This window comes from Benincasa hispida, chromosome 9 (genome assembly GCF_027475165.1).
Source record: "Benincasa hispida cultivar pf3 chromosome 9, pf3_genome.v1.1, whole genome shotgun sequence".
Taxonomy (NCBI): domain Eukaryota; kingdom Viridiplantae; phylum Streptophyta; class Magnoliopsida; order Cucurbitales; family Cucurbitaceae; genus Benincasa; species Benincasa hispida.
The window spans coordinates 83,584,454-83,656,542 of record NC_143486.1 but is presented as its reverse complement, the minus strand read 5'-3'; the positions used below and the strand labels follow the sequence as shown (position 1 = coordinate 83,656,542).

At 34.1% G+C, this 72,089-nt stretch overlaps 4 protein-coding genes, 1 long non-coding RNA gene and 1 other non-coding gene across 10 annotated transcripts in view; 2 read left to right on the top strand and 4 right to left on the bottom strand.

Moving 5' to 3' along the window:
* Positions 1 to 13,746: 13,746 nt before the first annotated feature.
* LOC120086001 (putative CoA ligase CCL5) lies at positions 13,747 to 20,536 on the bottom strand. The gene is made up of 5 exons (XM_039042374.2): positions 19,020 to 20,536; positions 17,876 to 18,021; positions 17,447 to 17,514; positions 16,614 to 16,716; positions 13,747 to 14,033 (listed from the first exon to the last, which is right to left on the bottom strand). Exons 1-5 carry the CDS (start codon positions 20,239 to 20,241, stop codon positions 13,920 to 13,922), a joined length of 1,653 nt encoding a protein of 550 aa, XP_038898302.1. The 5' UTR covers positions 20,242 to 20,536; the 3' UTR covers positions 13,747 to 13,919.
* Positions 20,537 to 34,536: 14,000 nt separating this feature from the next.
* On the top strand, positions 34,537 to 36,396 carry LOC120085268 (NADH dehydrogenase ubiquinone 1 beta subcomplex subunit). 5 transcript variants are annotated; one of them, XM_039041174.2, is made up of 4 exons: positions 34,537 to 35,015; positions 35,384 to 35,429; positions 35,836 to 35,886; positions 36,110 to 36,396. In XM_039041174.2, the coding sequence occupies exons 1-3, from the start codon at positions 34,909 to 34,911 to the stop codon at positions 35,884 to 35,886; spliced, it is 204 nt and encodes a 67-aa protein (XP_038897102.1). In that variant the 5' UTR covers positions 34,537 to 34,908; the 3' UTR covers positions 36,110 to 36,396. The 5 variants fall into 5 exon arrangements, with proteins under 5 accessions (XP_038897102.1, XP_090173095.1, XP_090173096.1 ...); XM_039041176.1 differs by having other exon boundaries at positions 34,811 to 35,015; positions 36,121 to 36,396; XM_039041175.2 differs by having other exon boundaries at positions 34,811 to 35,015; positions 36,101 to 36,396.
* Positions 36,397 to 45,706: 9,310 nt separating this feature from the next.
* On the bottom strand, positions 45,707 to 45,779 carry TRNAK-CUU (transfer RNA lysine (anticodon CUU)). The gene has a single exon. It is a non-coding gene; the product is annotated as a tRNA-Lys (tRNA).
* A 3,995-nt stretch (positions 45,780 to 49,774) lies between these two features.
* On the bottom strand, positions 49,775 to 54,343 carry LOC150034128 (uncharacterized). The gene is made up of 2 exons (XR_016531856.1): positions 54,165 to 54,343; positions 49,775 to 50,053 (listed from the first exon to the last, which is right to left on the bottom strand). It is a non-coding gene; the product is annotated as an uncharacterized LOC150034128 (long non-coding RNA).
* A 10,736-nt stretch (positions 54,344 to 65,079) lies between these two features.
* Positions 65,080 to 68,247, top strand: VAR1 (FtsH extracellular protease family). Its single transcript, XM_039041783.2, has 5 exons — positions 65,080 to 66,641; positions 66,858 to 67,104; positions 67,211 to 67,394; positions 67,674 to 67,845; positions 67,925 to 68,247. Exons 1-5 carry the CDS (start codon positions 65,319 to 65,321, stop codon positions 68,144 to 68,146), a joined length of 2,148 nt encoding a protein of 715 aa, XP_038897711.1. The 5' UTR covers positions 65,080 to 65,318; the 3' UTR covers positions 68,147 to 68,247.
* Positions 68,192 to 72,089, bottom strand: part of LOC120085659 (serine/threonine-protein kinase BSK1-like) — a 4,806-nt gene continuing 908 nt past the window's right edge. The window contains exons 2-9 of the mRNA XM_039041784.2: positions 71,870 to 72,005; positions 71,403 to 71,536; positions 70,973 to 71,078; positions 70,459 to 70,544; positions 69,624 to 69,812; positions 68,952 to 69,116; positions 68,752 to 68,865; positions 68,192 to 68,624 (exon numbers count right to left, since the gene is read on the bottom strand). Of these exons, the coding sequence (XP_038897712.1) occupies positions 68,370 to 68,624; positions 68,752 to 68,865; positions 68,952 to 69,116; positions 69,624 to 69,812; positions 70,459 to 70,544; positions 70,973 to 71,078; positions 71,403 to 71,536; positions 71,870 to 72,005 (1,185 nt within the window). The 3' untranslated portion in view covers positions 68,192 to 68,369. The remainder of the gene's footprint in view (positions 68,625 to 68,751; positions 68,866 to 68,951; positions 69,117 to 69,623; positions 69,813 to 70,458; positions 70,545 to 70,972; positions 71,079 to 71,402; positions 71,537 to 71,869; positions 72,006 to 72,089) is intronic.

Here is a 72,089-nt window from a genome sequence, read left to right as displayed (position 1 = left end):
AGCCCATGCTCACGGCCCGTGAGATCATGAAGTCTCTAAGGTGAATGTTTGGACAACCATCCATACAGCTCGGACATGACACTCTTGAATACATCTTCAATGCACATATGCAATAAGGGACATCTGTTAGAGAACATGTTATCAACATGATGGTCCAATTCAACATGGCGGAAATGAATGAGTCCATCGTCGATGAAGTTAGTCAGGTTAGCTTCATCCTAAAAACTTTACCTGAAAGTTTCCTACAATTCTGTAGAAATGTTGTTATGAACAAAATTGACTATAACATGACCACCTTGCTCAGCGAGTTATAGACCTCTCAATCCTTGATGAAAACCAAGAAACAGAAGGGTGAGACAAACGTTGCTTCATCTTCTAAGAAGTTCTTTGGTGGTTCGACCTCTAGGACGAAGTATGTGCCTTCTTCTTCCGACACCAAAAAGTGGAAGAAGAAGAAAGGTGGAAAAGGGAAAGCCAATCCACCAGCTATTGCCGAAAAAAGGTCAAGGTTATAAAAGGAATTTGTTTCCATTGCAACCAGGAGGGACATTAAAAGAGGAACTCTCCTAAATACTTGGCAGAAAAGAAGAAGGCCAAACAAGGTACATATGATTTGCTTGTTTTGGAAACATGTTTGGTGGAGAATGATGATTCGGCCTAGATAATTGATTCAGGTGCAATTAACCATGTTTGTTCTTCATTCAAGGGAATTAGTTCCTGGCAGCAACTGAAACCTGGAGAGATGACGATGCAGGTTGAAACTAGGCACGTCGTCTCAGTTACAATAGTGCTTTGTTTACGGAAATCTTATGTTATACTAGATAATGTATTTTTTGGTTCCAAGTTTGAAAACGAACCTTATTTTTGTAAAATACTTATTAGAACAAAATTATTCTATCTCTTTTAATGTAAATAAAAGATTTGTTTACAAAAATGGTGTATATATTTATTCTACAAATCTGGAAGATAATATTTTTGTGCTAAAACTGTTAGCAACTAAATCCCTATTTAACACTGAAATATTTAAAACTGCGATAACTCAAAATAAAAGACTTAGAATTTCTCCTAAAGAAAATGCCCAACTTTAATACCTGAGATTATAACACATTTATCTCAATAGGATTGAGAGATTAGTAAAGAATGGACTTCTAAGCGAGCTAGAAGGAAATTCTTTACCTATGTGTGAGTCATGCCTTGAAGGCAAAATGACTAAAAGATCTTTTACTGGAAAAGGTCACAGGGTCAAGAACCCTTAGAGCTAGTACATTAAGACCTCTGTGGCCCGATGAATATAAAAGCAAGAGGAGGATTTGAATATTTCACCTTTATGATGGAATGCACAAGCATACAACGGAAGCAATCAAAATCAATAAGCACTCTAATTACATTTAATTTGAGTTCTAAAAGCATGCATGAAAAGAAATTCATTAAAGAAGGTTTCTTTCAATAACTTACACCTTTGAAGAAAACCTCTTGATCCTTGCTCCTCTCCACGAATTGGGCTTTCAAATCAATAGTATGATGGAATGTAGAATCGTGCAACGGAAGCAATCAAAATTAATAAGCACTCTAATTACATTTAATTTGAGCTCTAAAAGCATGCAAAACATATTTTTCGTAAGACGGTTTCATGAAACACATACCTTTGAAGAATTCCTCCAATTCCAAGTTGCTCCTCACGAATTCTCAGCTTCAAATCTTTAGTGAACCACCAAGAGATATTCCCTAATATTCTCAACCTTGAATTTGAGTGGTGGAACTCAAGATTGAAGTGAATTTGTGAAGGGAATGGAGTGGGTTTCAGGTGAAGAAGAACTTTTGTGCAGAAAACTATTTTTCAGCAACAATCCTTTCATAAAACTTGAGAAATCCAAAAGTTTTTATCACAATCCTTCAAGCAAGTTGAGTGAAATTCAGTCAATCCCACATTAGATTGATGAATGAAGTAGGTTAGGTGGGACTATTGTAATCAATCCACCTCATACTCAAGGAAATTATGGATTTTTCCACTATGAAGTTAATTTCCATTTTTTATCTTTAATTTTAATTAATTCACAATTAACTAAAATCAAAATTTCAATTTCTGAAATCGAAATAAAAATAAAAATTAATTTGATTTTAATTATTGGGTTGTAGGTCCTAAAACTCGCAGTTTATAGAGTTGAACATTTTATTCAACATTTCTTCAATAAAGTTGTTATTGAATTTGTAAATTGCACTTGAAAAGATCAAAGCCAATAAACTAAGATCCATGGCTATTATATGAATACTTGAACTTTATATGAAGACATAAAAGTGGATCAAGTTCGAGTAAATAGTCAAAATGATCTATAGTATATGAATAAGGTTGGGTGCCTTATTCTGGTAACACTATCAGATGTGGCCCACTCTGTAGTTGTTACAATTTGTTGTAAGGTGCTACAAATGAAGTGATCCTGATTCATTCATGTATTCACATGAGGAATGAGGGTGTCCTATGCAATGAGTTTGCGTAAGATTAAACCAAGAAATAAGTCACTCTTACTTTATAATGTTGTTTACTGTTTAAGACTGACTATTTCTTTTAAATGACCTAGGTAACTCGATCTTAATCCTGAGCTAACTAAGAACTCCTGTTTATTCAGGATTATCCTTAGATTTGCATAGGTGAGGGTTGTCTCAATAGCGCCGGCTCAATAAGTCTCCCATTTCAGGGGTAAGACCAGGTAGATAGCTGGGGACATAGAGTGCAAGATGGAATTCACGCCTACCCGTTTTAGAGATAAGAGGAAGGTTGTTCTCTTAAGTGCTAAATCCAAGTCTTAAACAAAGGGTCCCGTCCTCTCATTGGCCCGAAAGGGATCCGGTTTAGTGATTGAATTACAAACCAATTGTTCATTAGAGGATCAGTGGAACTTAAAGAGCAAGATGTAATTTCGGGGGTAAAACAACATTTGACCCAACCTTTATTACGAACAACCTGTGAAGGGTCGACTTACTGATTATGGTTAAATAAAGTGGACACAAATATATCTACAGTTGGGAGAGTGCAACTATCCAGCTGTAGTAGTGTGACTCGAGAGTTAACAAATATTGATTAATTCGGTCTAAAGAATTTTAGCCAATTAATCTCAAATCGTTAGAGCTCATGATCTGTAGGTTCGTAAGGTCCCTCTACTAGCTTGTAAAACATGAACACCTTGAATTAGTAAATTGAATGAATTTGGAATGATATCAATTTGAAGTGTTCGAATTGAATATTAATTTGAAATGTTCAAATTGAATTTAGTGTATTCAAATTCAAATTAGGGTTTATATAATTATATTTGATTATTATTTAAATATTAATTACATGAATAGGATTCATGTCTAAAATTTGGTATGTGATTAATTTAATATTTGATATTAAATTACTGTTTAATTAATTAAAAATCAAAATTAATTTTCATTTTTATTTCAATTTTAGAGTTTGAAATAATGGTTTTGATTTTAATTAATTTTGAAATAATTAAATTAAAGATTGAAAATGAAAATTGAGAGTTGGTAGTGTATTTTTCCACTTTTTGGTGAAGTAAGGAGGTGTTTCTCCTAAATTCACACACATTGCCCATTAATTCCATGCATTTGAAGTGGCATCAGCTGGTCTCTTGAGTGTATGCATGAAAGAGAATGTTAAAACTCTTCAATCTTGAGGTTGAAAGAAATTCAAGGGCCGAAAACAAGTTTACGCAGAAATTGTTTTTTCCTCTCTTCAAACCCACCAATTCCTTCACAAATTCAGTTCAATTGTGAGTTCCACCACTCAAATTCAAGGCTGAGAATAGTAGAGAAGATCTCTCGATGGTCCACAACTTCAATTGGAGAAGATTGCAGCTCAAATTCCTGTTTGAAAAGGATTTTCAAAGGTATGTGTTGAAACCTTTTTAATACCCCATGAACATGTTTATATTGATGTCAAAATTAAGGAATTAGAATGCTTAATGATCCTGTTTTCTTTCGCTGCATGTTTCTATAATCCAACAGCAAAGTGTTTCTGAAACACTTTTCTAGGGAACCATATTCAATATATGCATCGCAGTCTCAATTGCGTGTCCCCAAAAAGAACTTGGCAACTGGGCATAACTCATCATAGAACGAACCATATCTAACAGGGCTATACCACTCTGTTGAGGTGTGCCAGGTTCTGTGAGTTACGACTGAATTCCATGTTCTATCAAATAGTCCTAGAATTTTAAGTCCATATACTCACTCCCTCAATCTGGTTGAAGTGTTTTAAGCCTTTTACCTAATGGGTTCTCAACCTCAGCCTTATATTCCTTGAATTTTTCGAGTGTTTTGGACTTATGATACATTAGGTAAATATGGCCATACCTTGAATAATCATCAACGAAGCTAATGAAATATTCATACCTCATCTAACTTTAACATTCATCGGACCACAAAGGTCTGAATGTACTAACTCCAAGGTTTCTTTGGCTCTAAGACTTTTTCCAGAAAAAGATCTTTAAGTCATTTTACCCTCAAGACAAACTTCATGTGGAGATAATTGTCACACCCTGCCCCAAATCACCCTCTTAGCCTAGAGAAGGGTGTGACTGCAGCAGTTATCAACCCTTAAGCTGACATTTACTGCCTAAAAACTCTTGCGGAATAACTCTGATACCAAATACAAATTATATGCAATGGGATGGATGTAGGCCCACAATTTATTAACTTAGAAACTTAATATGTTTAAAGTATTTACAACATTAGATTTACAAGTTCCAAAACCCACAAACCATAGTCCCTATATGAACAATAGTAACATGTGTACAATATTAACAGTAACCACCTAGCAAACGGTTACAAGTCTTTTGGTCCTTTAGTGGCAGAGCAGATATTGAGCTGTCTTCAGAGGATTTAACCGCTACTTGTGGGGGGAAAAAAGAAAAATATTTGAAAACGGGGCGAACTTACGCCCAGTGAATGAACGAGAAAACATAGTAAATTCTCGTGCATAATTTAAGAAAATAGTTTTATCTGAAATATAAAGTTTAAAACTGTTTTAAACATAAAATAGTAAAATCATTTCTCAAATCAAAGTACTATATATCTGGTAAAATAATCCCAACACCAACTACTGGTCCAGAGAGAACCATTTTGCTCAATCTCTGACTTTATTCACCTGTGGCCACATTAGGTACTACTGCTCAGATACCTTCTCCTTGTACTTCAGTATTGAGCTACTAGGATACCTTCTCCAACGTACTTCAGTATCCCGTTGGCTTGGTACCTTCTCAAACGTACTTCAGTACCAATAGATACCTTCTCCTTGTACTTCAGTATCTAGTTGGGTGGATGCCTTCTCCTTGTACTTCGGCATCGCATTTTACCAAAATTATTTATAAACAACTTTTTCTTTAAAGCATGTACAGTATAACACATATACAACATGGCTTTAAAGATGATAACGCATGCTGGATAAAATCAATACATATACATATGTAAATAGTTTTTCAATAATATGCATGCGTTCAAATCACAATTCAAACTTGCTTGGAAACCACTTTAGAAAACTAGTAAGCATGAGAATATTTTCGCAAACATGCTTTCAGTAAAACATTTGTAATCGAAACAGTTTAAAAATATTTTAGTTCAAAAACATTTTAGCCACTCACCTCGAACTCTTAGGAACTTTTCACTCTAGTAGCTTCTCGGGTCCCTTTTTCATCCCTAGAATCCAGATTCAACTTACAACTTAGATTACCCATAGTTCCGAACCTTATTTGGAAATACTTCCTTCTAAAAACTTATTCTAAAATGTCTTAGGAATCTTACCCTAAACTTTAAGCTGATTTCCTCGTGGTTTCCCCAAAATCTCAAAATCTTCAAGATTGGCTCAGACTGATCCGACAGTCTGACCCTTTTGCCTTCTTCTCAACCTCCAGCCCAATTCCTTTGAGCCTTTTCCTCCGACAGCCCTACTCTGAAAACTAGATTTTCAGAGCTATAAGGTGGATTTGGAATCACTCCAAACGCACGAGTAGATTGGAAGATCTCATCGTCCAAAGTTGACATATTCCTCTAAACCCTCACCGCCCTCTACTTTCTCTACGAAATTTATGATTTTTGTGTGATTTGAAAATGAAATCCCAACTCCCCATCTATAGGCATTCAAATTGCTCATGGGATTGACAACACCTATTTGGCTACATGGCCAAATGTTTAATCCTCCCTTTATCAACGTAAGTTGACTTCACCTTGGTTCAATGTGTTCTTCCCAAACGCATCCAACACAATTTCTTAGGGTTTAAGAATTTCTCTTAATCAGACACCTAGATTTTAATTAACGTTTGCCCTTACGTCTTCAAGCTTTGTTTGTATTCAAATTAGGGTTTTTAAATGCATAATCCATCCCAACACGTCCAAATACATCACCTAGAAGCTTGCTCGGCCGTTCAATGCATAGGTGAGGCGTGGGCGTGACGTTCGAATCGGACAAAGCAAGGCTAACACATAGGCGCTCTCGCTCTTTTTGCTTTCGGCAGTGTCACTCTCTCTATTCTCGCTCTCTCCAGCTTTCTCGCTGGTCTCCACTCTCGCTCACTCCAGCTTTCTCGCTAGTTTCTACTCTCGCTGGTTTCCACTCTCGCTCGCTCCAGCTTTCTCGCCGGTCTCCACTCTCACTCTCTTCAGCTTTCTTGCTGGTCTTGCTCTCTCCAATCTCGCTCTCTCCAACTTTTCTCCACTATCGCTCTCAATGATCTCGCTGATCTCGATCTCAATGATCTCGCTCTCAACGATCTCACTCTTAGCTACCACGAACATTGTTTGTCTCCGTGCAATTCCTACACGATTGTGCCACTAGTCACTTTCCTTCCAGTGCTTTGTGTACAACACGCATTTCACATAAAATTTCCATACTTAGCCAATTTTTTCCAAATTTCCCAAACTCAATGTCCATATTTTTCTTTTCAAATCCTCATTCCTTCTTCACCATTTCACACTAACTTTCTCATCAACCTACTCAACTTATTTATACAAATTTAAATAAGGACACACAATTAAGTGAAAAATTAAGACAATTTAAATAAGAAAACACACTTAAGTGTAAAATTGGGATTCGGGGTTCACAATAACGAACTGTCTTCTAACTAATTTTGATGACCATTCTTCATCAGTCTCTCAATCATATTGAGGTTGACCAAGTCTCAAATGCCAAAGATAAGCATTCGGAGAAATTTTTCGTTTCTTATTTTGAGTTTCAGCTGTTTTAAACATCTCTGTGTTAAAAATGACTTTAATCTCAATTGGTTTTCACATGTACAAGTTATTTTTAGTTTTGTAGAATAAATTTTTTTATCTTTCAAAGTAATGAACACTTCATTTTTTCAAAAGAAAGTTTGTAATTCTATTCCAGTAAACATGAGACAGGTATTAAATTCTTTTTCATAGAAAGAATGTAATAGACATTTTCAAGTAAATCGTACCTATCTCCTATAAATAACTTCATATCTCCCACTGCTCTAGTTGAAACATCCTCCTCAGTCCCTACTTTAAAGGTTGTTTCGCCTTCTGTACATTGTCTCCAACAACTTGTTTCTTGAGAGAAAGTAAAAATATGATTAGTAGCACCTGAATCTATTATCCAAATCTTTTTATCGTTTTCCACTAAGCATGTTTCAATGACAAGTAAATCGTATTTACTCTGTTGTTCGATTTTCACATTCTCATCTATATAGTTTAAAACTTTAGATAAGTTGGGAGATAGAGGAAAATCCTCTGTTTAAACTTGTTTCGAATCATTATTTGGGATTAATTTGTTTGTTGAATTATTATTGTTGTTAACTAAAGTGGAAGCGAGCATTTTAGAAGACTTCGACATGCTGAAATTTTAAACAAATTCTATTATTAAATTGTAACTAAATCCAAATCAAGTTTTAGCAAAAAGTAATAATGTACCCATAATCATTTATTTGTAATGATACTATAGTGAGCCAGAATAAGTGCTACCGATGGGCTATCAAATACTCCTTCACTAAAGCAAGACATTCTTGACTAAATACTATCTCAAGAATAACTCTTATTCTTATAGTCATTTAGTTACCGTTTTTTGGTCAGAAATTATTAGCACTTAGTAACTCTATAAGTGTAACCCTCCATTTTCAGACTTCAGAGGTCGGCCCCAACGATGCTACCGAATTGGAGAGTCAAAGTTGGGAATGGACCTAAGAAATCCTATCCATTTCTAGAGCTTGAGTTGTTCTGAATCCTACGTTACAACCCTCCGAGGGGATAACCATCTTTAAACGACTAGAAAAAGCCACCTAAAGCTGGAGCAGTCACAACATATGAATTTCACAGTCCAAACCAACGAAAGAGACCACAGAACACGTTGACACACATCCTTCACCCACATACTATGAACTACTTTCTCCATTCACCTTGATTTTGACCCATACAAATACTTTCAAAATGAAGCACTTGAGGTATAATCGACATGAAGCGTTGCATGGACCTCATGATGTGAACTTTCTAGGGACATGAGAGTTGAAATCATTATATCACATATTTGATTTTACAATGAACAACTTTCCTTATTCATCTTGATATTGACTCATGCAAACACTTTCCGAATGGAGGTCACTCCTAAGGTGACACGAAGTGTCGCATGAATCTCACGGTGTGAACTCTTTAGGGACGTGAGAATTAAAATCAAAACATCGTGTATTTGATTTTTTTTGTGAACAACTTCCTCTATTCACCTAGATCTTGATTCATGCAAACACTTTTTGAATGGAGCAATTGGGGTATAATCGACATGAAGCGAAGCATGAATCTCGATGTGAACTCTTAGGGACGCGAGAGCTAAAAACAACATATCATATATGTTATTAATCTCCTAGTGAAGCGTTCTAACACCATATCATATATGTTATTAAACTCTCATTGAAGTGTTCTACTTATTATTTGGGTATATTTATACCAGGTTTATTTTGGCTAATTAAACAACCTTAAATTTTTATAGTTTATCCAAGTATAACGCTTATAAAATGATTTTAACTTACGATGTCTAGGTGATAAACCGTTTTATTACCTCACACCGCTCACGTACGCTTATAAAACTAGTTAACGACGCTCAATTCTTCGGCCATAATCCCCAGGTAGGAGGTGTTCCGTAGATTGTCAATTTAAAAACCTCCAGCCTTAGAAAGGATTATATGCCGATTGAGTTTGTAACCGTGTTTTATAAGATAACAACTTATTTTAACTATTAAAACAAATATTTAACCTACATGAGCATGTATCTTATCTTTGTTATGGATTTTAATGTCTAATTCAATTTTATAACTTATAAAAATAGACGTGTTTTGCATCCTTAACATTCAACATTCAATATAACACTTATATTAAACAAAAGAGCTAAACATGCATACTATATATTATAACATTTTATAACATATATCCAATACATGTAACATGCTTCCTATGGTGGGATTTTAAATCTACATGGCATACAATATGCACAAACATGTTTTCATTTAAATATAACATGCATCACATGCATAAATATTCAAATAACACTTATATGGTTCAACTTTGGCATCCTAAGCAAGCAATAATAACTAAATTATTACAAAACAAGTTAAAAGAAGTTTCAAAACTATTATGGACCGCACAAACTGACCCGAACCACCCGAACCGAACCTCCAAGCCTTCAAAATATGTTGAATCGATCCAAGGATGGTTGAACCAGATCAGAATGGTTGAAAACCAGTAGAATTGGACCTTTCGCGTGAACTGACTCCAACGCGCGCGTTGCTAAGCTGGGGTGAGCAGTGTTGCAACACTCATCCCAACGTTGTGATGCCTCGGGCTGCATATGAGCAGCGTTGCAACACTCTAAGGGCAACTTTATGATATAATTTATTGAAATCTCATTATTATCTTTATGTATTCCACCTTCTTCCTTAGTCATGTCATGAATTTCTTCATGGGTATTTATATCATCAATCAAGTCTTCTTGACTATTAATTGTTTTTCCTTTTCGAGAATTTTTATCTTTGGAACCCACTGGTCTACCACAATTCTGACGTGTTCCAAACTCATTAGTGACAACTTGTTGTGTTGAGACATCAATTTTCGATGGAACATTTGCAACTGGTATATGTGAATTAGTTACTTTTTTTGCATCTACAAATGCATCTAGTAACTGATTTGTTATTTTTTGTAAATTAATTATATTCTAAAATTTAAGTTCACATTGATCTGTACGGAGATCTAATTGAGACAATAATGATGCATTCCATGTAATTTATTTTTCCAACTTCTTATTTCTTCCCCCTAAATGTTGAAAATTTTGTCTCATAAAATGACAATCAACAAATCGTCCAATAAATGCATCATCCATCAAGGGTTCAAGATATTTAATAATTGATGGAGAATCATATCAAACATATATTTCTAACCTTCTTTGAGAACTCATCTTAGTACGTTGTGGTGGAGCAACTGGAACATATACTGCACATACAAAAAAATCTCCAATGGAAAATACTTGGCTCATAGCCATAGGCTAATTGTAATGGTGAGTTCTTATGATAAGTTACTGGTCTAATGCGTATAAGTGACGTTGCATGCAAAACAACATGCTCCCATATAAATGTAGGAATCTTAGCTCTCATAAGCAATGGTCTAGCAATTAACTGCAAACATTTTATGAATGATTCTGTTAAACCATTTTGTGTATGAACATGAGCTACAGGATGTTCAACACTTATCTCAATTTACATATAATAAGTATCAAAAGATTGGGATGTAACCATCATTATAAAGACGAATGGTCTTAATTGTATAATCAGGAAATTGTGCTCTTAACTTAATTATTTGAGCAAGTAATCGTGCAAATATAAGATTTCAACTTGATAATAAGCACATGTATGACTATCTGTTGGATGCGTCTATTAATACCATAAAATATCTAAATGGTCTACTTGGTGGATTAATAGGTCCACATATATCATCATGAATTCATTCTAAAAATGTAGGTAATTCAGTCCCCACTTTGACTGGTGACGGTCTAATGATTAATTTGCCTTGAGAGTAAGCATCACATGATAATTCATTAGTTGAAGAATCTTATGGCTTTTCAATGGATGTCCATTTGAATTCTCAATAATTTTTCTCATCATTATAAACTCTGGATGACTTAATTTGGCATGCCAAATTGTAAATATGTATGGATTCATGAACTTCAAGTTCATTGTTGCATATGTTTCAATTACTCGTATATGAGTATAATATAATCTAGAAGATAAAGTAGACAACTTTTTCATTATACATTTTTCATATGAGACAGTAGGTATGATTAAAAAAAAAAAAAAAAAAACTCCATATTATTCTTTCCATCAATCTCAATGTGATAACTGCTATAATGTATATCTTTAAAACTAAGTAAATTTCTTTTTGATTGACTAGAGAACAATGCATTGTCAATTGTAAATTTTGTTCCTTTAGACAAAATAATTTTTTTTTTTTCAAAACTCTACAATAGGTTTGTATAACCTAATATTGTATTGACTTTTGTTTCCAACATTGTCAGTTTGGAAAAATATTTTATACTTGTAAGTATTGTGTGTGTAATTGCACTGTCTGTCCGACATAGATTTTTTTGCTCATTTTTTAATCACCCAACATATGAAAATGACCAAATGTTTCTCCATTAAAAAAATAATTACAATATGAAAAACAACATTTGTAATATACAAAAGTTAATATTAACCAAGAAAAAAATATAAATAGAAAAAAAGGGACAACATTAACACTAAAATATTCCCAAAATCAAAAGAAACGCTTGTTATGCCATCAATTATGCTAATTTTCTCTTCAGGAGATTTGAAAAAAATGTGTCACATCCAAATATGTTATATTAGATGAGTCAAATATCTCATTATCCTGATATGCAAAATTTGCTTCTACATTTTTCCTTTTTCATTCAGGGAGGCTTGATAGATATCAACTAAATGTTTTGACATACGACAGGTACATGACCAGTGCCCAGTCATTTTTCATCGGAAGTATCTATTTTCAACACTTTTTGAACTCTTATCTTATAGAGTCTTTCCTCTGTGATCATCATTTTGTGTGATTCTTTTGAAATTTCAATGATTATGACGACCATCACAAAAATAATAATAACTTATTCCCTTGCCACGGTCATGACCTCGACCATGACCACAATCTCAACCACGATTATTAAAATTCACAACATTCACTTCAGAGAATGATGTTGTTTCAGTTGGTCGAATACATGATTTTTAATCCACGATTATTAAAAATTCACAACATTCACTATAGGAATGTTGTTGCTATAGTTGGCTGAGATTCATTATATTTTTTTTAATCAATAACTCGTTATTTCATTCAACCTCTAGCATATTGATTTAAAATTTTAGAGCCTCAAGTGCATCCTTTACGATGAGTTTTATGAAGGAAAATTATTTTTTGATGATCACATTTTTATGACATCTAGGTTATTTTTGCATAAAGGACTCACAAATAATTATTACCATTAATATCAAATGCTACAAAATCTAATTTTGTAATATTTTCCATAGTAACACTATTACAAAATATTATATATATATATATATTAAAAATTTAATATGTACCAAACATGCAAAACAACATTTAATTTATTAATTATAACGAATAAGAAAAAAACGACATATCTTTAGGACCTACTTTTAGCGGAGAAAATGATAGGAGCTCGTGTTAATAATGTGTTGTAAAATTGATGAGCACAATAGAAACACAAATATGAAAAAAAATATAATTTAATAAGTAAAATAAAATATAAAAAATATAAGAAATTATGTAAATATATAAAAATAGAAATTTCCTCTCAAAACCTTTGGATTTCTCACCCATCTTTTGCACCTCTTTTCAACTGCCACAAAAGCTCACTATTTATAGAACTTGTGGCAATTAAGATGTGGTTATTAGGACACTAATCAAGTATAAATTTGTGAGAACACATGGTCCATTTTTAGGATGAGCATCTATTTATTATAATATTTATAATAAAATTGAGTTTATTAAACACTTTTTTTTTTTTACTCTTTTTAAATGTCTAATTATTTTTTAAAGTGCCTTCTTTTTTCCAATTAACCTGAAAATGAATATGAATATTAGTTACGATATTATATACTAATTAAACATCTAACAAAATCAATTTCTTAACTATAATTAAATAGTCGCCAAATTAAAAAATATACGAGCGAGAAAAGGATAAATTAATGTAATTTTGTAATAAAATAAAAATATTACAACTTACATAAAAGAAAAATAAAAATATAACTCACATAAAAAGAAGATTTTATACCAAATCTTGGATAAATGTTTCAAGCAAGAAAGTTTTGAATTTTGAATCGGGAAGAGAGGGATGAAATTCTAAGAGAAGAAGAAATTTGGGTAGATGAAAGTACAATTTGGGGTTAATTGGAAAAAAGAAGAAGTTGCTGGGGTTTAATGTGAAAAAGTGAAAGGAATACAATGAAAATCTAAGGAATCCCTCGTGTCTGGTCACGTCATCAGTCTTGTCAGGTCGTCATCCGTGTCATCCGTGTCAGATTTTTTTTCTTTGACGGAGTTTGAACATTCCATAAAAGATTTTTTTAAAAAAAAAGAAAAGAAAAAACACCCATTTTGCCTTCTTTTTTTTTTTCTTTCCAAAACCACCCATTTTACTTAATTTATTTCCAAAAGTACCTCAATTTTCTAATTAACCCCTTTAAACAATATAATATGTTTTATTCCCAGTGCAACTCACGTTTCATTTCTGATAATTTATACATAAAGGGAAAAAAAAGGAAGAAAGAAGAAAAAAAGAACATGACAATCTCAAATCAGCATCTGGCCGTCTCATCAACGGTCCAGATTGTTGGAAGACCAATTGCCTAAATTCAGAGTTTGGAGGTTGCGAGCTTTATGAGATCCTTTCTCAGAATCTTACCGGACGGATTCTTGGGAATGGAATCCACGAACGCCACCCGCCGGATTCTCTTGTACGGCGCCACCTGTACAACCGCACCTCCACCCATCTCAGTTTTATAAATTTATTATCATACCCAAACACAAAAATACCCACACTATTTACAAAATATATATACAATTACCCACGGTATTATCCTCAATTCTCATCTACTAAAAATATAGATTTAAATACTACTTCGTTGGTCTTGTATTTTCTAACTTTGTTCATTTTGATATTTATACTATTCATATATCTGTTTTGATCTTTGAACTTTAACAAAAGTGATCATTTTAGTCCCTTAAAATGATATAAAATTAAAAATGAAAGAAGAAAAATAGTCATTTTTAAAAAATACAAGGACCCCATAAATATTTTGAAAATATATGGATTAAAATGAACGAAAGTTAGAACACATTAAAAATATTGGACCCAAAATGAACCAAAGTCAAAAGTATGAGGACCAAAATAATATTTAAACAAAAAAAAATATATATTAATTTTCCTTTGATAAAGATCATATATGTGTATTGTTCTTATTTATTATTATTATTATTTACTTAGATTGTATATTAATGAAAATAGTATGATAATTTATTCGTATTACTACAATTATAGTGTAAGGGTGTTCGTGAGTTTGATTGAGTTGGGTTCAAGGACTTTTTCGACTCAACCTAATTGTTCAGTTGTAAGTTTCTTCAACCCAAATAACCTTCATTAAAAAAAAATGGACCCAACCCAACACAACCACGAAACGTTTGGATTGGGTTGGTTTGAGTTACACGTGTTATTTATTTAAATTTTATTTTTGTTCTAAAAGAAAGTAAAATGTTAATATGTAAAAATTTGATTTAATTATTTTCATATTTGAATCAAGATTAACCGTCCAATTTCAATTTATATAATGTAAAATATTTTTCCAAAGTGCTAAAAAATTATTTTTAAGAGTGGTTGGATAATAAATTATCTAACAAAAACTAATGAAATTAAATAAAACTAAAATAAATATATATACATCCAATTATATCACAGGTAAAAAGAATATACATTTTAAAGTTTATAATAAATTTGGGTTAGTTTGGATTTTTTTAGATAAACATGAACCAACTCAATCCATTAAATTTTCATTTATTTGAACTCAATACAACCCGAAAGAGTTCATAATCCAACCTAACCCATGAGAGGTCGTTTGGTTGAAGAGTTTTTTTGCATGGAAATTTGTTTTACAATTTTCAACCATTCCAAATCCCAGGCATTCTCATTTACCACATAGAAAACTTTTTCTCTCTTCCCTTGTTTATATGTATTTATTTTATATATAATTTCACTTTAAACCTAGTTAATTAGTTAAGTAATTAATATTAATTTAATAAAAACATTTTATAATAAAATTTTATTAAATGAATGCAATCAATTTTTTACATAAATTAATAATGTATTACCAACAATATCTTAAATACATTTAATTAATAAACTAGGATTAGTTAAATTTAATTAGTACAAAAAATTTATTTCTATAACAATAATTTATTACTTTATTATTTTTTTTAATAACCAAGTAATTATTTATTGAGATTAATTTTAATTTGACCATTTGTTATGAACATGTAATCATTATTGATGAGTTAGTTATTCATTGTTATTAATTTTTATTACTTCATTCATTATTAGCCTATCATATTTACATTTTTTTAATATTCTTCATTAATATATCATATTACTATTTATTTTTTTTAACTTTTTATAGAATATATTGTTTAAAATATGTATTATTATATTATTTAATTAAGAATTAAAATTATAATGTTGAAGTTAATTAATTATAAAAATGATTAGGTATTAGATTATAATTACTATGACGTTTATTGAATATATTAATTGATTAATTTTTAATTATAAATATTCATTTTTAAAATATTTATAATTAAAATTATTATTGCTTCATATATCGATATATTGAATGTTGTTTATTGGTTAACATATTAATCTATTATAATTATAAAAAAAATTCATGCTTACTTTCATAAACTAAATACAAACATGATTTTTGTTCATAAAGTTCTAATAGCATTTACATGTACAACAAAACACAACCATCTTTAATTTTCAAGCATGTTTTATTTCCAGTCATCCATGAAACCTTAAACCAAACGACCTCTGATAGAATGAATATGTTTGGGAGTGTTTGTAAAATAATTAAAATTATTTTTTTTCCTTTTTCAAAATCACTAAGAAACATTCTTTTAATAATTCAAAATCAATTTTAATAGTTTGAAAATTGAATTTAAAAGTATATAATTAATGATTGAGTTGATTATGAAGGATTAAAGTTGTGTTTCGTAGTAATCTCTAACATGAGAAAAGCGGTTTTAACCATTTCAAAATCACTCACTAAAGGCCCGTTTGGATTGACTTGAGAAAAAAAATATTTTTTAAAAGCTAATTTTGCTAAAAAAAATTTAAACACTTTTGATAAAAATTAATCAAAATACATTCAAAAAAGCTATTTTGAGTAGTTGACGAATATTCCAATTTTTTTAAATGACTTATTTTTTAAATTAAATACTTAAAAATGTATTTTAAATACGCCATAAAAGTACTTATAAATGTAAATGTAATCACTAACCTGTTTGGCCACAAATTGCATTACATCTTCATGTGAAATATCACTTCCATCCGTTCTTACCACGTACGCCATTGGAAACTGTCCAACTTCTTTGTCTGGATATCTAGAATTAAAATGGGGAAAACTCACAACTTTAGGAATTTTTTGCGTCCAATGTGACAATACACCCACATATAAAACATTTAAGAAGATGAGTAATTGTGTTTAATCTGGATAGTCGTTAGGTCTCGAGAATCATTAATTTAGTTGAAGTTAATAGGTGATGGAAGTTATGTTTTATAGTCGTATCCACTCATTCCAACCTCAATCACCTCGAATATGAAATTATGCTCACTTCTTTCTTTTTATTTTTTATTTTTAATTTTAAAAGTTACATTGTATTGAAAAAAAAAAAAAAACATAAGTATACTAATTTAAACTTTAAATTTTTATGAGTGTATCAATTTAAACCCCGAATATTTATAAGTGTATCCAAATAAAACATAATGGAGGGTTTAAGTTGATACAATTATAAAACTTCAGGGTTTAAATTGATACAATTATTAGTTTGAGATTTATATTGATACGATCCTAAAATTCAGGAATATAAATTGATATTTATCCTAAAATATATTATCTCATCCTACACTATCGTATTCTGTGGTGGGCCTTTGCCTAAAATGGATGTGTTTTTTGATAAGCATGTAATTTTTAGGTTTTAGTTTTCGGGAAAAAAAAAATAAGATTATAAACATCAGAAATAATTTTAGTAATTTTAATTAACAATTTTCCAAGAATTTCGTCGAACTATTTAAAGGAAAAAAAGAACGAAAAACGAAAAATGTTGAACTTACGGAATCACGGCTGCATCAGAGATATTAGGATGAGTAAGCAACAACGCCTCCAATTCTGCAGGAGGCACCTACAAAATAATATTAATATTAAATTAGTAAATGGATATAAAAAAATAATAATAAAATATGCAATTTTTAGAGGAGGAAAATATGCAAATAGACATGTTCTCTAAAATGTTCTCATAAAAGTTACAAAAAGGGGGAAAACTAATTAAAAAAAAAAAGAGAGTAAAAGTTGCTGTTAATGAATTTTCTTTGGCAGTGCAATGTTTTTATACCTTTTAAAAATATAAATTAAATTTTATAGCAGAAAAATAGTTGCTGGATTTTCAAACAATGTATAATTTTTTTTCTTTTTGTCCCTTTGGAAAAATAAAAATAATAGTAATAATGTATATGGTTTTCAGAAACAAAATGAATGTAAATTACCTGATAACCCTTATATTTGATGAGTTCCTTAAGCCTATCAACCACAAAAATAAAACCATCTTCATCAATATAACACAGATCACCGGTTCTCAGCCATCCCTCTGAATCAAGTGTTGAAGTTGTCGCCTCCACATTACCAAAATACCCTACAAAATTGATGTCACTACGAATTATGCAAACGGAACATCGATCCAATTCATTACTATCAGAATAGTATCTATCAAAGTTTTGTTTTTGGAATTTGAGTAGGAATTCAAATATTTCTTTAAGATATATGAAATGAAATCCATAATAAACAATTGAAAAAAAAAATCATAAATTTTGAAAACAGAAAAATAAAAACAAAGTTGCCGTTAAACTTGTCAATTTTTATGTTTGTGTCTATCATATTCAAAGTATTTAATAGATCAAACAGATTTTTTAAAGAAAATAAAGATATAGATCATCTATGTCTCATTTGATAACAATTTGATTCTGATTATTTAACATTAAGAATTTATAAGCAATGTTTTTTTGTTTTGTTTTGTTTTGTTTTTTTTGTTAGAATTTAGCTATAAATTATAATCTTCCGTTAGAAAATATGAAAATCATCCAAAAAGAAAAGTAATTTTTTTAAAAAAAAACCTACGACAAAAAGACCAATGCAAACAGAACATTATACCTTGTGTTAGTAGGCTGCTAAGATATTCAAACATTTTTTAAAAATTCAAAGAACTAATGTATATTAAATTAAAAGTACAATGTCACAATAGGCGTTCAGGAATTAGGTTAAAGCGTAGAGATTTATTAGACAAAAAATAATAACTAGTAATTTTAAAAATAAAAGTTTTTGACTAATAAACAACATTTTTCAAACATGATAAAATATACACATGCATACGATACAATGCATTAAATATACGAAACAGATATTGAATTATCCTTGGAGTATGTATCATAGTTTAGACCAAAAAACACGTGTAAAATGTTGAAGAAATAAAGCCATCTTTCAAAGTTCAAAGCTAAAATTCCACTGTTCTATAAAAATAATTAAAGATTCCTCTTTAAAAAAATGAAATAATAAATTGCAGTATCCAAACAAGATGCATATGATAAACTCAATTCAAAATTTCAATCATGTCGGCCATTGACCACTTTTCTTTACCTTTCATTACGGTGGGCCCTCTAAGCCAAAGCTCTCCAGTCCGGTTCACGGGAAGAACCTCACCGGTTTCCGGGTCAACAATCATCCCTTCAGTGCTTGGAGACAGAAGCCCCGCCGTGCCGTACCGGCGGCTCTCCTCCAAAGAATCAGTGGACGCCCCAATTCCGGTGGACTCCGTCAATCCATATCCCTGAAGAATTGCAACATTTGGATACTTCTCAACAAAACCCTCAATCACCTCCTTTCCAAGCGGCGCTCCGCCGGACAACGCCGTGTGCAACGACCCCAAATCGTACTTTCCCTTTATCTGCTCGGCGGCGTTCACGAGCGCCACCAGAATCGGCGGTACAAGAGGCAAATACGTGGCCTTGTACTTCTCAATCGCCGACAACATTTCATGAATCTCAAATTTTGACAATACAACGATTGTAGATCCCGAAGAAAGCAGCCCCGTAGCGAAAGCCACAAGGCCGTAAATATGAAACATCGGGACCGTACAAATGAAAGTCCCTTCCCCTTCGCTTAGTTTGAATCTCGTCACAACCACTTGAACCATGGCGATTAGATTCTTGTGAGACGACACTACGCCTTTGCTCGCCCCTGTCGTTCCAGAGGAATAAAGCAGAGTCGCTGTGTCGTTTTGCTCCACGCGTTCCTTAATTCGACTCCCACTTGGTTTTTTCCTCATCATTTCGCTCAATGTCGACACGATTTTGATTGGGGATTTTGGAATTTGACCGTCGATTATGACGATTGGTAATTTGGAATTGGCGATTTTGGGGATTAGTTGTTGAGTAGTGAAGGCTAAAATCGGGTTGGAATCGGCGATTTGTTTGGCGATTTCTTGAGGAGTGTTGAGGGGATTTGTGGTAGTGATGATGGCGCCGATGGACATGACGGCGAGGCAAATAATGGGGAAGTAGATGGAATTTGGGGAAAGAAGGAGGATGACGTGGCCTTTTCTGATGCCCATGTCGGAAAGCGAAGAGGCGACGGCGTCGACGGAGTTCCAGAGATCGGAATAGGTGATGTGTTGGCCGGTGGTGGCGTCGATGAGGGCGATTTTGCCGTTGTGAGGGCGGGAAGAGATAAACGTCGTGGCATCGAGGGATTGGTTGGGGGGAAGTGGGATTGGGCGGCGTTTGCTGTGGAAGATTTTTGTGGATTTGCAGAAGCCGCTTCTCGGATCCACTTCGAGATTCTGGCCGCCGTAGTCCGCCATGAAATGGTCGGATAAAAAATGAATATTCAGGTTGAAAGTTTAGAGACTTGAGTTTTTGGTCGCAGAGACTTTCAGATTTGCTTCTTGTATAGGAGTGGTACAGCCGCCGCCGTTGACTGGTCTAAATTGAAATAATAATTTAGTTTCGAGAAAGATAAAATAGTAACAGGCATGTATTTAGTATTGGTTCCGACTTATAATTTTTTTGCCATATATGTGTGTGTGTGCATGTTGGAAAATTTGTTTACAATAATTTGGAACGTGAGAAAAATAAAAATGTCTGAATGTTTGGTTTATTTTAGCTTTTAAATTGAATATCTTTCTGTTTATTTTGTTTGTATTTATTGGCCGGTGACACGTTTTTTCTATTATGTCAAGTCGGTAATGTTTCGTAAACGATCCGAACACCGTTCGGAATTTGGCGTTTTTGTTAGTGGAGGTTCGAGTGCGGTTTATCAAATAAATGTTTCCGGCCAAATCTCTACTTACATGCAACTTCAACATAAATACGAGAGTTCAATGGATATATTTATTATAAATATTATAAAAATAAATAGATGTTGATTGTTTAGTGTTCTAAAAATTACGTGTCAATATTCATCTACGTGTCTTGTAGTTATCTCTTCGTTATAATTAATAAATTAAATGTTATTTTGCATATTTAGTACATATTAAATTTCGAATATAAATACAATATTTTGTGATAATGTTGTCATGACAAACCTTACAAAATTAAAATTCATATCCCTTGACATTGATGACAATAATTATTTGTCATGGGTGCTCAATGCTGAAATTCACCTTGATGCTATGAACATGGAAGAAACAAATAAATAAGGAAATACGATAGCCAATCAGGACAAAGCAAAAACTATGACTTCCCTTCATCATCATCTCCACGAGGGAATAAAAATGGAGTATTTTACAATAAAATATCTTTGTATCTTGTAGAAAAATTTGAAAGAAATGTATGATAAAAAAAATAGTCATTCTTCCTAAAGCTCGTAATGAGTGGATGCATTCAAGGCTACAAAATTTTAAATCAGTAAATGATTACAATTCTGCATTATTTAAAATCAGTCCAAAATTGTTGTTATGCATAAAGAAAATTACTAATGCTGATATGTTAGAGAAAACATTTTCTACATTTCATGTCTCGAATATGCTTATGCAGTAGCAATATCAAGAGAAATGTTTTAACCATATTATGAACTAATTTCATGTATTCTCGTGGCCGAATAAAATAACGAGATATTGATGAAGAACCACGAATCTCGACCAACTGGAACAATACCATTCCCTGAAGTGAATACTATGAATGTTAATACCTGTGGTCGAGGTCGAGGTCGAGGTCATGGCTGTGGCAGAGGAAGGAATAATTATTATTTTCGTGGTGGTCGTTCTAATCATTCAAATATCAAAAGAACCACACAAAATGATGATCACAAAAGAAAAGGCTTCACAAGATAAGAGTTCAGAGAGTGTTGAAAATAAATGCTTTCAATGCGGAATGACTGGGCATTAGTCACGTACCTGTCGTACGTCAAAACACTTAGTTGACCTCAATCAAGTCTCCCTGAAGGAGAAAGAGAAAATTGTGGAAGCAAATTTTGTATACCAGGATAATGACATATTTGACCCATCGCATATGAAAAATTCTCATACCAAGAAGATTGACACAATTGATGGAATTTCAAGTATTTCTTTTAACTTTGAGAGTATATAGACTTGATGTTGTTGTTTTCTTTTATCTATCTTCATTTCTTTAGTAACTTTTGTATATTTTAGATGTTGTTTTTCTTATTTTAATTATTTTCTTTTAATGAAGAAACATAGATCGTTTCCCTATGTTGGGTGATTCAAAAAATGTACAAAAAAGATCCATATCTAACAGTGCAACTACACACACAATACTTACAAATAAAAAATACTTTTCCACGTTGACAATGCTGAAAGCAAAAGTAAATACAATATCATGTTCTGTAAACCTGATCAAAGGTTTTGGAAAAGCAAATACTATTTTTGTTAAGGTTGATGCCCTAAATTTCGTGGGTCATGTAGTTTATAATTGTAATGTACAAACAATTTATTTATTTAATAAAATATATGATATTTTATTCGACATTTAGTAGCATTAACCCACAAAACCAATAAACTAACATCTAAAATTATCTTCTGAAACTTAAACATATATGTAGAGACATACATGTGGATCACGTTTAAGTGATAACCTAAATAGTCTGTAGTAAATGAATAAGGTTAGATAGCTTATCTTGGTGACACTACAAACATGGCACGGTTTGTAGATGTTACAATTGTTGTAAAATGCTACAAATGATATGATCCCGATCATTCATGTAGAGACATGTGAATGGGGGTGTTCAATACAAAAGGTTTGTATAAGATCGAACCACTAAATGAATAGTCTATTTATATAAAGCCGTTAATAGTAGAGGCTTACATTTCACCAAGATGACCATAGGTGACATGACCTGAATCCTGGGTGAGTTGTGAACTTCTGACTATGAAGGCGGGCCTTTGATTTGTATGGGTGAGAGTGACCAGATCGCCGACTCAATAAGTCTATCATTTTGAGTATTCGTCTGATTGGGAAGGTACACAACTATACAAGACAGAATTCACTTATTCCCCAATATCGAGGCAAGTAGATAAATTGTTACCTTAAGGACTGACTCTGGGGCTTGAACAATTTGATGTCACACCCTTTTTTGACATGACAGGGTTTGATCATAGTTGGACTATGGCTTATTGTTCATTAGAGGAATCGATTGTACTTAAAAAGTTAGATGTAATTACAAGGGCGATAAAGTAATTTTGGCCCAACTGTACTTATGAACAATGTATGAAGGGTCATCACACTGTTGACTGGTTATATCCAATAAACATAGAAATATACCTATAGTGCAAAGAGGGCAGCTGTCGATCTTTAGTAGAGTGACTGACGGTTAATGGATGTTGAATATTTTAATTACAAAAATTTAATTAATTATTCAAGTACCAATGGAGCTTCAATTTACAGGTCCATTAGGTCCCCTCTATAACTCAACATGGATTATTGAGAATTAATTATGGATTAATTTGAATTGTTCAACTTAATTGATGAAATTTTTTATATGTGATATAATTAATTTAACTTAATTATATATGATATAATCAATATAATGTTTTTGATACATTATAATATAAAGTTTATTTGAAAGGAATTGATATTTGAAAATGATTCAAATATTAATTATATGGATCTCATCCATATAATTAAATTTAATATAATTGTGATTTATATTAAATGTCATACATTATTGAGAGATAAACAAACTATAGGTTATATTGTATTTGATATAATATAAATACTATAGGTTATTTGTTATATTTGATATAACATATGGTTTAATATAAACTATATGATAAGGTGGTTATCATATATATATAATATTTATTAAATAATTGTTATTTATTAGATTATTTTAAATCTAATTAATTTTATTTTGAAAATTAATTGAAGAGAGAATTGTAACTCCCTCCCCATATTTTCTCTCAATGTGATCGTGCTAGTGGATGTGGGAGTTTTAACGCTTCTTCGTCGTTTTTTATAGAGCACTCTCTTCGAATTTTTTTATCTAAAAAAAAAACTCTCAAGAGAATTTTCTTCTCTTAAATCACTATTCTCCCTCTCCTAAAACTCAGAGCTCACACACTTTTGAGAATTCTCTTCCCCTCAGAGAATATGGAGGTTGCTTTTGTGGTAGTGTCCTCGTTGGCGGCCTTTTGATTCGTGATTGATCGTGACCGAAGAGGAGACTCTCGTGAAAAAGCTTTTGGCTTTAAGGTAAGTTGATCCAAACTATTCCTCTTCCTTTATTGCATGCTATGATTTTCCGATAATGCATAATATTTATTGTTCTGTACACTTCAATTTTGTGAAAAACTAAAATTGGGACAATCCAACTTCCACATTTGAATTTCACCATTCTTTCAATTTTACCCAGAGGAACAAAATTTACAATTGACAATGCATTGTTCTCTAGTCAATCAAAGAGAAATATTCTAAGTTTTAAAGATATATGTTGCAATGGTTATTATATTGAGACTGATAGTAAGAATAATGTGGAATATCTATATATTATCTCTATTATCTCAAATGAAAAACATATATTTGAAAAGTTGTTTGCTTTATCTTCTGGATTATAATATACTCATATACAAGTAATTGAAACATATGCAACAATGAATCTGAAATTCATGAGTCCAACTATATTTGTTATTTGACATGATAGACTGGGTCATCAAGGGTCTATAATGATGAGAATAATTATTGAGAATTCAAATGAACACCCATTGAAGAGCCAGAAGATCTCTGATCTAATAAATTATCATGTGATGCTTGCTCTCAAAGAAAATTAGTAATTAAACCATCGCCAGCTAGAGTGAGAACTGGATCACTTGCATTTTTAGAACAGGTTCATAGTGATATATGTGGGTCTATTAGCCCACCAAGTGGACCATTTAGATATTTTATGGTATTAATAAATGCATCCAGTAGATGGTCACACATGTGCTTATTATCAAGTTGAAATCTTGCATTTGCAAGATTACTTGCTCAAATAATTAAGTTAAGAGTACAATTTCTTCATTATACAATTAAGACGATTCGTCTTGATAATGCTGGTGAATTTACATCTCAAGCTTTTGATAATTATTGTATGTCAATTGATAAGTGTTGAACATTTTGTAGCTCATGTTCATACACAAAATGATTTAGCATAATTATTTACAAAATATTTGCAATACCATTACTTATGAGAGTTAAGCTTCATCCATCTGTATGGGGACATGCTATTTTGCATGCAGCGTTACTTGTATGCATTAGGCCAGTAGCTTACCATAAGTACTCACCATTACAATTAACTTATAGTTATGAGCTAAATATTTTCCATCTGATAATTTTTGGATGTGCAGTATATGTTCCAATTGCTCCACCAACGCACATAAGATGAGACTTCAAAGAAGATTAGGAACATATGTTAGATATGATTCTCCATCAGTTATTAAATATCTTGAACCCCTGATTAGTGATATATTTACTGCATGATTTGCTAATTTTCATTTTAATGAGACAAATTTTCCAACATTAGTGGGAGGAATAAAAAATTGGAAAAAGAAATTACATGGAATGCATTGTTATTGTCTCATTTAGATCCCCGTACAGATCAATGTGAACTTGAATTCAGAAAATAATTAATTTTCAAAATATAGAAAAGCATTTACCAAATGCATTTATAGATGCAAAGAAAATAACTAAGTCACATATACCAACTGGAAATGTTGCATAAAAAATTGATATCTTAACACAACAAGTTGTCACTAATGAATCTGGAACAAACCATATGCGTAACAGACCAGTGGGTTCCAAAGATAAAAATCATCGAAAACGAAAAATAATTAATAGTACAAAATTGTTGGTTGAGGATGTAAATACCATGAAGAAATCCTTGTAATGACAGGAAAAAGATGGAGTAAAACTAATGTAATTATTGACAACATTTTTGCGTATAATATCGTTCTTAATATTATATCTGAAAATGAGGATCCTGAATCAAAACTTGTTGAAGAATGTCGACATAGAAAAGATTGGCTTTAGTAGAAAGAAGCAATCGAGACAGAATTAAACTCACTTTCAAAACGACAGGTTTTTGGACCAATAGTCCGAACAGCAAAAGATGTCAAACCTGGGAGTTACGATGAGGTATTTATGAGAAAAATAAATGAAAATAATGAGGTCACAATATATAAAGCAAAACTAGCTGCACAAGGTTTTTCACAAAGACCTGGTATTGATTATGAGGAGCCACATTCTCCCGTGATAGATGCAATTACACTAAGATATTTATTTGGTCTGACTGTGTATGAAAGTCTGGATATGCATCTTATGGATGTAATCACAACATATTTATATGAATCTCTTGATAATCATATTTATATGAGAATCCCATAAGGATTTAAGGTGCCTGAAACATATACATCAAATTTCAGGAATTTTATTCAATAAAGTTATAGAGATCACTAGGATTAAAACAATCAAGACAGATGTGGTACAATTGCCTGGGTGGATATTTATTGAAAGAAGGATATCAAAATAATCCAATATGTCCATGTATTTTTATAAAGAAATCACAATAACGATTTACTATTATAACTATATATGTTGATGACTTGAATATAATTGAAACTCCTGAAGAGCTTTCAAAGACAATAGAATATCTTAAGAAATAATTTGAGATGAAAGATCTCGGAAAAACAGAATTTTGCCTTGGTTTACAAATGGAGCATTTAGCAGATGGAATATTTATTCATCAGTCAACTTATACAAGAAAAAATTTGAAAAGATTTTATATGGACAAAACACATCCATTAAATATTCCAATAGAACTTCATTCATTAGATATAAAAAAAAAAAGATATATTTCGACCTCGAGACGATAATGAAGAACTTTTTGGTCTTGAAGTACCATATCTTTATGTATCTTGCTAATAATACAAGACCAGATATTGCATTTTCAGTAAATCTATTAGCTAGATATAGTTATTCTACAAAAAGACATTGGAAAGAAATTAAGCATATACTCCGTTATCTCTGAGGAATAATCGATGTGGGTTTGTTTTATTCAAATAAATCAAATTTGACCTAGTTGGTTATGCAGTGGAAATTTATCTGATACACACAAAGTTAGATCTCAAACAAGTTATATGTTCACATGTGGAGGAAATGTTGTATCATGGCGATCAGTGAAACAGACCACAATGGCCGCTTCCTCAAATCATGCTGAAATTCTTTCAATTCACGAGGCTAATTGATAATGTGTATGACTAAGATCAATGACTCAGCACATTTGTGAAACATTTGGCTTGTCTTTTAATAAAAATCTTCCAATAATATTATACGAAGACAACAAAGCTTGCATAGCCCAAATAAAATAGTGCTACGTATAAATTTATGTGCTTGAATGATAGATCCATATGTGAATATAGGGATGCATACTTCTTTGACCATGTTTTTTTTATTGAAAAAGGAAAAATTGAATATATTAGAACATTTAATTATGAAAATGTATCTGTTTCTATGCCTTTTTCATCTATAGTATGCATGAAACTGAAATAATAACAGTTTTAGTATTATGCATGAAATTGGGAATAATACAACTTCTAATAGTATGCCTGAAACTGAAAATGTTACTTTGATAGAATGCATGATATAGAACCTAGAAATAGTAAGAAACAAAGAATTGAGAAAAAATTTGGTCCTGGTTTTTTTACTTTCTTTTTAGTTGAGAGGCCAAATGATATTGACTGTCAGTTTGCATATACGTATCTAATAGATGAGGATCCTAAAACTTACCAATAAGTCTTAAGTTCCGTAGACTCTAACTTATGAAAGGAAGCCATTAAGAGTGAATTTGATTTTATAACAATGAACCAAACTTGGGACTTAGCAAATCTCCTTAAAGGAAGTTAATAATTAAGTGCAAGTGGATTTAAAAAAAAAAGAAAACAAGGCCAGATGGTTCAATTGAAAGATACAAGGCTAGATTAGTACTAGTAGGGTATACACAAAAACAAGGTATAAACTACTTTGACACGTATTCCCCTGTAACAAAGATAGCTACAATTAGAGCCTTGATTGCACTAGCTATCATCCATGGACTTCTAATTCACTAAATGGATGTAAAAACAACATTCCTCAATGGTGATCTAGAAGAAGAGATTTATATAATACAGCTTGACGGCTTTACAGTTGTCGGTCAGGAAAATAAAGTATGTAAACTTAAAAAAATCTCGTTATGATCCTAAGCAAGCTCCCAAAGAATAGTACGAAAAATTCAATGACACTTTAATAAACAATGGGTTTAAGGTGAACTCTTATGATACATGTGTTTATTCAAAGTTGTTTGAAGCCGAGTGTGTGATTATATGTTCATATGTTGATGATATGCTCATTTTTGGAATAAACATAGAGACGAAAAATAATACCAAATTTTTATTATTGTCGCATTTTGAAATGAAAGATTTAGGTGAAGCTGACGTAATACTCGGTGTTAAAACAAGAAAAATTGAAAATCGATTTTCTTTATGTCAATCACACTACATTGAAAAATTATTAAAGAGATTTGACCGTTTTGATGTTCTTCCTCTAAAAACTCCTTATTCTTGGGCTCTATGCCTTAGAACATTAGATAGTAAATGTAATTAATTGACCACCATCAATAAAGAGTTATCGATGTTATTTCATCAATAAAAACTTATCGATGCTATTTCAATAAATATTATTGATTGTGTTGTATTCTATTTTGTCTTAATAACCCTAAATCCAATAAACTAACTTATGGAAAAATTGACATGCGCAACAGAAATAAGAATCAATTTTACTCTAATTGCCCAAAATAAACATGCAACCCTAAAAGAATTAAATAGGGTTATTTTGAAATAATACCTTTGAAGCTCCCGAAACTCGTCCATCTGTACCCGAACACGAACGGACCACCACTAAAGTTGACCTACTATTGAAAATAGAAGAAGGAGTTTTTGGTTGGGTTTAGGTTTTTCTTTTTAGCCCAATTTTAGAAAACTATTTTGGCAAAAATCCAAAAGTCTTTAATCCAAAAACACAAGCCCATATTTATAGAATAGAGCCATGCAAAATTGCATGAAATAATTTCATAAAATCCCAACACCTATAATCCACTATCTTAATGGGCTTAATGTCTCCACTATAAGCCAACACCTAGCCCACTATTTTGTTAGTGGAATTATCCAACAAAAGTTTGGATTTTCCCACCAACTTTAGTCAAAAGGCAAAATAGTCATTTGGTCAAAGTCAAACTTTGACCAAAAAGTCAACATTTTGACTTTTTATGATTTTTTCCGTGTTGACTAATTTTGACCTCCCGAGCATGAATCCACATTCATTTTCTTGAAATTCAAATCACATTTGAATATAAGGTCGGTCAAAGTTTGACTTTTAAAAGTCAAAAGTCAACTCTTTGACTTTTTACATCTTTCACCATTTCTATTATTTCCAAGCTTTCGAATATGAACGTATTCATATTCTTGATATTTAAATCACATTTAAATATTAAAGTTGTATCTCTAAATTGAAAAACCGACTACTATATCACATATACTTATCGGTTTCTCTCTCTTCACCTAATTCGAGCAATTCGAATTATTCTATCATTCTGTTCTAAGTTTATTCCATATGAGCTAGTAGGGGAACCTAATGGACCTATAGATCATGGGCTCTAACGATCCGAGATTAGCTGGCTAAACTCTTTAGATGGAGCTAATCAACATTCGTTAACTAACAGATCATTCCACTATAGTCCCGTAGTCGCACTCCCCTCACTATAGATATATTTGTGTCCATTTGATATAATCATGATTAGTAAGATAATCCTTCAGAAGTTGTTCGTAATCTCGGTTGGGTCATAAAAATCGTTTTACCCTCGAGACTACATTTTAATCCTTAAGTTCCACTGATCATTTAATGTACAATTGGTTTAAAGTCCAACCTATAAATCAAACCTCTATCGGGCCAATGAGAGGGTGGGGCCCTTTGTTCAATACCTGGATTCAGTACTAAAGGGAACAACTTATCTACTATCCTTATAATGGGTAGAAGTGAATTCTATCTTGCACCCTATGTTCCCAGCTATCCACCTGATCTTACTCATGAAATGGGAGGCTTATTGGGTCAGTGATAATGAGCTGCCCTCACCTATGCAGATCCAAGGATAATTTCGAGTGAACAGGAGTTCATAGTTAGCTCAGGATTAAGATTAAGTTACCTAGGTCATCAATTAACGAAATAATCAGTTTTATACATTAAACGATATTTAGAACATAAAAGTGACTATTTCATGGTTCAGTCTTATGTAAACTCTTTACATAGGATGCCCCCATTTTCATGTCTCCATATGAACGGTTTAGGATCACATCGTTTGTACTAACTACAAAATGGGCAGCATCCATAGTGTCCCCAGAATAAGGCGCCCAACCTTATTCATATACTATAGACCATTTTGGCTATATATATTTGAACTTGATCCACATTTATGTCACTATATAAAGTTTAAACTTAAACTTAATAGCCTCGGAACCTTAGTTTATTGGATTCATGAATATAGAATTTAAATTTACTAAAGATTTTCAATAACTGCTTTATTGAACAAGAATAAGATATTACAAACTACGAGTTTTAGGACATAAAATCCAACACTAACATCCTAGATTGTCTTATGAGTCTTGAACAGTATGTGGAGATGTATAGGGATCAATATTCAAGATATAGCTAAAGGGTCTATAGTATAGAGATAAAGCCGTGCACCTTATCTTGGAGATACTATAGATATGACCCACTTTGTATTTGATACAAACATGATGATCCAACGCGTTCGTGTAGGTGACATGCAAATGAGGGTATCCTATGCAATGAATTTGCATAAGACCAGACTGTGAAGTAGTAACCACTATATATGACACCTTTGGCTAGTTAGGTTTCTATTTCAATAAGATGACCTAGGAAACTTAGTACTAATCCTTAGTATATTATGAATTTATGTTCACGAGGGATTATCCTTTGATTTGTATGGGTGAGAGAGGTCAGTTTGCCGACTCAATAAGCATACCATTTTGAGGACAAGACCAAGTGGACTCTAGGAACATAACAATACAAGATGAAACCCACTCCTTCCTAACTTTAAGGTAAGTAGATGAGTGTTCTCTTAAGTGGTATCTCCAGGAATTAAACAAAGAGCCCTACTATCTCATTGGCCTGATTGAGGTTTTTGTTTAATGGATGGACTGTAAACAGGTTATTCATTAAAGGAGCACTGGTACTTAAGGATGCGGAGGTAACCCAGGGGTAAAATGATAATTTGACCCTGTTGGTGCTACGAACACTCGTGAATGACTAACTTGCTGCTATTGGTCTATATCCACGAACACGAAAATATATTTATAGTGAGAATAATGCAATTGTGGGTCTTTAGTGGAGTGTACCCTATATTGATTAATTTTATTAATGAGTTTAACCAATCAATCTCATATGGTTGGAACTTCTGATCTGTAGGTCCATAAGATTCCCTTGTTAACTCACCAAATGATATTAATGAGGAATGATTTAAATTGTTCAAATCAATTAAGGAAATTGTATATTAATGTGATTAATGTATAATTAATTATGTAATACACACACGTTAATGAACATATAAATATGTTAATGAACATATAAATATGTGATATTTATATGTTAATGAACTCTATATTAAATATGATTTAAATAGTTACTTAATTGATTAATTAATGGACAATTAGTTGATTAAGAAATGATAAGAGAGGTGGAGGAATATAAACATGTGATGTTTATATATATATATATTAATTAAATATATAAATTAGATTTTAATGGTTATTTAATTAATGTTCCAGTTAATTTAATAAGGTCTTATTTAATTAATTGACATCAAGGGTAAAAAAGAAATTACTTGGAGAAGGGGTATATAAATTCACCCTACTAGTCCATTTAGAGAAAACATTCATTTGTGCAAAAATATACCCTCGCCTCCAAAATAATTCCTCTCTACACTCTCTTTACAATCTCTCTACCTTTTCATCTTCTAAGTGTTGGAAACCACTCACTCAACTCTTGGAATCCTAGAGAATAACAAGATTATTCTTATGGCAACGTCTGTGATTGTTGAGAAGATGTTTGTGTGAAGAACAAGAGGAATTTCAAGAAGTTTGAGAATCTACGAAAGTAAGAATCGTTCATCCTTTTTCTTTCTGCTTTATAATGCATGCTTATTATGATGTTTATCCCCTTCTATTATGTTTTAGTATGCTGTGTTTTTGTTTCTTTTAAATGAAAAATTCAAATGCAAGGCGATCTCACGCTTCCACTCGGGACTCGATCCATTTACTTATGATGCTAGTGTAAATCTTAAGAAAAATAAAGAAGCTAGTGTGTCTCAGTTTGAATGTGCAAAGATCATAGATACTGTTATGTTTCTAATGAACTATACGATACCTGATATTGCATATGCTATGAGTAGATTGAGTAGATATACACATAGTCCTGATAAAGATTATTAAGGTGTTCTTTGTTGTTTGTTGAGATATCTTAAGGGCACAATAGACTACTATTTGCATTTCAACAAATTTCTTGTTGTATTAGAATGTTATTGTAATGCAAACTGGGTAACTCATAATGCCGAGGTTGTTTTTACTAGTGGTTATATATTTTTACTCGGAGGAGGAGCAATATCATGGAAATCTGTAAAACAGACTTGCATAGCTAATTCCACAATGGAATGTGAATTTATTGCTCTAAAAGTAGCAGGGCAAGAGGCTGGATGACTTAGAAGCCTATTAGAAAATGTACCATTGGGGGAAAGGGGGCATTAGTACCAGTCACTATACACTGTGATTTACAGGCTTCGATAGATAGGACCAAGAATAATGTATGTAATGGCAAAAGGAGATATATACGTCTTAGACATAGAGATATGAAACAATTGTTAAAGGGAGGAGTTATTACCTTGGAATATGTGAGGTATGAAAAGAATTTGACTGATCCTTTAACCAAAGACCCAACAAGGAAAATCATTTTAGAATCCTCAGTGAACATGGGCTTAAACCCTTATAGTAAAATCTATAGCCCTTTATCTAGGTGGTCTATTGTGATAGACTTGATGGTCCATAATCTATTTTGTGGGTGGATTTAGAATGGACATGATGAATGATACTGCAACCTTTTAATGATTGATAGGCCTTTCTTTGAGTGGTCCTGATATGGACTTGATGGATAATAATGGAACCTTCATAGCTCAACATTTGAGTGGTTTGTCTTTGATAGGCTTGATGAAGATGGTCCCAATATTGACTAGATGACAAAGTCTTCATAGCTCAGTTATGAGTGGTTTGTTTCTGAAAAACTTGTTGAAGCATCTGACGTGATAGTGAAGGTATAGTCGCCTTCTATGAAAGAGTTTAATGGTCTCTTTGTAGAGCTTTCACGATGACCCGAGGTTTATGTGCATAACCATAATAAACTTACTTTATATCAAAGAATCAAGAAAGTGACTAGGAGTTAAATGTGTCGTAGGGGTCTCAACCAGTGTTATTGAAAGTTCAAGAGGTAGCTCACTTTCTTTAACAAGGTTATTGCTCTGCTTCACTATGCATTAATTCAAATAGTTAGATATCGATATTTAAGTTTGATCTTCTTTCTTTGCTCACAACAGTTTATCAATTCTTTTTTTTATTTATTTTTATTTTTTTTTTTTGTTTTACTTGTTCACTTTGCCATAATAGTCATTTATGGGGAATGTTGGAATTGACTTTTGGGCTTGGGCCCATAGCAAAAGTTAAGGGAGTGAGAGAGCTTTGTCCCACATTGAAAAATTCAGCAATGTCTAAAGGGTATAAATACCAAGGTATGCTAAATGTGAGTCCAAATTGTGTTGGTGGTGGAAGTATACTCCTTTCATCACATGCACGACAGGCGGGTGATTTTGAGTGAATGTTAAATTATGCTTGTTTTATGTTTTTTGAAGTTAGAAAACCATTAAATCAATAAAATTAATAGTCTTATAACATGATAACATGTATATGTCTAAACAATCACCATATTGATGTAGATATTACATTAAGGTCCTTTGCATTTCAGATAAACAACACATCATAGTTGAGAAAGACTGATTTTCTAGAGGCAATTATCATTATTGTCGATACAATTTTTTTATCAAACACGTTAGATATATTAAGAGAAACAACACTTTAAAGATTTTTTTAGGATTTTTTTTTTTTTTAAAAAGAAACGACTATTATAGTATGACAACTGATATACTCTAAAACTCGCTCAAATAAATAACAAAAAAAAACAAATAATCTAATACATGAATGAAATATGGTAGTTATAATGGAAAATAACCAATATTTTGCATACCCCCTATCACATTGAAGCAATCCAATGGAACAGTTAAACTACCAAAAGAAGAAAGGAAAAACTTTAATAGATTGAAGCATTATTAATAGAGATTACTATACCATCGAGATTATTCCTATTCAAAGACAACTGCTTTGTTGCTACAATCAATATTTAAAAACAATTAGTATGATAAATTAAGAAATATTATGAGACAAGTAACTATACTCAACTACAACGACGGTTACCATGGTTACAATTTATATATATATAAAAAAAATACAATACTAACCATTAGAAAGCTTGCCAACTTGATTTCATATATATTTTTCATGTAAAGAATTTAATAGTCTTCGAATTTTCTCTAAAGTTTAATAATTAATTAAAAGTTATGTAACGTGTAAATTCTCAATCGTATACTGTCTTCTGTAAATCATTTTACCATGTACTATGTTGTTTGTTGTTAACATAGGTTTGGGGGCTTAATGGGCCAAAGGAAAGGCCCATTTACTGAAGTGGCCCAGATTCGGAGCCCACTTTATTAACTTCCCCCATAGTTAAACACAAGACGAGTCTCGTGTGTGATTTTAATCCCAGCTTTCATCTTCTTCATTCGATCATTTCTGCAATCAGATTTTGCTGATCAATTGAAAGTGCAGAGGCCAATTATGGGAGGCGGTGGACACGGAGCTGGAACTACTTACAAGGGCATGACCCTACACCAGCCGAAGCGCTGGCACACCGTCACCGGCAAGGGATTGTGCGCCGTTATGTGGTATAAACCCTAGCTTCCTTAGTTTCCGGTCGACTAATTTTATCGAAGGAACCCAAATTTGATTCTCCTGTTTTAGCCAACATGCACGATAGTTGCTTTTTTTACTTTTTTTCTCTGTCTTTCTATGTACCGCGTCTTTTCCGATCTGTCCTCATTACGTTCTTCCAAATAAATGCATCGTGATCGAGTGGAATTACAAGTTTTAATTTTATCTTGATGCTAGATGCTATATCTGAATACCTCGCTCGTATGCATCTTGATGTTGAGTGGAAATTAGAAAATTTTCAGAATCTGTAGGATTGAGAAGTTGGCATTCCCAGTGGTTCACAATCTGGGTTTTGACCAAATTATCGATGACGATCTTTCAGGTTTTGGGTGCTATACAGGGCGAAACAAGATGGACCGGTCGTACTGGTAAAAATCACTGGTTTCTTAATCATAAATTACATTTCACATATTTTATATTCAAGCATCTAAGTTTTTGGTTGAGGTCCTTAGGATATATGTCTGGGGTGATTCTAAAATGGTTTTCACTTTTGTCACATTCAAAATCACTAAAAAAAAAAAAAAAAAACTTTAATTATTCAAAATTAATTCTAATGGTACAAAAAATGCAATTAGAAGTGTAAAATTAATCATTGAATTGATTTCGAGTGATTATAGACATGTTTAAGAGTGTTTAAATATGACAAAAGTGACCTTTTAACCATTTTAAAATCACTCCCAAACATGCACTTAATAAGTTAAGCCAATTTTCGTTTACATAGCATTTATTTTCTATACCTGAATGTCTTATTTTTGTAATATTTGCCATGATCAGGGCTGGAGACATCCATGGGAAGGCCATGGTGACCATGGGCATGAACACTAGGTACTTTTGTTAGTATTTACCTCTCTTTTCAAATTTCCCCAATTAATTATCTACTTTTATAGATAAAAAAAGTCAAAACAAAATGTGTCCTAGCTTTCTCCTGTAATTGCAACACTGAACTATTAACCAGTTGATATCAGGTCATATGATGGTACCAGCTATGGGCACTTCTTTTTGGTTACTTTGTATGTCTGGTATTCATTTCTATTGATAGGTTTTCCAGGTCCTTTGTAGATTTGCTGTCAATGGTGGGTGAAGGGGAAATGGCAAGGCTTCAGTTGCAGGTTCCCTATTTGAATGTTACAAGTACCATATTTTCCAAGTTCTGTTCAAATAAGGATATTGTGATATGCAAGTGGAAATAAACATCACTTTGTCATTTTCACTTTGTAATCATGAATTCTTCTGATATGTTTTGAATATTTAATTTGTGTTCAATCACTGCTATTGTTGAGTTGAAGCAAAGAACAATGCCTATTTTCTGAAAATATAGTCTGTTTTTTTATTTCATTGTTTCTCTTGCATGGCGTACACCTTTCTTTTAAATTAAGGTTATTCCATTTAGTTAATTTGATTTGCTCAAGCTGAAATTCATGTAACCAATGGTGATGAGCATTCGTGAATGCCCTTGAAGTTAGTGTCACAGCAGAGGGATTTTATTTACCGTGAGATAGTTACAGGCACTGTATTTGCATATTTCCTTTCGACTGCAAAAAGGAAAATTAATTGAAGAGGCTTTTTACTTGCTGCAATCAGAGAATTGGTAGGTTTTTTAAAGAGCATTTCAGCTTCTCAGCTTTCTGAATGCTAAATTCGAAAGCCTCAGTTGAGTTGCCTCTACGGCTCTCTGCAGTAAAGCAATATTGTCATTTCACAGGTATCTTGTATTTTTGTCGAGTATGTAGATACCAATTTTAATGAAATCAGTGCCTTTAAAAATGAGACTGTACAAATGAGACTACATTATGATTTTCTAAAGTTCACTGTACAAATGAGACTACATTATGGATAAATTGTCTCTTAGCTTGGATCGATCAAATGTTCACCCTTGTTATTCAAATCTTTCTGTTGAAAACTGAGATAGATTTGGTTCGGCAAACAGAGCATGAGTGATTGTACGCATTGGATTTGACTGCTTGATTTCAAGCGTACGTTCTTGCTAGTCATAGTCTTAAATTTTGAATGCATCTGTTTCTCCTATAGATTTAGAGAAACCTTATAACTGTTAACTTACAAGGACGAGGATTGAACTTTGAAATGCTTGTGTCAAAATTACTGCTTGCTAATTGCAGATAGATTAAGAATCCAGGAAGTTATTGTATCGTTGTTACACTTCCAGGTGGCTGATAGATTTTTATCTTGAGGTTTTGGCTTCATGATAGATCTATCGAAGAATCCTCCTTGTTCATCACCATTTTTGTCCTGCCCCAAGAATTATAGTTGTTTGCACCTATTAAAGGTTGATTTAAGAATGATGGAGATGGAAAGGATTCAGATGAGAATCACTGCTGAGAGAATCTTTATCTGCCATGGAGATCAGAAAAAAAAGATCTTATTGTAGACGAAGAAATATTCATCTTGTTGATGGAGGAGAAACATCCCCTCTTAAATGGAGAAATACAGTCCGTTTATCAAACAATCTATTGAAACATTAATGTAAGTAATTCAACCAAAATGCAAAATACACAATTGTGTAATACGTTTTAAAGACAGCCAATCCCAAATCGCAGGCGTAGGCTTCTCCTAAGGGAATGGGAGCCACCTGATTTTAAGAGTTAAAGAGTGTTTTTTTATAGAGATTTGTGTCATTCAGATTTTGATTGGGTTTTAAGATGTAAACCTTGTAGCTCCAACCATACGGTAAACATATGTATACATCTGTATTAAAAACTATATTGGTCCTTAAAACATTTGAGTTTGATTTGGTTCTTTAAACTTTTAAAATGTTCATTTTATTCTTTAAATTTTTAAAAGTGACAATTTTGATCATTATTATATTATATTTCTATTAAGTATCTATCGATCAATCTACCAATCCCTCGAGTACTCTGACAAAGGTCATTACGACTAAATACACATTTAAAACCTAGATATTTTGTTAAAAAAAAAATCATCAAAACAATAAGGATAGTTTTTCCAAAATAAACTTGAAAAAAAAATAATAAATAAATAAATAAAACTTTTATTCGAGGTCCCCTAAAAATAATATTCATAAAGAAAACATTCAAAACGTTAAAACTTGCTATCTCACATTAAATTTTAGTTTCAAAACTTTCAAATGACAAAAACATAGACTGTGTGGAAGCGATTTTTCTTGTCTCCATATGGCTCTGTCACAGGTCTTGTCTGTCACTCGCCAACCTGTTCCTATCATTCCTTAAAAAACATAAAGGAATAGAGGATGAGTATAACAATACCCAGTAAATGATCCCATTACCGGGATCAGGCTGTGCATTCACAAGGGATAACTTGACTCGCCTTAACTTGCATGTCTAGTGGCCTAGTGGCACATCGCCAATCATGGGAAGAGAAACATTATCGTGTACTATCGGTTCACGCATGTCTAGTGGCCTGAGGGCACAACGTCAATCATGGGAAAAGAAACATAATCGTGTACTTGTCGGTTCACGCATGTCTAGTGGCCTGAAGGCACACCGTCAATCATGGGAAAAGAAACATAAAAGTGTACCTATCGGTTCACGCATGTCTAGTGGCCTGAAGGCACACCGTCAATCATGGGAAAAGAAACATAAATGTGTACCTGTTGTTTCACGCATGTCTAGCATGAAAAGAAACATAAATGTGTACTTGTCGGTTCACGCATGTCTATCAGCCCGAAGGTACACCGTCAAACATGGAAAAGTAACATGAACGTGAACCTGTCGATTCACGCATGTATAGTGGCCCGAAGGCACACCGTCAAACATGGAAAAGAAATATGAATGTAAACTTGTCGATTCACGAATGTCTAGCGGCCCGAAGGCACACCGTCAAACATGGAAAAGTAACATGAACGTAAACCTGTCGATTCACGAATGTCTAACGGCCTGAAGGCACACCGTTAAACATGGAAAAGTAACATGAACGTGAACATGTTGATTCACGCATGTCTAGCGGCTCGAAGGCACATTGTCAAACATGGAAAAGTAATAGAAACATGAACCTGTCAATACACGTATGTCTAGCATCTCGAAGGCACACTGTCAAACATGGAAAGGTAACACGAATATGAACCTGTCGATTCACGCATGTCTAGCGGCCAAAAGTTACACCGTCAGACATGGAAAAGTAACATGAACGTTAACTTGTCGATTCACGCATGTCTAGCGGCTCGAAGGCACATCGTCAAACATGGAAAAGTAACATAAACATGAACCTGTCAATTCACGCATGTCTAGTGGCCCGAAGGTACACCGTCAAACATGAAACTAGACCCGTCGGTCCTTTTAAATAAAACATGCACCAAGGCGAGACGATAATCTGCCTTATTGGTCTAATCATGCATCACATACATAATTTCCTGAGTAACCCTACAGCTCAGATCATAGCATAGCATGGAAGTTCAAACATGCCTATAATACTCATAACTGTCATGCAACAAGTATATCACAAAGACAAAATCATGCTTCTAAAGTCTATTAATTAACTTTATAAATCTAATATAGGCCACCTGGCATGAAGACACCGATAATAGTACCACTTACCTCAAATTAAGTCAAGGACAATTATCTCGACAACCAACTCCTGCTAGAAAGCACGCCACTAATCTCCAAACTTTGAATAGTAAATGTTCAAAAACTCGTTTCCCTTGTTGGACAGTGACCAGAAACGCTCCCAAACTTCAATCCAAAATATCAATTTTGGTGACAATGGCATTAGCGACGGTGGCAACCATAGATAGGCAGCGAGTGTTGCTGTCAGATGGTGTATGTTATTTAGGCTAGCGGCTGGTAGTGATGGTCTTGCATGAGAAGGGTTTGCGAGAGTGAGAGAGAAGGAGAATTTCTAGTTTTACAGATTTTATTCAGCAGTGATTACAAACAAACTAGAGCTTCAAACAACGACCCAACTGTTCAAAATGAAACTCTATATGTCTCGAACAGACTGACCAAATTTGAGCACAATCCAACTGTTCAAACTCCGGCAATCGACAATTTTGTGGAATCTGTCGCTGAAAAATCGAATTGCTTTCTCCCCAATTTTCTGCCTCTTTTCACTCTCATTTAATTTTGAAAAATCTCAATTCTTTTATTTTTTTCAAATTTTGAAAAGATAAATAAAATATTTTATCACAATATCTCCAAAATCTCCAAAGATTCTATTAAATTAATAAATCAATTAAAATTTCAAATTATCTTAATTTAGGCTTCGAAAACCAAAATTAAATGGCATAAGATCAATTAATTTGATACAAATTAAACCCTTCCAAATATTTAAATCAATTCAAAACTACATGAAATTAATTATCTCCTTAATTTATTTTAAGTTGGCCCTAAAATCCAAAATCAACGGGAAGCAAAATTCAATATTTTCAAAATAATTAGTTTGAATATCTAATCAATTAAATTCAATTTAACCAATAAATTTTTTTCAGTTATTTCAATTTAATCCAAATTTTCCAAATGCAAGAGAAATTTAAACTCAATAATTTTAGATAACTAACTTTAAATTTTCCTAAAATTCAGGACGTTACCTTCTTCCCTCCTTAAGAGACTTTCGTCCTAGAAAGTTCAAGTCCTTAAAGGCTCGTGATACTTAGTTCTTATCTCATCCTCATGTTTCCAAATCGCTTCTCAGACTGATAATTCTGCCAAAGGACTTCTAACTAGCACTGTCTCCAAGTTTCAGAAAGTCTTCTCCACTCTAGCAAGAATTTTCCCTAGATTGCTCATCGTAACTCATTTTCTCATTCAAATTCAAGCACTCATAGTCCAACACATGAGACCGATTTTTCATATACCTCCTTAACATACAAAACTTCTGCCTAAGACAAATATTAGGCATATGAAAATTGCCTTTTTGTTCGTGTATCTATGACTTGGCTACTTCAACTCTCGTATCACTTGTATTTTACTTGGAGCTAAAATATTTTCACCTTTAAAGTTAAATTAATGGCATCATTTGTTTCTCGTTCTAATTTTGTGCCCAAAATCAGGATCACCTAAACCTTGATAACACTAGCAATGACGTACCTTTTAACTAATAAAGCCTTATTATTTCATGTCAATAGTTCTCGAACAACTATTGCTGCTAATATCTCCACTTACAATATTTTCTCCAACTCCACTATAATCTGAAGAAGCTTGTCAAGCACTCTTCCAATGCGTGATTGTCTAGCTAAATCAAATTCTCATGCTAAAACTGAGTTTCAGGACCAATAGCTTAGGCAGGATATCCACTCAACCAACAAATACGAAGATCTAAAGTTCCATGTAGTAACGGGATTATTCATACCAATTTCAAAGGTTCGCAAACACATATACCTATCTTAAACACCTATGTTCTTAATCTCAAAACATTAATTCTCTTACCTTCTCAAAATAAAAAAAAATATTTCTCAAATACTTTTATTTTCTCTTACCCTTATCTTTTCCAAGACCAATAAATCCAAGATGCTCTTTTCCACTTTCCTAGTGAAATATATCTATATCAAAACATGTGACTGTTCGAATCCCTTTCCACAGTCTACAATCCAACGACCTAAGCAAGCTATATTTTTTTTTTCTCAAATAATGTCTACTGCAGTCCAAAGTTCCAGACGGTAATAAGAGATTCCTCCTTTATACTAAAACCAATGCCTCTTTTACACTAAAACCAACACCTTGTATCCACCCATATCATGTTTTAAAATCCAAACCATACTTAACTATTTGGGAGTCTTGAACACATTAATTTCCATTTACCTCTCCAAATTAAAAAAAAAAACCTTTCCTTAAATACTTTTATTTTTCTTCATATTTATCATTGCTTAACCCAACAACTTGAAGGTCACTTTTCACTTCTAAAGTGAACATAATCCCTAAACCAAGATATATGACCCTTTATAACCTTTTCCATAAATCTGAAATTCCATTCCAAACTTGGAACTATAGTAGGGTATCCTCACTAAATAACATTGCTTTTAAACTTCAAAACGTTTATCCTTCCTCTTGGTATGGTTAATTAAACTTGAACTTTTTCATTGCAACAAACACATAGTTCAAACCCAAGCACCTTAAGAATTTTTCAACCCAACAATTCGTTTTCTTCTATCTAAAGGTAACTATAATTTCAACCATCTTGACATTCCTTGACCAATTCATCTTACCTAGGTCTTGTAAAGAATTCCTCATACCATCGCTTCATGCTCTAACTAGTAATTCTTCTTCTTTTTAGGCACGTTACATGAAGAACCAAAACACCATACCTTACTTGGTCCACTAACTTCGATACCATGAAAGTGATCATGACCTATTAATCCTTTCAAAATTTTCCTTAGAATATTTTGACTTTAATATCTAGTAATCCTTAATAGAATTTATAGTCTCTTCTTCACCTCTTTCTTATCTTATAAAGAAACTTTAATCTCGTAACTAAGAACATGTGCCTTGTGATAAAGTTCCTTGTAGTACCACTAGTTTTATTTTCGTAATGCAAAACTTAATATTATTCCCTAGTGAATTTTCAATTCACATACCTTATTCTATAACTTAACCAAATACATCAATTTCTTTCTTTCTTGTCATAAGTGCATAACACTTCATAGTTTTATCAGGTTTCAATATCCCTGAACAGAAATATATGTCCATTTCTAATAGTCCTTCCATGAATTAAACTAACATCAAATGACCTTATTATGATCCTTCTTTCTTTCCACAACACCAAAACAAAATAGTCATCTCATATAAACTTCTTTCAGGTCGTTAAACTAATAATAACAATCAACCAATACATAAAGCATAGACATGAAGACTTTTAAACACATTTTGCATAAAACATTTAATGAAAGAACATACTTGAGAGGACGAAGGATCCGTGAATAGCCATAAAGGACACAAAATGAAGACTTACATCGTAAGTCAGTCTACAGGATCTAAAACTTAGGCTCTGATACCAACTGTAACAACCCAACCTTTTGAGTACTCTGACAAAGGCCGCTACAACTAAATACACATTTAAAACCCAGATATTTTGTTAAAAAAAATTCATGAAAACAATAAGGATAGTTTTTCCAAAATAAACACGAAAAAAAAATAAATAAATAGGGTCCCCTAAAAATAATATTCATAAAGAAAACATTCAAGACGTTAAATTTTTTTGTCTCACATTAAATTCTAGTTTCAAAACATTCAAATGACAATAACATAGACTGCGCAGAAGCAGTTTTTCTTGTCCCCATATGACTCTGTCACGGGTCCTGTCTGTCACTCGCCAACCTGTTCCTGTCATTTTCTAAAAAACATAAAGGAATAGAGTCTGAGTATAATAATACCAAGTAAGTAATCCCATTACTGGGATCAGGCTGTGCATTCACATGCGGTGAATGCTTGTGGTTAGTGGAACTTTCACGGTGAAGCTATTCCTGAATGGCTAACTAAGGGGATAACTTGACTCGCCTTAACTTGCATGTCTAGTGGCCTAGTGGCACATCACCAATCATGGGAAAAGAAACATTATCGTGTACCTATCGGTTCACGCATGTTTAGTTGCATGAGGACACACTGTCAATCATGGGAAAAGAAAGATAATCGTGTACCTGTTGCTTCACGCATGTCTAGTTGCTTGAAGGCACACCGTCAATCATGGGAAAAGAAATATAAACGTGTACCTGTCGATTCACGCATGTCTAGTGGTCTGAAGGTACACCATCAATCATGGGAAAAGAAACATAAACGTGTACCTGTCGGTTCACGCATGTCTAGTGGCCTGAAGGTACACAGTCAATCATGGAAAAAGAAACATAAATGTGTATCTGTCGGTTCACGCATGTCTAGCGGTCCGAAGGTACACCATCAAACATGGAAAAGAAACACAAACGTGTACTTGTCGGTTTGCGCATATCTAGCGGCCTGAAGGCACATCGTCAAATATGGAAAAGCAACATAAACGTGAACCTGTCGACTCATGCATGTCTAGCTGCCCGAAAGCACACCGTCGAACATGGAAAAGTAACATGAACGTGAACCTGTCGATTCACGCATGTCTAGCGGCCCGAAGGCACACCGTCAAGCATGAAACTAGACCTATCAGTCCTCTGAAATAAAACACGCGTCAAGGTGAGACGGTAAACTGCCCTATTGGTCCTATCATGTATCACATACATAATTTCAGTATTGTTTCCGCCACACAGATCATAGCATAACATGGAAGTTCAAACATGCTCATAATACTCATAATTGTCATGTAACAAGTATATCACAAAGACAAAATCATACTCCTAAAGTTCATTAATTAACTTTGTAAATCTAATCTAGGCCACTTGGCACGAAGGCACCGGTAATAGTACCACTCACCTTAAATTAAGTCAAGGACAGTTATCTCGACAACCAACTCCAACAATTTACTTGAACTAAAACCAACGAAAGGACGAACGATCGTAAATCTTGCTAGAAAGCACGCCACTGATCTCCAAACTTTGAATAGTAAATGTTCAAAAACTCGTTTCCCTTATTGGACAGTGACCAGAAACGCTCCCAAAGTTCAATCTAAAATCGAAATGTAAAGGATATCAACCAATTTGGGCCAAAAGCTAATGGGTGGTTAAGAACCTCAAAGAATTCTAAAACTTACCCAAAATATCAATTTCGGTGATAATGGCATCAGTGACGGTTGCAACTATAGATAGGCAGCGGGTGTTGTTGTCGGACGGCATAAAATGTTTAGGCTAGCGGCTGGTAGTGAGGGTCTTGCATGAGTAGGGTTTGTGAGAGTGAGAGAGAAGGGGAATTTCTAGTTTTACAGATTCTATTCAGCATCGATTACGAACAAACTAGAGCTTCAAACACGATCCAACCGTTCAAAATGAAACTCTATATGTCTCGAAGACCAAATTTGAGCACGATCTTAAACTCCGACAATCGACAATTTTGTGGAATCTGTCGTTGAAAAAACGAATTGTTTTCTCCCCATTTTTGGCCTCTTTTCACTCTCATTTAACTTCGAAAAATCTCAATTCTTTTATTATTATTATTTTTTATTTTGAAAAGATAAATAAAATATTTTATCACAATATCTCCAAAATCTCCAAAGATTCTATTAAATTAATAAATCAATTAACTTTTCAAATTATTTTAATTTAGGCTTCAAAAGCCAAAATTAAATGACATAAGGTTCATCAATTTGATACAAATTAAACCCTTCCAAATATTTAAATTAATTCAAAATCAAATGAAATTAATTATCTCTTTAATTTTTTTTAAGTTGACTCTAAAATCCAAACTCAAAGGGAAGCAAAAATCAATATTTTCAAGATGATTAGTTCGAATATCTGAACAATTAAATTCAATTTAATTAATAAAAGTTTTTCAATTATTTCAATTTAATCTCAATTTTTCAAATGAAAAGGAAAATTTAAACTCAATAATTTTTTATAATTAACTTAATTTTTCCTAAAATTAGGGTATTACACTATTAAAACCTGAATGTCATGTTTCTATTAACATGCTATTACACTCTCAAGATAAAAATGGGCAGATATCAAAACTTTTTAAAAGTCTAGAAATTAAAATTGGATAAATTTGAAAATTTAAAAACGTGAGGGACACGAGGGAAATTTCAATCTCGACAAATACCCCTCCTTTGGATTAGAGAAGTTTTTTCTTTTGTGAAAAAGGAAAAAAAACGCCCACCGTGGGGCTCGAACCCACGACCACAAGGTTAAGAGCCTTGCGCTCTACCAACTGAGCTAGACGGGCTGTTGAGTATCATGTCCAACTTTATTATTCTCTTTTTATTCGTTTCCACACCCCCCTCCACGATTTTCCGAGAGACATGGGTAGTGCAAGTTTTTGGACTCAAAACAACAATTTAATTGGCAATTAATTTTCAGTCTAAAGCCCGTATTGTTTACATCAATTTTTTTCGTAAATCATGATGAATATTTAACACATATATTTTTTTAATAATATTATTTTAATAATTATTAACAAAAATAGGGTTTAGTAGAAAATAATGTAAAAAATAGGTGTTGTAATCACACGATTACAATTAAATCGTGTATCGGGTACACGACTACCTGTGACCTGGAACGGGCAGACTGCCACATGGACAGTCATGCAACGTTGACCAGGTAATCGTGGACAGGTCCACGATTACCCTAAGTCATGTACCGGGTACACGACTTAGTGGTCCCTTAAACCGTGCCCTTCCTCTACTTCTTCCCATCCAAAACGTTTTCTTCATTTTCTTCCTCTTCACTGCCGTCGGTCACCATCTTGTCGCCGTCCGCTGTCTTCGATCTTGTTGCTGCTGCCGCCGCTGTGAGCCGATCTACCCTTTTTCGCCATCCACCTTAGATAAAACTTTTTCTTTATTTCTTTTCTAATATATGAATTTGTATATTTGGGCTTTTATAGATTTGTTTATTTGTGTTAATTTATAGATTTATTTATATGATTTTATATAATTGTTTACAAATTTGTATATTTGGGCTGATTTGGCTTATTTATGTATAGATTTGTTCATATGATTTATATATACTTTATAGATAGATTTATGTATGATTTGGGCTGATTTGTTTGTATGATTTGGGCTGATTTGTTTCTATGATTTGGACTGATTTATGTATACTTTATAGATTTGGGTTGATTTAAATGTATTAGAGTTAGGTTGATTATTTTTTTTGTAATTGGACTGTTGTAATGTATACTTTATAGATTTGTTGGGCTGATTATGTTGATTATTTTTTGGGTGATTTTGTTGGGCTATTTGTTGGGTTAATTTAAGAAAATATTTGGATTTTTTTAAAAAGAATAAACAATTTCTTTTTGTCGTATTAACATATTTTTTGTCAATTGAAAAAATTTGAATAAATATGTCGATGTGTTCTGAAGATTTAGTTATTTTTGAACCTAGAAATGATGGAGATAGTGATATTGACGTTGAACTTGATGAATTATTTGGAAATGCTAGAAGTGAGGAACAAGATCTTAAGTGGGTGCTGTCAGATATTTTCACTCAAATAGATCGGGAAATTACTAATTCAACATGTGAACGAGAGTCAATTTTAGGGAAAGGAGTGTATGTGTAGACAATTCTAGTTTAATACAGAAAGGAATCTTATTTAATACTAAAGAAGATTTACAACTTGCTATAAAAAAATCCTGCGTGACAGAACACTATGATTATTGTGGTGGAATCAAATCAAGATATTGGTATGTGAGATGCAAACAGGAAGGATGATTGTGATTGGAGGTTACGGGCATGTCGGTGTAAAACTCATGGGATTTTCGAAATCACCAAACTTGAAGAGAAACACTCATGTTTGTATTCTAAATTGACACAGGATCATTCATAGCTTAATTCAAATTTTATAAGTATCGAAATTCAAAATTTGGTTAAAGTTGATCCTGGGTACCGGTAGCCTTACTCTAAGAAGCAATAAAAAACAATATGCCTATAATGTTAATTATAGATGGGTGTGACAAGCCAAGAGAAAAACATTGATTGCTGTATTTGGTGATTAGGAGAAATTATATTTAGAGCTTCCGTATTGGTTGAGTGCTCTTGTTCATTACAATCAGTCAACACGATTGGACTGGTATTTTCTTCCGTCTGATGTGCCAGATACGATTATTTTTTGTCGAGTTTTCTGGTTCTTTGATTCTGTAAGAGAATGGTTCAAATATTGTAGACCATTAATCCAGATCGATGAAATTCATCTCTATGGAAAGTATAAAGGGAAATAATTGACCGCTTTATCTATTAATGCAAACGGTCATATATTTTCCCTTGCTTTTGCTATTATTGAAGGTAAAATTCGTCTAGTTGGTCATGGTTTTTGTGGGCATTGCGTGAATATGTTATCCAACGAAATGGTATTTGCTTGATTTCTGATAGACATAAGGGCATTCTTTTGCAATTAATAATGAGGAAACTGGTTGGAGTGAACCTAGAGCGTACCATCGATATTGTCTTCGCCATGTTGCTAATAATTTCAATACGAAATATAAATCAAAGCAACTAAAAGATTTGGTGTTTAAGGCAGGAAATCAATACCAAAGGCGCAAATTCATCCAGATTGTGTATTGAGACAATTCGGTCTGCAACAAACGATACCTTCGTTGTGCTATACACTCCCAACACTACATGAGATTGATTTGAGAGGTAAACACGACCAAGACTGACGTCAAATTCACGGGAATATATATCCTACTGCCATGCACACATGATGTGTACATGGAGAAATAACAAATAGACCAGCTATATCAGACGACTACTTTTCCTGATATGATTCAATCACGAGGTGATTTATCACACCTGACGACGCTTACTATTACTGCATGGTAAGAGATTTAAAATCAGACATTTCTCAAATATATGATATGAATATTATTTAATATTAATTTTTTCATCGTACACAATAATTTTATCGAAGAAGTACAATAATGTTCAGTACAACACAAATTGGGTTCAATGTGTGACCAAACATTGGTCAACATAGAAACTATTATTCAACAAATAAGACGACTCAATGTTGCTGACACTGATCGAAGATGTATTTGTCGACAACGATAATAGGGCGATTAGAGGCACACGAAGACAACCCCCATGTGGGGTAAGGGCTAGAGGGTGTCTTTAAATTTACAAATTGTAAATCTTCTTTAGTATCCTGAGATTTTTTTTTTAAAAATTTATTTGTAGAGAGATGTACTACTTAGTAAAGTCTACCTAGTGAAGTCACAATTTTTTTTTTAATATGAGTGCAGAATAATTAAGTTTTCATTGCATATTAAATATATAATTAAGTTTAGTAATGAAGGATTTTGTTACTTAAAAATTAGAAAATAAACCGTTAAATTGATTAAAAAAGAAAAAAGAATATATAATTTACAATTAAATATATAATTAATTAAAAAAAAAGTAATCGTGGACCCAGTCCACGAGTACGTGGTTGACTAGTCCACTGAATGTGGTGCTAACTGGATTAAAGTTTAATCGTGTACCTGGTACACGATTTCTCTTCCCCACCAAAACTATCTTATTTTTGTCAATAATTTCCCTTCCCACCTATTTTTAAGAATTCTTACACATATACTTCATTTTTGTCATTATTTTAAAAATTAACTATATTCTTGAACTTAGTCCTATTTAACATCCATTTGAAAACGGGAAGGTTTGATATTCAAATTTTCTAGGAATAATTTTTTTTTAGTTAAATTGTTATAAGGGGCAGTTGCAAAGATGTCAAAATGGTTTTTTAAAATTAGGCTCGTGGATCATGTTTATTGATTTTGTAAAAATAGTAAAATCTTTAAGTCTAACCCAAATTCGCTAATGGATCCATTTACATGTAACTTAGGTTTTTATTTATTCTCCTCACTTCTTCAATTCTTCAATGCCAGTTTCTTCGATTCTTCAATGTTGGTTTTTTCGCTTCTTCTCACTGCTTTAACGTCGATTTTTTCACTTCTCCCATCTATTTGATTTATTCGAAAATACCCACTCAATTTCTTTTAATTTTCACTCGTGCTTCTAATTCCCAATTTAATTTTCATTTCAAATTCCTAAACCTTCGAAAAAATAGAAGGTTTTTTCACTTCTACTCACTCGCACTTCTAATTCCCAATTTAATTTTCACATTTTGTATAACATATTGGATGTATTATTAGCAATTAATTATTAAGTATTACTTAACACCTATCATATTGATACTAAGTAGTTTATGAGGGGAAAATCATAATACCAACCATGAAATTAAAATGTATAAAGCTACAAATTTTACCAACCATAGCAATCCCAAGACAATCAAATAAAAATCACAAAGTACTTAATATCTAATAAAAATCACATGACAATCAGATAGTAATAAAATATCAAACAGATGGTAATCACATGACAATCAGACAAAAATCAGATATCAATATGATAGATATCATATTTTGAGTTAGAGATTTGTACCACTTCTTGAAAGATTACATATAACTTAACCAGCAAACTGTTGAGGTTGATGTCCTAAATCTTGTGAGTCCTGTAGTTTGTAATTGTACAAATAATTATATTTATTTAATAAAATATGAGATGTTTTATTTCTTTAGTAGCATTAACCCACAAAACCAATAAACTAACATCAAAGGTTATCTTCTATAGCTTAAACATGTATGTAGAAATATACAGATAGATCGTGTTTAAGTGATAACCTAAATGGTTTGTAGTAGATAGATAAGGCTGGGTACCTTATCTTGATGACACTATGAATACACCCGTTTACAGCATGCTTTAAAAATGAGGTTTTAGAAATTTTACCTTTGAAGACTTTTCTTCAAGAATCCCTCGAACAGTACTCAAACGCCTTGAAGAATTTTTTCAAGGAAAACGTTGATCCAGAACCCACAAAGGTTTCCTCAGTATTCTCAGGTAGAGAACCTAGGAGTGGTGGGTTCTGACTATTTTGAAATGAGAGAATTTAGATTTGAGTAGAGAGGAGGAAGAGTAGAGATTGTTTACCAACAACTCAAAAAACCATAGAAACCTTCTGTCGTTTTCCATTCTTTTAATGAAGAAAAAGAAACTATCTTTTCAACATGCCAAATATATCAACCACCCACTTACAGGGTGGAGAGAAAAGAGGGGGAAGGGAGTTAACTCCCTTCCTCATTTAAAAAAAAACAATTATTATATATATATATATATATATTAAATTATATGTTATATCAAATATAACATATAACCTATAGTTTTAATATTGTATCACATACAATATAACCTATAGTTCCTTTTCTCTCTTATATGACATTTAATATAAATCATATTTATATTAAATTTAACAATTATGAATCCAATTCATATTAATAATATTTGAATCTCATTCAAATATTTATTTCCTCTCAATAAAGCTATAATGTATCAAATACATTATGATAATTATATCACATATAAGTAAAATAACTTAATTATATCATATATAATTAAACACCTCTATTAATTTGAATAATTTAAATTAATCCAAAAATTGATTATCATTTAATCCTATTGAGTTACTAAGGGGATCTCACGGACTTGTAGCTTGAGGCTCAAACGGTACATGAATAATTAATCAAACTCTTTAATTAAATTATTCACCATCCGTTAACTATCAGGCATTCCACTAAAGACCGGTAGTTCACAAATTGCTTGTAAGTACAGTTAGGCCAAAATTACCCTTTTGCCCCTATAGTTACATCTAACTCCTTAAGTACCACCGATCCCCTAATGAATAATAGATCATAGTCTAATTATGACTAAACCTTTTCGGGTTAGGAGAAGGTATGACACCACATTGTTCAAGACCCGAAATCAGCCCTTAAGGGAGAAATTTATCTACTTACCCTGACCTCGGGGAAGGAGTAAATTCCTTCTTGTGTAATTTTGTTTCGAACTATCCAATCAGACGAATCCTCAAAATGGTAGGCTTGTTGAATTGGTGATCTGGCCACTCACACCCATACAAATCAAATGATCGCCCTCATAGACAGAAGGTCACAACTCACTCAAGATTCAAGTCATGTTACCTATGGTCATCCTTGTGAAATGTAAGTCTCTATTATGAACGGCGTAGTCGTGGTCCAGTCTTATACAAACTCTTTTGTATAGAATATCCCCGCTCACATATTTATGCATGAATGATCATGATAAGATTATTTGTAGTACTTTACAATAATTGTAACACCTACAAAGCGGGTCATACTTGTAGTGTCACTAGGATAAGGTACCTGGATAAGGTACCTAGCCTTATCCATCTACTACAAACTATTTAGGTTATCACTTAAACATGATCCACCCGTATGTCTCTACATACATGTTTAAGTTATAAGATAACCTTGGGTTTAGTTTATTGGTTTGTGATTAATACAAAATATCATACATTTTATTAAATAGACAATGAGTTTGAATAAAATATCATATATTTTATTAAATAAACATTGAGTTTGTTTAATAATATTCACAAACTATAGGACACTATGAGATTTAGGGCATCAACCCCAACAGGTCTTTAGTGAAGTGACCGACAGTTAATGGATGTTGAATAATTTAATTAAATGAGTTTAATTAATTATTCAAATACCATTGGAGGCTCAATCTACAAGTCCATAAGTCCCATCTGTAGCTCAATTGGGATTATTGAGAATTAATTTTAGATTAATTTGAATTGTTCAGATTAATTGAGAGAATTAATTATATATGATATAATTAATATAATGTATTTGATACATTATAATATAAAATTTATTTTGAGAGAAATTAAATATTGAATATGATTGAAATACTAATTATATGGATGAAATTCATATAATTAGATTTAATATTAGTTTGATTTATATTAAATACCATGTATCAATGAGAGAAATTAAAACTATAGGCTTTATGTTATATTTGATATAACATATAGTTATATATATATATATCTATATATATATAATTATTTAAATTAATTAATTTAATTTTGAAACTAAAGGGAGGAAAATAACTTCCCTCTCCTTAATTCTCTCTCAATTTAACCATGGGTGATTTATTTTTCTGGTGGTTCTTTATCTTATACGCAGAAGAAGTTTTGCTCTCGGAGTTTTTATTTTCTCTAAAAAAAACATTCACAGAGAAGAAACATATCTCTCTCAAATTTCTCTCTCTCTCCTAAAGAAACAGAGCCCACATTGAATTCTCTACCCAAAAGAGAATATAGAAGGCTCCGCTTAGTGGTGCCTTTTTGGTTTACTACGTTTTTAGAGATCGAAATTCATTGGAGGTTCGTGACTTTTTGGATAGGAATTTCGAGAAGAAATTGGTTTCTTCAAAGGTATGTAATTTCTAACCATAATTCATTTCAAAAGCATGTTGTAATTTATTAAAATGCATACTTAGGATTCTGTATTTCCATAATTCTGTAAAATTGAGAATTGGGAACGATCCCCACTTTCGCAGTGGACCTCACGGTTCTTTCACAAGCATGCTTAGGTTAGCACATGGGCCCTCGTTCAGATCCTAAGTTAGTGAATATGAGTTCGTTCAACTAATTTTATCTCAAACCATATTATTTTTCACATATTTCAGTAATAGTTAACTCGACGAGGGGAAGGAAAAAAATCGAAGGAAACTTTTTTTTATCTTAAAGTGCTTGTAGAAAAGTTAAATGAGAGCAGTGGTATCCCATAAAAGAAGTTTGATAAATATCATCAGTGCTTGCTTGTGATAGCTCTTTGCAGTGGACAAACATTGTACAACAAATTGATAAAAATGAAGATTATGGTTAATCTCATTCGACAAACAAGTCATTTACTTAAAATGGAAGATCATTAGCAATTAATGAAAATATAAAGCCAAATATGAATAAAAATAGGTTAATCCCCAGAGTCCTTTATCTAGGGCTCTATTTCTTCTAATTTCTCCTATGGTAATCAAATAAAATCAAGCACAAATAGAATCACGTAGTAATCAGATAAAAACCACGAACTATTGAGCTGAGTACAATTTCAACTTCAATTTCTATTAGCTCACAACTAATGTTACGTCAATTTTCAGTAGCCAATCGTCCTAAATAAAGAACGGGAATAAATCTATAGAATTTGAAAATTTCTTATAATTTCATCTCTACAAGTTTAATATTAAATTTGGAAGAAATTGTTCATAATCTTGCAAAATGTTGAATTTTGATGGCCTATTGTATTTTCTCATCACCAGCTTTTTGAAAGAATAACTTCTTAAACTTGGGAATAAGATCTCTGCATTCAAAATCTACTAAAGATGCTTATCGATTCTATCAATTAGTTCAACGAAACCTCTTTGTTGATCCTAACTCCAATTGAAAAAAAAAAAAGTAGAAAAAGAGCTTATATGATTTAGTCAACCTAACTTTAATTTCTTAAAATCTAAATTAAATTAAAGAAGAAGAACATGAAGAACTTGTTAGGGCTAAAGCTGTAACAAAAATGGAAATTGTAAAAAGAAACTGAAAGAAGAGGGAAACTAAGGAAATAGGAAGGAGTATATCGATGACAGATGAATGACGATAATGGTGGTCAGAAGCATTGACTGAAACAGAAATAGAAACTGAAAAAGAGTTTAGAGAGAGAAGGAGAGAGAGAGAGAAATTCATAGAACAATCATACCAGCAATGGCAACTGGCCATTAGTGAGCGTTGTGGTTGGCAATCGGTGGACGAGCGGTGGTAGGGAGTGCGTGAGGAGGAACGATGGAAGAGCGACGAGTGGATTAGTCTGATGGCTTGGAGGTTGAAACTTGAGAGTGAAAAAGACAAATGAGAATGAGGTCTGTGTGTGAAGAGAATGCGTGACGAGGAAATTTTTTTTAGGGTAAAACGAAAATACAGAAAAAGTTAAAATGAAAATTGAATTTTTTGCTATTCCTGCCAAATCTCAAAAACCCAAACAATATTTGTTATTTCTCTAATTAGTTTTGACATCCATTGTGTAACAACCCCACCTCCTAGGACTACTAAAAAAGGGATCGTTACTGCATGCATGCATAAATATTCGCATTGAGGAAAATAAAGTAAAAATAAAATGGAATAATCATGAGTTTGAGCTGCTTTAAGTATATAAGAAAATGTTCTGCCATTATCTCAAGATCTTAAATCGTTCGACCGGGTACCCTTTTAACATGAAATAAATTATATATATATAAAAAAATTATAATAAAATCATAGATGTAATAAAAACAAAATATGAGAAAATATAAAGGGTCAAATGCGGAAACAAATTCTGGTTCTTTTGGCACTGTCGCAGATTCTTCTTGTCAGTCGTCCGAGTATCCTTGCCCTTACTTGAAAAAAAAATAAAGATAAAGGTTGAATATAAAATACTCAATAAGTGATTCCATTATCGGGATCAGGCTATGCATCCACGAGCAAATAAAAATAGCCCGTGGCTCATACAACTACATCGATTTTTTATGATGAAAGGAAAACCAAAAGATGTACTATTTTGCCTTGAAACGCATGTCTAGCTGCCCGTAGGCACACCGTCAAACATGAAAATAACATGAACGTGAACCCGTCGACTCACGCATGTCTAGCAGCCCGTAGGCATACCGTCAAACATGGAAATAACATGAACGTAAACCTATCGGCTCACGCATGTTTAGCGGCCTGTAGGCACGCCGTCAAACATGAAACATGAAAAAAAAGTAATATGAACGTAAACCTGTCGGCACGCATAACTAGAGGCTCATAGGCACACCGTCAAACATGGAAAAATAACATGAACGTGAACTTTTCGACTCACGTATGTTTAGCAGCCTGTAGGCACACTGTCAAACATGAAACTAGACCCGTAGGTCCTCTGAAATAAAACATGTATCAAGGCGAGACAGTAAACCGCTCTACTGATCTATTCATGCATCACATACATAATATTAGTATTGATTAGAAATTCGAACATGCTCATAATACTTATAACTGTCATGTAACAAGTAAAACATAATGACAAAAATCATGCTCAAGAGTCCATTAAGTAACTTTATAGGTCTAGTCTACGCTGTCTGGCTTGAAGGCACCGGTAATAGTACCACTTATCTCAACTTGGTCTCAAAAGTCTGCACAAAAAACTCCTTAATAGCCCTTGGATAAAACTCAAATCAATCCTATGACATTAACCACAAGTTTAGTTTAGCAACTATGGCCTAGGAGGTGAGTCAAAGATTAAATAAATCATCGGGGTCCAAGTCCAAAAGATAACCAAGCAACTTACACAAAACTTACCCAACTCCAAAAACTCAAAAAAACCAACCCTTGCCCAAACTAAACCAACTCAAGATTTGCAAGAATAGGCAGTGGCGGTCATAAGCGTCGACTAGCGGTTGGACGCGACAACAGAAACAGAGCTGAACGGCTGGGCGCGATGGCAAAAGCGGGTCTGCACGGCCGAATGGCTTGGGCGCGGTGGCTCGCGGTCAACCCGACTGTCCAGACACCAGACGAGGCAACGACAGGCGAATGACGGGGCTTTTTCGCGGCGACGGGGATGGCGCTGGCGGCGCTTGGCGATGGCTCGGTGACCGATGGCAGAATAACAGGCGGCGGCTAGAGTTTGGAAAAAAAACAGGAAGAAGAAGAAAGGGGGGGGGGGGTCGCGTGGGCCTTGAGAAGAGAGACGGAAAAAAATCTATTTTCTTTTTCTTTTTCTTTTTCTTTTTTAACGTTTTCTTTTCCCTTTAAAAAAAAAATTCCCTAATTCTTTTTCAAAATATATATACTTATATATATTTTTCTTTTAAAAACTCCAACAAACAAATTTAATTATCTCCATAGATAATCAAATCTCCAAATGCAAGCCAAAATAAAACTTCATTAATTCCAAATAATTAAATTATATTTTAGCTTAGCCAAAAACATAAATCTCATATAATTTATCCAAGTAGCCAACATAAAAAAAATAAAGCTTAATTACAAAATAAATTATCCCCTTAAGAAACTTTCGTCCTTGAAAGTTCTAATCCTGAAAAAACTCGGGATAATGCGCCTTCATGTTGTCCTCGCGCTCCCATGTTGCTTCCTCGAACTTATAATTCTGCTAACGAACCTTTATCAAAGCTATCTCCTTGTTGTGCAAAATTTTCACTTCCTTGGTCAGGATTCGAATGGGCTCCTCTTCGTAGCTCAGGTTCTCATTTAAATGAAATGGCTCATAATCCACAATATGAGATGAGTCTTCTATGTACTTCCTCAACATGGAAACATGAAAAACATTGTGAACTGCAGAAAGGGATGGAGGCAAGGTCAGCCGGTAGGCTACAGGGCCAACCCGTTCTAGGATCTCAAATGGCCTGATGAACCGAGGGTTCAACTTACACCTCATGCCAAACCTCAACACCCCCTTCGTGCCACTTTTAGAAACACCTTTCCACCTACCTCAAACTCCAGATCCTTACGCCTAATATCAGCGTAACGCTTCTGCCTACTTTGAGCTGTCAACATTCGGGCCCTAATCTTCTGTATTTCCTCGTTCGTGATTTGTACTAACTCAGGTCCTAGTAATTTCCACTCACCAACCTCATCTCAGCATACGAATGACCTACAAATCTTCCCATAAAGAGCCTCAAACGGTGACATGCCAATGGTTACCTGATAACTATTATTATAGGCAAACTCTATCAAATGCAGGTGAAAGTCCCAACTCCCTACAAACTCTAGCGCACAAGCACGTAACATATCCTTCAGTATCTGGTTTAAACGCTCAGTTTGACCGTCAGTTTGTGGGTGAAAAGCCGTACTGAAATTGAAACGAGTACCCAATGCTGCCTGAAGGCTCTTCCAAAAGCTGGAGGTAAATCGAGGGTCCCTATCAGACACGATGGACACTGGTACCCCATGCAATCTTACCACTTCTTTGATACACAACTGAGCCACCTATTCACTGAATATGTAGGCTTCCCTGGAATGAAATGTGCTAGCTTGGTGAGTTTGTCCACTATAACCTAAATTACTGTAAAACCCTTCGCGGTTTGCGGCAAACCCATAATGAAGTCCATCGAGACATTCTCCCACTTCCATTCCCGTACGCTCAAAGGTTGCAACAAGCCTGCTAGCTTTTGTTTTGGGGCCTTTACCTGTTGACACACCAAGCACTTACTGACAAACTCTACTATCTCCACTTTCATGTTATTCCACCAGTAACAACGTTTTAGGTTCTGATACATTTTGGTACTACCAGGATGTATTGAAAATGGGGAGTTATGAGCCTCCCATAACAGATCGTGCTTGAGGTCACCGTGTGCTGGTATACATAAGTGTATTCGAAAAGTAAGACCATTATCTGCGGACAAGGAGAACTCACCACCCTGTTCTGTCTTCACCTATTGCGCTACTTCAGCCAAGTAAGGATCACTGCGTTGAGCAACAATGATCCTCTACCTTAAACTTGGTTGTATCGACAATTGTGCTAACTGCGCAGAGACCTCCCCTACCACCACTGCTATCTCGGCCCGCTCAAGGTCTTTACATAATCGAGTCTGTATAGTGATAAGGGCTGCTAAATGGGCTACCTTCCCACTTAGAGCATCTGCCACTACATTTTCCTTTCCTGGGTGGTACATAATCTCACAATCATAGTCCTTCATTACCTCCAACCACCTACGCTGCCTCATGTTTAACTCCTTCTGAGTGAAGAAGTATTTTAAACTCTTGTGGTCGGTGAAAATCTGTATCTTCTTGCCATACAAGTAGTGTCTCCAGATTTTTAAAGCAAAGACCACGACTGCCAACTCCAAATCATGTGTGGGATAGTTCAGTTCATGGTTATTTAACTGGCGAGAGACATAAGCAACTACCTTACCTTGCTGCATCAACACGCACCCCCAACCTTCTCTTGGAAGCGTCACTGTAGATAACGAAACCACATGTTCCATCCGATATGGTGAGAACTGGGGCAGTAACCAATCTTTGCTTGAGATCTTGGAAACTATCCTCACAAGCCTTACTCCAAATAAAGGAAGCTCATTTTCTGGTCAACTGGGTCAGAGGGGTGGCTATATGGGAAAAGTCCTTCACAAAACGACGATAATAGCCTGCCAAACCCAAGAAACTGCATACCTCTCCGACTGTGGTAGGACGAGACCAACTCGTGACTGCCTTGATCTTTGTGGGGTCAACAAATACACCTTCCTTGGACACCACATGCCTTAGAAAGGACACCTGCTTTAACCAGAACTTGCACTTGGAAAACTTAGCATATAACTTTTGCACCCTCAAGGTCTCTAGAACCTTTCGTAAATGTTCCTCGTGTTCCGCCTCTGTCTTGGAATACACCAAAATGTCATCTATGAAGACTATGACAAAGGTGTCATGAAATTCCTCACCCTATTCATCAGGTCCATGAATACTGTAAGAGCATTCGTCAACCCAAATGACATCACGATGAACTCATAATGTCCTTACCTTGAACGAAAAGTTGTCTTGGGAATATCACTGTCATTTATCCTTAACTGATGATACCCCGACGGAAGATTAATCTTAGAAAACATTGTAGCTCCCTGCAACTGTCAAATAAGTCGTCAATCTTGGGAAGTGGATACTTGTTTTTTATGGTCACATTGTTTAATTCCCTGTAGTCAATGTAGAGACGTAATGACATATCTTTCTTTTTCACAAACAACATCGGCGCACCCCAAAGGGACACATTAGGGCATATGAAACCCTTATCCAACAACTCTTGCAATTGAACCTTAAGTTCCTTCAATTCTGTTGGGGCCATTCTGTATGGAGCTTTTGAGATAGAAGTTGTGCAAATTCCAAAAACTTTGGAGAAAGTGAAAAAAATCCATAATTTGTGATTTTATTGACTTTTATTATTTATTTTATTTTATATATTTATATATATTATGTTTAATTTATTTTAATATTTATTTATTCCATATATTTATATTTATTTATTTATTTAATATTATATTTTATTGGCATTTGTGTTCCCGTTGTGCTCCTTAAATTCACATCACGTTATCACGAGCTCTTGTCATTTTTCCTAGTAAAGGTAGGTCTGCCTAAAGAGAAATTCCTTCGAGTGCCTTTTGTTGTGGATACAGACGAGCTCACTTCTCTTACAACATTCTTCCAGTTGGGGCCTACCTCTCGATGCGGCGGCAGACCTGGGAGTTCCTTTAGAAAGACATCCGGGTAGTCACGTACCACTGGCTCCAAAGTCAAGGAGACCTCAGGCTCTTTAGTGTCAACGACACTAGCCAAGATACTCTAGGTACCCTGGTTAAGCAACCTCTGAGCTTTCATGGTAGAAATCACTTTGAGCAGGACCACGGTCCCCGCCCCTTTAAATTTAAAGCTGGCTCCCGTGGGAGGGTTAAAGACCACCTCCTTGCGAGAGCAGTCTATACTGGCATGATTAGCAGCCAACAAATCCATGCCCAAAATCACATCAAAATCCCGCATGTCCAAGGCTATTAAAGTCACATCCAGGGTATGACTCGCTACTTCAATCTGAGATGCTTTTATCTTCTCCTGTGCTAACATAATTTCTCCAGACGGAGTGAAAATCGATAACACATAGTGTAAAGGCTCTAGTTCTAACATGGCATGCTTAACAAATAATGATGATATAAACGAATGGGATGAACTAGAATCAAACAATACCAGCACAAAATGTCCCAAGATTGAGAGCGTACCTGTTACAATAGTGCCTGCTTTCTCGGCCTCCTGTCGGGTGGTAAAGCAAACACGATCTTATTGATGCTGAGGCTTACCCGAACTCCTCTATTCATGGCCTACAAACTGGTTCCCATAACCGAACGTGCTTCTAGTAGGACATTTATCTATCTAGTGCCCCTCTTGCTTGCAATGAAAACAAACCCTGGTGCCTTCCAAACATCAACCCCAATGGCGTCTTCCACATGAGCTACACACCGATCGAATCCTTTCCACCATACCTGCCTCGGCAACCTGTTGCTTAAAATGTCGAGGCGGCTTGTCTGAGCTTTGGACCTTCTGATGGGGGTGAGGCTCGAAAGCCTTCTGATCTGCCTTCCTCTTTGACCTGAGGAAGGTCCCGCCTCAAACGCTCGTGAATACTCATCTCCTGACTTTGGGTCCACCTCGATTGCCAAGCAAAGTGCCTCAGCATGAGTGGTTGGTTTGAATGCTCGCACGATACCTCGTATACTGTCTTTTTGGCCTTGAACGAACCTTTCTGCCCTCATAGCTTCCGTGGTGACCAACTTCGTGGCGAAATAGGACAGGGTGTCAAACTTCTAGTCATACTCCTCCACTGACCTGTGTCCTTGCCTCAGCTCCAAAAACTTCTTCTGCTTATTGTACCTCAGGTTGGCAGAGAAGTACTTCGCGTAAAAGTGCTCATTGAATTGTTCATATGTCACCGGTTCCTCTCCTACACCCAACATCCTTTCTGCCGATTGCCACCAGATTTGTGCTTTGTCGGTAAGCATGAAAACGACACACTGCACCTTCTGATCTTCTGGGCATTTTATATAATGAAAGATCGTTTCAATCGTGGATATCCATAACTCTGTATTGGTAGGGTTATTTAGTGACCCATTGAAGGTGCTGGGGTTGTACTTTTTGAAATCTCGCAAATGCTTGGCCTCCACCGAAAGGCCTGATATGCTTTGGTTTTGGATCATGTTCTGAGTCTGGACTTGCGCCATCTGATTCTGTGGTGGTGGTGTCTGATGGAACTGGGCAAACTGGGCCAGTCGTTCATCAAGCATGTCTTTCACCTTATTCAACACAGCTGAAGTAATTGTGTCTGTGGTGGCGTGGCCGTGTGATGGGCTCTACTTTGTGTCTGGGTTCGTTGCCACCCTAACCCTGAGGGGTCCCTAGGCAGCAAGGAATCCTCTGGTACCGGAGGGTCCTGAACTTATGCATCTTGAACTTGTGGATCCTCATCACGTGGATCTTGATCCTGAACTGACGGATTCTACTCTTCGGGAACGCGCCCCCTTTCTGGTAACCTTATGACTGCCTCTTCCCCTAACACGAACCATTTTCCTGACAGTTGATCGCAACCATCCCTTAGCTACTTTTTTTACTAGCAAAAAAAAAAAAAAAAAAAAACACATCAAATGCAATCATAAATGCTAATAACTCGGGTGCATATTATCCTAAATACTTTTCATAAAGGACATACCTGGCGACGAAGAAGAATCCGTTATAGGCCAAAAGGAACAACCTGGACTTACATAGTAAGTCAGTCTACAGAACCCCGAAACACGGGCTCTGATACAAACTATAACAACCTCACCTCTTAGGACTACGAAAAAGGGGATCGTTACTACATGCGTGCATAAATATTCACATTGAGGAAAATAAAGTAAAAATAAAATGGAATAATCATGAGTTTGAACTGCTTTAAGTATATAAGAAAATGTTATGCCATTATTTAAAGATCTTAAATCGTTCGACCCGGGTACCCTTTTAACATGAAATAAATTATATATATATATATATATATATATATATATATATATATATATATATATAAAATTATAATAAAATCATAAATGTAATAAAAACAAAACATGAGAAAATATAAAGGGACAAATGCGGAAGCGAATTCTGGTTCACTTGGCACTGTCACGGATTCCTCTTGTCAGTCGCCCGAGTATCCTTGCCCTTACTTGAAAAAAAATAAAGATAAAAGTTGAGTATAAAATACTCAGTAAGTGATCCCATTATTGGGATCAGGCTATGCATCCACAAGCAAAGAAAAATAGCCCGTGGCTACTACGGCTACATTGGTTTTTAATGATGAAAGGAAAATCAAAAGACGTACTATCTTGCCTTGAAACGCAAGTTTAGAGGCCCGTAGGTGTTGGATCGATATGGCAATCCTAGAGGAGGAGAAAAGGGGGAAGGGGGGGGGGGGGGGGGTGAAGAGAGTTTAATTAAACTTTTTTTTTCTAAGTTAACCCAATTAAACTAATTAATACACTTTTTATAAATAATAAAAAAAATTCAATTTATGCAACAAATAAGATGACAAAAAATGTGATAATTTAATTCTATCAAATTTTAGCAAATAAATAAGAACAAACTAAAACATACAATAAATTACTTAAATTAATTGCAAAAATAAAAATAAAAGAGTTAGAGAATAAGACACCGTAATTTTTATAGTGGTTCGATCAAACTCGACCTACTTCACTCCCCAAGCGTCTCTAGGGAATTTGAATAAAATCTTTCCGACTCTTTCCACAGATTAGAGCCCAACCATTATGCCACCCCTCCTTTTACGGGTTCAAAAGCAAACTCGATCCTTTCCACGGTTTAGGATCAAACCGTTACAAATGTTGGAATTTTTGAAGAACACAATACAACTCTCACTAGAGTGGATTTACAAGTTTAAGCACTCAACAAATTTATCCTCACAATACAATAACACTCTTTTAAGAATAAGATGAAAAAAATTGGGAACTTAGAGAGAGCAATAATGAAACTTTTGAGTTTTGGAGAATTTATGAAATGTAAAATTTGTTGGTTTAAAATTTGGAGAGAAAGATGGTTTATATAGAGATGGAAATTTTTTTAGAAACCACAATTAATTTGGACCATTGGATTTTGGAAAAGAAAAATCAATGGTGGAGATTTTAAACTAAACTAGTAGTTAGATACAAACAAAATATAATATTAAATTCATTTTCTTTTTAAAATTAATCCAAAAAATAAAAAAAACATACCATGTGTCAAAAACTAGCCGTTAGACACAAACATAAAATAATATTAAATTCATTTTCCTTTTAATTCATTTTCTTTTTAAATTCATTCTAAGTCAATCCAAAAATAAAAAAAACATATCATGTGTAAAAAACTAGCCGTAGACAAAAACATAAAATAATATTAAATTTATTTTCCTTCTAAATTTCTTTTTTTTTAAAAAAATTTTAAATCAATCCAAAAATCAAAAGTTTATCATATGTTAATATCTTAATGATCCACCATTCAACCAATATGCTGCCACATGTCTACATGCAAATGGTCTGGTTATGCCATGTCATCCACCACGGTATTTTCTCTATAGACTTGTTTCGGTCATATCGTCTTCGTTTTAGCTCCGATTTGAGTGATTCAAGAGGTGTTGGAATCGTTGTTCCGGTCATATCGTCTTAACTTTCATGCAACAAGTAAAACATAATGACAAAAAACATGCTCAAGAGTCCATTAAGTAACTTTATAAGTCTAGTTTAGGCCGCCTGGCACCAAGGCACCGGTAATAGTACCACTTACCTCAACTTGGTCTCAAAAGTCTGCATAAGAAACTCCTTAATAGCCCTTGGATAAAACTTAAATCAATCCTATGATATTAACCACAAGTTTAGTTTAGCAACTATGGCCTAGGAAGTGAGTCAAAGATTAAATAAATCGGGTCCAAGTCCAAAGGATAACCAACCAACTTATACAAAACTTACCCAACTCCAAAAACTCAAAAAAACCAACTCTTGCCTAAAATAAACCAACTCAAGATTTGCAAGAATAGGCAGTGGCAGTCGTAAGCGTCGACTTGTCGCTGGGCGCGGTGGCAGAAACGAAGCTGAACGGCTGGGTGCGGCGGCAGAAGCGGGTCTGCACGGCAGAACGGCTTGGGCGCGGTGGCTCGAGGTCAACCCGACAGTCTAGACACTGGACGGGCAGTGACGGACGAATGACGAGGCTCTTTCGCGACGACGGGGATGGCGCTGGCGATGCGACGATGGCGGTGCTCAACGACCGACGACGACTAGGGTTTGGAAAAAAAAGGGGAAGAAAAGGGGGGGAGGGTCGCGCGAGCCTTGAGTAGAGAGAGGGAAAGAAAATCTATTTTCTTTTTTCTTTTTTGTTTTTTTTTTTAACCTTTCCCACAAGTATAAATATAAAAGCTTAAACCTTTTCCTTTTCCCTTTAAAAAACAAATTCCCTAATACTTTTTAAAAATATATATACTTATATATATATATTTCTTTTAAAAACTCCAACAAACAAATTTAATTATATCCATAGATAATCAAATCTCCAAATGCAAGCCAAAATAAAAATTCAATTAATTTCAAATAATTAAATTATATTTTAGCTTAGCTAAAAACATAAATCTTATATAATTTATCCGAGTAGTGAACATAAAAAAAATAAAGCTTAATTACAAAATAAATCAGGATGTTACAGATGAGAATTTTCTTGGTAATAATTTTACATTTCTAATGTTTGATGGTAATTCTCATTCCAATAATTAGTACAGTTTTTGGACTGAATCTACTAAATAAAATTAATTACCATTGCTTTAAAAATGAAATTTGGGTGCTCCTTGCAAATTTTGACACGTGGTAAATATTTTTTTAAATAATTATTTTTATTTTTTTGTTTGTACTTAAAGAAGAGGATGTAGATAATTAGAGTTAGGTTACCATCGGTTTAATCATGGAATTTCAACAACGTTCGTAATTTGATAAATAAAAAATAGAAAACACATAAAATATTGTGACATTCTTAGGATGCCACGAAAGATATTTCATAGAAGAAAAAAAGGAGAAAAATAGTTTAAATGGAAAATAAAAACGTAATTGGAGTTTAATCAGACACGTGGATGAGACGCTAACACTTCTTGAATCTATGGCGCGGATTCAAAGATGAAACCCACCCATCGCCATTCCCATTTCCCCCTTCACATTATCAAACTAAGAACACAAAAAGTGGATGCGATTTCTCTGATTCTCTTCGATTTTTTTCTCTTTATTTATTCATCCTTTCATTTCATTCCCCTTTCAACTCATTGAATTTCAAGCAATCCACTGAAATTCTCGCCGGAGTTATGGCTTCCTCCGCCACTAATCTCCTTCTATCTTCAACCTTCATCGGAACTAATACCTTAATCTCTCCTCCCACCCCCAAAACCACCAGATCGACCACGCATTTGCCTTCCTTTTCCAAGAGAAAATTTGCTCTTACCCGAAGCGTTCTTAGTGAGAAACCCAATTTCGAACCCAACAAATCCATTCCATCGCAAGCTACTTTGGCTGCTCTTGTCTTCTCTTCGATTGCGCCACAAGCTCTGGCAGTGGATGACGTTAGCCCTCCGCCGCCTCCGCCGGTAATTGAAGCTCAGGCGGTTAGTCCCAGTACTTCTACTTCCTCGCCCTTCTCCCAGAACCTTCTTCTTACTGCTCCCAAACCCCAATCTCAATCGGTTTCGGACCTTCCCGAAGGTAGTCAATGGCGATACAGTGAATTCTTGAATGCGGTGAAGAAAGGGAAGGTGGAACGAGTTAGGTTTAGTAAAGATGGCTCTGCGCTTCAGCTTACTGCCATTGATGGCCGTCGTGCTACTGTGATAGTTCCAAATGACCCTGATCTCATCGACATTCTTGCTATGAATGGTGTTGATATTTCGGTGTCTGAAGGCGATACTGGTAATGGGTTATTCAATTTTATTGGTAATTTGTTGTTCCCCTTTTTGGCTTTTGCTGGATTGTTCTTCCTCTTCCGCCGTGCCCAGGGCGGCCCTGGCGGTCCTGGTGGACTGGGTGGACCGATGGATTTTGGAAGATCGAAATCCAAGTTCCAAGAAGTGCCTGAAACTGGTGTGACCTTCGCTGATGTTGCTGGAGCTGACCAAGCCAAGCTTGAATTGCAAGAAGTGGTTGATTTCTTGAAAAACCCTGATAAATACACAGCTCTTGGAGCTAAAATCCCAAAAGGGTGTCTCCTTGTCGGACCGCCCGGTACTGGAAAAACTCTTCTGGCTCGTGCCGTGGCCGGTGAAGCTGGTGTGCCATTCTTCTCCTGTGCTGCCTCAGAGTTTGTAGAATTGTTTGTTGGTGTGGGTGCTTCAAGAGTGCGGGACTTGTTTGACAAAGCCAAGTCCAAAGCTCCTTGCATTGTGTTCATTGATGAGATTGATGCTGTTGGGAGACAGAGAGGGGCAGGTCTTGGAGGTGGAAATGATGAGAGAGAGCAAACAATCAATCAGCTATTGACTGAGATGGATGGGTTTTCTGGTAATTCTGGTGTGATTGTGTTGGCTGCTACTAACAGACCAGATGTTCTTGATTCAGCATTGTTAAGGCCCGGAAGGTTTGATAGACAAGTTACCGTCGACCGTCCCGATGTTGCCGGGAGAGTCAAGATTCTTCAGGTTTGTACATTTGAGACTCTTGTTGTCTTAAGTTCCAAGAAATTGTAATGGCTTCTTGGTTTGAGCTGTTGTTATACTTGATTTTAAGGCTTTTTCAACCTTAGAAACAGATTCAAAGGAAGCACATTTAGGATTTTGATGTGTTAATGTAATGTGTTTAGAACATCTGTTGTATTCTTTTTCTGTTTATGTTTTAAGTTCTCTACATTCTTGCAGGTGCACTCAAGAGGGAAGGCTCTTGCTAAAGATGTCGACTTCGAAAAGATAGCTAGGAGAACCCCTGGTTTTACAGGAGCTGATTTGCAAAACTTGATGAATGAAGCAGCCATTCTTGCAGCCCGGCGCGATCTTAAGGAAATTAGCAAAGATGAGATTTCAGATGCTCTTGAGAGGATAATCGCAGGGCCAGAAAAGAAGAATGCTGTTGTCTCGGATGAGAAGAAGAAATTAGTTGCTTACCATGGTATATTAGAATATGTTAAGCTTAACCATTATTCTGTGAACTTCAATTTCTTTCATTATTTGATTTTGCAATTGTATTAACAGTTCATTTTCTTTTCCAAATGCAGAGGCTGGGCATGCTCTTGTTGGTGCTTTGATGCCAGAATACGATCCCGTGGCAAAGATATCAATCATTCCCCGTGGCCAAGCTGGTGGACTTACCTTTTTTGCTCCAAGCGAAGAGAGACTCGAATCTGGATTGTATAGCAGAAGCTACCTGGAGAATCAAATGGCTGTTGCCCTTGGAGGAAGGTATACATCATTCAAATTTCATCCTTTAGATGACCCTAATATTTGATTGTCTGGCCCGATTACTTGACAGTCTTTTATGTATGATAACTTTTACAAGTATCGCTTTGATCATTCCTTACTCCAACCGGACTTTTTGAAGTAGCAAATAGTGTTCTTAGCCAATCGAAAGTTTTTTTTTTTTTTTTTTCTTTTTCTTTTTCTTTTTTCAAAATTGTTGTAGTGTTAAGAGTTATATAGAGCTTATATGATGCTTAATTTGCGTTAAATTGGCTAATGTAGGGTGGCCGAGGAGGTGATATTTGGAGAAGACAACGTGACAACGGGCGCATCGAACGACTTCATGCAAGTCTCTCGGGTGGCAAGACAAATGGTTGAGAGGTTTGGATTCAGTAAAAAGATCGGACAAATTGCAATTGGTGGACCGGGCGGAAATCCCTTCTTAGGTCAACAGGTATGCTCTAATAATGTCATACAATTCAGGTTTCATAGTTTGACAGACAGACTTCTAACGAATGTGTTTTAACTTTCAGATGTCATCCCAGAAAGATTACTCTATGGCAACTGCAGATGTTGTGGATGCAGAGGTTAGGGAGTTGGTAGAGAAAGCATATTCAAGGGCTAAGCAAATTATCACAACCCACATCGACATTCTTCATAAGCTAGCGCAACTTCTTATCGAGAAGGAAACTGTGGACGGGGAAGAGTTCATGAGCCTTTTCATCGATGGAAAAGCTGAGTTATATGTTGCATAGAAACATGTCGACACGGAATTGTATTATAAATGTTAAATACACAGATGAAACAACTAATCATTTCCTTGATTTCACAAAATTACATACTACTTGATTGATAACTTACAGATCCCATGGTATGCCGTTTTGCCTGACATCGACCCCAATTGATTTGTTACAACTTAGAAGAAGAAGAAGATGGGGGAAAAAAAATACACCAAAGAATTTGAAAAGAAGTGAATTGTTAATACCCTCTGCCACCTCTATGCCTTTTCTTCTCTAATGTTGATGCCTCATTCAACATATCAGCTGCATCCTTGTGCATTCCAAGCTTAACAAGGGCAACAGCTTGCAAGTAAAATGCAATGGGCCATTCAGGATGAACCAATTGTGCTTGCATAGCATCTCTAAGTGCAGCATCGGGTTTTTCACACAGCAGATAACAAATACTTCTTCTTGCATATACTGTTGGAGAAAGTATATTGCCCACATCAATGAACTGCACATTATACCATAAATAAATAGGTCAATCTCGAGCAGAGTAGCTCAATATAATCATCCGGATGTTCTGTTTTCTTAGGTTTTGGGAAAATGTTCATAATACATCATCAAGAAATATAGCTTACCGTAGTATAGCCATCAATTGCACCTATAAAATCTTTATCTCGAAATGCCATGTCGCCTCGCTTGCGGGCCTCCAACATATCTCTAATCTGTTGCGTCCATTCTTGGAAGGAAAGCTGTATGAATCCAGATGGAGATGAAACTTTTAGCATTTAATAACGATCAACTATCTAAAAGAAGAGAAAGTTATACGATGGTTTACTTCACAGGATCCGTCATCATCTTTATAGTGTGAAACGAGCAAAAGCTGATGAATGGCTGTAAGGTCCACTCGAAAACAAGCATCCCCCATTGCAGAGAGAGGTTCTTGTGGCGGCAACGGTATTTCCTCATGTTTTGCGATACCCATCATTTCATATGATGGAATCTATAAGAATTGAACATGTTAGAAGTTAGAATGCTGACTATTGACTGAATTAAAAGAATGTCCTGAGGATTCATGCGGATTCTTTACCAAGCAACTCCAAGGGAGCTAAACGGATTGGGAAACCAGCATAAGTTTTGGATGAGCGTAAGGCAGTTTTCCTTAGTTGTGATAATTGGAATATTTTGACGTTTTCAGGAAGAACAAGCCAAAATATATGGAAGCAAGAAAAATCTCCAAAATAAACATGAATCAGGGTTTGGAGCATTTTAAGTTGGGGATTAGACATTTAACTTTGAAGAATTTAGATCGACACCCAGATATGTAAAACAATCGACGCTCATATCAGAGGAGCAGCTTGGATTATATTCCTTCAATAACTAATTGTGACTATTTTTGTATGATTAAACCATAAATCATTAATCTCATAAAAGCAAATACAAAGATAAACATCATAATATTTAATCAAGCACCACAAGAGGTCCACAAGATAGAAAAGGAACCACTTACATCAGATTTATTTTGCAGTGGGACGAGTGCTGCAACAAGTTCTCTAATACTCGGTCGATCCTGAGGTTCATATTGCAAGCACTGTGAAGCGAGCTCAAATACTAATGTCGCCTCTTCAGTTGAAAATTTCCCCTCTAAATGTGAATCCATCAGCAGCGTAATGTTTTTACCTCCTATCATATCAAGTGCCTGCATGCAAGTCGAGAAAAATAATTGAAAAAAATATAAACGAATTCTTCCCCTAAACAATAAGTAAATTCGGTCCTATAAGTTGATAATTGAGATATTAAGAACAAAAAGCATATTTTTGGAAACTATTATTTTAGTTTTTAAAACTTTGATTAAGATTTTAAAAACATTACGAAAATACATATTAAACAAATGAATCAATAACGAACAAACTTACTTTTAGAAGAACAAAAACATAGGTATCTCTTTCCCAAAAAAAAAAAGTTATCAAAACCAATAATATATCCCCACTTCAAAGAAAAAAGGGTAGTTTATGACATGAGGTGATGGAAGAGTTGAGTAGAAAAAGAAACGTTTATGCCTCTGAAAGAATTTTACATCAGCGTCGAGTAAAGTCAAACCAAATAAGTCAACAAAGCCTTTTGGCATAATAATATAATAAACTAACGAGGAACTTTCACATGCATTTTAAGAATGGCAGAAAATCAAATTCCAGAATGCCTGCTCTATAATTAAAGAAAAATAAGAAATTTGAAGCTTTCCTAAATGATATTCCACTTATTGAGTTCACTTGACATTCCTATATAATGTAACCTAAGAAAATTAGTTGCTAGTGACACTCATAAAATATTTATAAAGTACTTACTTGATTTGGAGGGACATGCTTTCCACTAAGAAGGTCTAAAAGGATTGTCCCAAAGCTATAAATAACGCTTTCAGGAATTACAGTTCCTGAAAAAAAGTAAACAATTATGACAGTGATACAATCCAAAACAAATGGGAATAAATACGGTTATGTTCTTGCTATAATGTCTAAGGGACATTCATAAGGATCTTACTGCTCATTCTTTTTTCCTTCATACACTAAGATTCAGTATGAAGGTTTCTAGATGCAGGAGAAGATGATAATCACGTGTTCTAACAAGTCTTAATATGAATTTGATCATATATAGAGATAGTCCATGCTATCACAATCTAGAGTTAAATCATCGTCAAGGGAGATTGAATGAATAATCATATATTTGAAAATTATAAAGTTCTAATATGCAATTTTGTAGGTTTCCTATAAAGTTTCGTACGGATATCATAAAGATATGCTCCTTATGTAAATGAAAGAAGAAATTAAATTTTATAATAAAAAGTAGATGATATTCAGGTACCATCTCTTAAATACTCTGGAGGTGTATAAGCCAAATTAGTACTGTAACTTTTCCCGTCCATGCTGTTTTTCATCAATCCAAAACATGATAGCCGAGGATCACCATTCTGCAAAACCTCTATGAATCACCACAATAATACAATATGATACAAAGGATCCATTCACTAGGAATTTTTATAATGAGACTGCTGCAATGTGGCTGTTTCATAATAATCATTGGACATATTTTCAATAATTTGCAATCTCATACTTCTCACTATATCCAACGGTGAAAAATTATCTGCCACATTGTAACAACCTCTTCTATAATTTAGAAAAAATGGGCATTTGTAAAAGAAGATCACATGTTTTCTCTCAATTCTTATCATACATATCAAGGAAATTATTCTCGTTTTTTTTTTGCCAAAAAAGGGTGAAAGGGGTAGGTGTACCTCGTCAAATAGAACCCTATCTGCATTCAAGTCGTGGTATAATGGACGTTCTGCCTGACTACAATATTCTAATGCTTCAGCAATGTATAGAGCAACTCTTAAACGCATTGCCCACTCAATGGTTTGTTTCTCCCCTGTCAAGGAAATTGTAAAACTGACTTTAAGTTTTACTTGAAAACAAAATAATGCACTGCATATAAAATTTGCAAGGATCAATATGCAGAATCTCACTAGATGAAGTTTTCAAGAAAAAGAAACGAAAATAGAAAGCAATCAACAGATTGAAACTATAGTGAATCATCGACAGCTTCCCTTCCATGGCAGTTCTAGGCCGTCCATAGGCAGATTAAACATCTAAATCATAAAAAAGAAGCAGACAACGACGTAGAAGAGGAAGAAGAACTCGATTGCTTTTGATATGATAAATTCCAGACATCTTCAATCACGAACGAATTGAAACGACTTACAGTGGAACAAATGCTTTGCAAGAGTGCAATTAGGCATATACTCCGCAACAAGCAGCCTTTCATCGCCCTCGCAGCAGTAGCCGATTAAATTAGCGAGTCTTTTGTTTCTCAATTTCCCCACACCAGAGGCTTCCTCCTGAATAAGAATTCAATAATAACAACAAATTCGAATGACAATTTCAAAACCTAGGATACACAATGATGAAAATCAGAATCCGAG

Coding starts and splice junctions, on each gene's coding strand:
- LOC120086001 (XM_039042374.2), bottom strand. CDS start 20,241: ATGGCGGACTACGGCGGCCAGAATCTCGAAGTGGATCCGAGAAGCGGC. Junction 18,022..19,019: donor AGGGCCCACCGTAATGAAAG/GTAAAGAAAAGT, acceptor TCAATTTTGTAG/GGTATTTTGGTAATGTGGAG. Junction 16,717..17,446: donor TCTGATGCAGCCGTGATTCC/GTAAGTTCAACA, acceptor TTTTAATTCTAG/ATATCCAGACAAAGAAGTTG.
- VAR1 (XM_039041783.2), top strand. CDS start 65,319: ATGGCTTCCTCCGCCACTAATCTCCTTCTATCTTCAACCTTCATCGGA. Junction 66,642..66,857: donor GGAGAGTCAAGATTCTTCAG/GTTTGTACATTT, acceptor ACATTCTTGCAG/GTGCACTCAAGAGGGAAGGC. Junction 67,846..67,924: donor ATCCCTTCTTAGGTCAACAG/GTATGCTCTAAT, acceptor TTTAACTTTCAG/ATGTCATCCCAGAAAGATTA.
- LOC120085268 (XM_090316969.1), top strand. CDS start 34,909: ATGGGAGGCGGTGGACACGGAGCTGGAACTACTTACAAGGGCATGACC. Junction 35,016..35,835: donor GGATTGTGCGCCGTTATGTG/GTATAAACCCTA, acceptor TGCCATGATCAG/GGCTGGAGACATCCATGGGA. Junction 35,887..36,100: donor ACCATGGGCATGAACACTAG/GTACTTTTGTTA, acceptor TTCTATTGATAG/GTTTTCCAGGTCCTTTGTAG.